This window comes from Pristiophorus japonicus, chromosome 4, assembly GCF_044704955.1.
Source record: "Pristiophorus japonicus isolate sPriJap1 chromosome 4, sPriJap1.hap1, whole genome shotgun sequence".
In the NCBI taxonomy this organism is placed as follows: Eukaryota; Metazoa; Chordata; class Chondrichthyes; family Pristiophoridae; genus Pristiophorus; species Pristiophorus japonicus.
In genome coordinates, this window is record NC_091980.1 from 133,165,692 (window position 1) to 133,237,627 (window position 71,936).

Below are 71,936 nucleotides of genomic sequence, written 5' to 3' on the forward strand. Positions count from 1 at the left end.
ATCAAATTTGACCAAACTAACGCACAGGACATCGCCCAGCGTCATTTTCACTACCTCGCACACATCTTGCCCACAATATTGCTCACCCAAAACACCGCTCTGAAAAAAGTGGAACTGCTCTGACTGAATCACAGCGGTGTGGACGCCATCTTTCATCATGCACGTCGCTCCATTGAAAAGACCGCTGCAACTTTGCTGGGAGTTCGGTTTGGCTCTGAAGTTATTCTCAGGTGAAGTCACCATCTGAATGACATCTTTTCACACACTGCATGATTGGGTCTCACGGTGGATGGCTTTTCGTGCTCAAATTCATTTCTTCTGACCAATCGGCATTGTCGTTTTCTTTCAATGGGGCCAGCCATTTCGCAGCCTGCATCGTTAACTACGCAGATGCTGCAGAGTGCAAATGGCACAACGTCTGATGCACAGAATTATGTTCCAAATGTACGACATGCCAGACTCAAGAGGAGGTCCAGACCATACACACCCCACCCTCACATGGAGAAGTGCTGTTACCTTGACGTTTCTGAGGACACCTGCCTTCGCAGACTGCGCTTCCACAAAGTGGTGATCACAGAAATATGTCAGCTCATCAGGCCACATCTGCAGCTTGCCAGCACCTTCGGGACATCAGTGACCGTCGAGGGCAAGGTCACTGCCGCCCTGTCATTTTACGCATCTGGCTCCTTTCAGGCCTCCGTGGTCGGCATTTCCCCTCTGTCTCACCATGCCACATAATGTTGCTTTAGACAGGTCACGGTGGACCTGTACACGCGTATCAGCTTCCCATTGACCACGGAGAGACTAACAGGGCTGCAGCATTCTACAGCATTGCTAAGTTCCCAAGGGTGTGGGGAGCAATACAGTGCACTCACATTGCCATGTGGGCACCTTCTCAGGTCCCACAGCTTTTCCGCAACAGAAAAGGATTTCACTCCCTGAAGGTCCAACTAGTTGTCGACCACAACCAGATCATAATGGCGGTGCATGCCAAATACCCGGGCAGCTTCGAAGAGGCTCAAATCCTGTGGGACCACTGGGAGGCCTGTGCCAGCAATGTTCCTGGCTATCGCCTCCAGGGCGTCTGCTATCTGACATGTTCATCAGTCAGCCACAAGGACAATTCTGGATGCTTGGTGACAAACATTATGGCCTAGCCACCTGGCTGATGACCCTACTGCGTGACACCCAATCCGAGAAGCGGGACAACAAGAACCACAGAGACACATGCAATGTGGTGCAGAAAACAATTAGTGTGCTTCAGCAGTGGTTTAGATGCACCATTCAGGAGGGGAGCTGCAATACAACCCTGATCAGGCAGCTAAAGTCATGGTCGTCTGCAGCATGCTGTGCAACCTGGCGATCAGGAGGGGGCAGGAATTGCCAGAAGAGACTGATGCTCCACCTCAGGAGAGAGAGGAAGAGGAGGGGCCCAGACACTCAGGCTGCCTATGCAACCATGCCCACTCCCCCCTCTAGACCGCAGGAAAGGGCTCGTGGCCACATAGCTGCAGGACTGTTACATCAGCAGCTCATCAATGAGTGATTTGCCTGAAAGAACGTTGCTGTGATTGACAAAGCTGACAGACTGCTGTATGTGTGCAGCTCAGACATCAATGGTGGTCATCACCTTAGTGCCAGTTAAAGTTTACGTTAATTGGAGTTAAGTTTATTTATACCCTTTAATGTTAAGCAATCACCAGTGTGTAATTGTCCAGCTGTCTGAGACAATGCACAACAAGGTTATGTTCAATAAAAAACATTGTAGAGGAGCATTGTTGTGAAATCATTAGTATCAGGGGAAAAAACAGCCGACCCCAACTGCACTTTTTAAAACATTGACATCAATCAAATGGTTAACATGTCTAGCAACACACAACACAAACACAAAGCAGGAGGGTGGCCCCTCCCCTCATACCTTACAACAAATTGCATGCACCCAAATGGGGATAGAACAGACCCATCACCTGCGGACATGCACCTCACTTTCCTTACCCCCCTCCCCATCTTCTCCCCACCTCTACCCCTTCCCCTCCTCGATCCAAGCCGCCTGACCGAGGAGCTCCTTAGGCGGTGCCTCATTACAGGGGATGAAGGCAGAGCTGGTGGTTGGACAGGTACGGGAGCAGGAGGTACCGAGGTGGGAACATTCTCGAATCCAGAAGCAGGATCTTGCTCCTGGCTCTCATATGTCGTTGAGACTGGGGGTGGTGAACCTAGGGGTGGAATATTGGGCTCCGGGACACTGGGAGGCCTGTGCCAGCAATGTTCCTGGCTATCGCCTCCAGGGCGTCTGCTATCTGTGAGATGGTGCCGGAGATGCTGGTCAGTTGTCGGGATATGGCCCCCCAATGCATTTAGGATCTGGTCACTTATGTCTACAGTCCTCCTGGACAACTGTACCATCTCTCCACTCTCATCTGGCGCTCATGGATGAGACCAGCCGCGTCCACGAAACTTCCGCAGGGTCGCCGCCAACCTGGGGACAAATGGGGTGCCCTGTGGTGAGGTGCTTGGGCCTGGTACCTCCACACTGGAGTTGGGAATGGTCGAAGGAGCACTCGACGGCCTTGGCGACAAATGTCTTCTCGACCGTGGCGATGCAGGCTCCTAGAAGTCCACGCTCTCATCCGTCGAGAAGAGACCCAGTGGATAGACGGCTGAGAATCGGACATCCTCAGCACCAGATATAGGTTCGTCCACCGAGTCAGGGCCTGTGCCAACACCTTCTGGCCTCTGTGCTCTTGCCTTGGGACGCGCTGCTGGCTGAGCTGCAAAATACTAATGAGGTTATTAGAGGTGAAGGGGGTACTAGGGTCACAACCTGAGTCCAGCTTTACATATAGCATAGGCACGGCAAAAGCATCACTGCTATCAAAATCATCACAGACATCACATTTCATACCCATCAACACATTCTGTATTGCAATAATTCTCATAAGGCCTGCGTTATTTATGGGACAATTTTAGAAAGCAGTTATCATATATTATTGTTCGGATATGAGTGGGTGTGGCATCAATTAACTTTAGATCATGCAATAGTGCATACTTTACTCACGTCACATCACTTCAGGGTCTGCAGATGCCTGCGTGGCCGACCGGCTGGTCCTCCCTACGAGTGCGAGCACCCGCTCCTCCATATCAATGATGTCGTTGGTGACTGGTGGCCCCCCACCCGTTCGCTTCTGCTCGCACCTCATCGATGCTAGCTTCTTCTGTAAAAGGTAACAGGACAACATAGCATGAGATCATTGCATGATATCATTGCTAGGTACTATCACAGAGACTGATACAACACATAACCGACAGACGTAATCATGATTATGATGAGAATTATCATTCTTTACCTAAAGGTACACTGTAACCTCAGGCTTTGAGTATAACATTATCAATAAAAGGACAACCTCACATCTGATGATAGTCACTCATGACTCTTACAACTCAAATTCATAAATATATAAGTGAGTGTAAATAAATGTAATAATTACTCTTGCGGATCCCACAATGTCATAATGTCATTCCATCGCTTAATGCATTGGTTGCCCTCACGCTCCTCGTTGGTGACCGACGAGACCACCTCTGCTATCTCGGTCCATATCCTCTGGTAGGCCTTGGGGTGGGCTTCCCGCGCCCTCCCTGGGTCAAATCACCCCAGCGTGACTCGACGTCCTCGCTCGCTTTTGTCCTCCAATGTGCTCTTCTCCTAGCTCACTGCTCTCGCCAGTGTCAATCTCCACAGCATGCTGACTTGCCTCCTCCACTCCCTCCATTATAGTGAAGAAATTTGTGCAAATATCTGGCTGGTAACAGCAAATTCTTTTTCCCAATTTGCTGTAAAGCTCAAAACTCTTTTTCCTTCCTCCCAAAGCAACCACACCACACCCACACATGCCTCCACTCCCTCTCAGCTCCCTCTCTCTCTGTGTCCTCTTCTGCACATGTTATGATGACCCCTGAACTCCTGAATCACAGGAATCGAGCGTTGCCATGCCATTGCTAAGGACGGCAACTTTACGGCAGAAGGTCAGAGAGATTTAACGCTCACGCCTATTTCATATCGCTCGCGGTAATGCCCAATTTAAAAAATGGAGACTAGGGGCTTTGAGAATGGGCGAGAATCCGACGATCTGAAAACATATTTTTAATGCCCACACCAGAAATAATGCCCATTTTAAGGCGATATGCACAAAAGTGTAAAATCTAGCCCATCGACACCCCAAAAGTGCCTTTGAGAGTTGCAAAGACATTAACATGGAATGGCTGAAGATGGCAATTTAATTGCACACAATTCATTTTCTCAGCTAAATTCCTAAAACTAACTTGTAAACACTGAATTATTACAGCTGTAGCATTAACATTTGAATCCATTCATAGGGGTGAAGGAGAGAAATGGAGATATAGCAGGATTTGGACAGATTCATTGCTATTTAGTATTAAATGCAAAATGGTACTAAATATAAATTGATACATTGGATTGATGAATTCAGGGATTGGGCATTGGGGCCCGGGTTTTGGTGAGGGGGGAATGCTTTTCAAGATAAATGTGTTTAACTTCTTGGGCCTTTTGCTTTGGTCATTTAATTAAATACTTTTACTCCTTCCAGAAGGATATGTGTTGGAGTACAGGTGCACAAGTAGTTCTTCAATAGCTTACCCAATTCCTTATTCATATGTGAATCTAAGTTGTGTTAGTAACTTATTCATAGAAACATAGAAACATAGAAAATAGATGCAGGAGCAGGCCATTCAGCCCTTCTAGCTTGCACCACCATTCAATGAGATCATGGCTGATCATTCCCTCAGTACCCCTTTCCTGCTTTCTCTCCATACCCCTTGATCCCTTTGGCTGTAACTCAAATCCTCTAGCTATGAAGGCCAACATGCCATTTGCCTTCTTCACTGCCTGCTGTACCTGCATGCCAAACGTCAATGACTGATGACAATGACCATGACACCTAGGTCTCGTTGCATTTCCCCTTTTCGTAACCGGTCACCATTCAGATAATATTCTGCCTTCCTGTTTTTGCCACCAAAGTGGATAACCTCACATTCTAACTGCCTTTTGAATATATCTAACGAACTGGCCTCAATAACTTTCTGCGGTAAAGAATTCCACAGGTTACCCACTCTCTGAGTGAAGAAGTTTCTCCTCATCTCGGTCTTAAATGGCTTATCTCTTATTCTTAGACTGTGACCCCTGGTTCTGGAACTCCCCAGCAACGGGAACATTCTTCCTGCCTCTAACCTGTCCAATCCCATCTGAACTTTTGATGTTTCTATGAGGTCCCCTCTCATTCCACTAATGAAGTAGTACTTGGTAAAATAATAGGACTAAAGGTGGACAAGAGCCCTGGACACAATGGCTTACATCCTAGGGTCTTAAAAGAACGGTCTGCAGAGATAGTAGATGCATTGGTTATAATCTACCAAAATTCCCTAGATTCTTGGGCAGTACCCTCAGATTGGAAAACCGCAAATGTAACACCCCTATTTAAAAAAGGAGGCAGACTTTTATATATGTAATACCTTGTAACCAGCATTCTACTGCCACCAGCGAGCGCATCAGTTGGAGTCCCAAGGGATCCCAGCATCCCTTGGGAGCACTGCATATAAGCAGGCCTCCCATGCTGTGCCAGCACTCTGGAGTCAGTATACAGAGACTAAGGTCACACTTACTCAAATCTACAGTACTCAGTCACATTGCTTTATTAGAGACATAACAACTGGCGACGAGTAGTAGATAACGAACCATCATGCAAGAATGCAGAAAACTGTTGGCATCCTGGAGAAATTCTCAGAAGGTGACGATTGGAAAGCCTTCGTAGAGCTACTCGACCAATACTTCATGGCCGACGAGCTGGAAGGGAATGAGAACGCTGCCAAACGAAGGGTGAACATCCTCACCGTCTGCGGGACAACAACCTATGGCCTCATGAAAAATCTTCTTGCTCTGGTGAAACCAACACCAAATCGTATGAAGAACTGTGTACGCTGCTCCGGGAGCACCTAAATCCGATGGAGAGCACTCTGATGACAAGGTGTCGATTTTATACATGTCAACGGTCTGAAGGCCAGGAATTGGCAAGCAACGTCGCCGAACTAAAGCGCCTTGCAGGATATTGCGAATTCCGATGGATTCCTGGAGCAAATGCTAAGAGACTTTTTTGTGCTTGGCATTGGCCATGAGGTTAACCTTCGCAAACTATTGACTGTTGAAACAATGAACCTGAGCAAAGCCATAACGATAGCTCAGGCATTTATGTCCACCAGTGATAACACCAAACAAATTTCACAGCATAAAGATGCATCGGCAAATACTGTACACAAAGTCACGTCATTTTCAGGCAGGAATGCATATGGCAGAATATACACGCCTGCAGCTGCATTACCTCAGATGATTGAGAGTCCGCCATCAAGTGTGAATGCGAGGCAATTAACACCTTGTTGGCGCTGCGGAGCTGATCATCGAGCCCATCAATGCTGCTTCAAACACTATGCATGCAAATGCTGTGGAACAATGAGACACCTCCAGTGAATGTGCAGACGAACTGCAAACCCTGCAAACCACCACGTTGCAGAGGAAGACCAATCCATGGCGGATCAAACTGAACTAGAGACTCGAACTAAGGAGGCAGAAGTATATGGGGTACACGCCTTCACCACGAAATGTCCACCGATCATGTTAAGAGTTGAACTGAACGAAATTCCAGTAGCCATGGAATTGGACACGGTTGCGAGTCAGTCTATAATGAGCAAAAAGGCCTTCGTGAGGCTGTTGTGCAACAAGGCACAAAGGCTGAAGCTGAGCCCCATTCATACCAAGCTGAGAACTTACACAAAAGAGCTGATCCCTGTAATTGGCAGTGCAGCAGTAAAAGTCTCCTATGATGGAGCGGTGCACGAACTACCACTATGGATAGTACCAGGAGATGGCCCCACACTGTTCCGCCGAAGCTGGCAGGGAGAAATCTGCTGGAACTGGGACGACATCCGAGCGCTTTCATCCATCAACGACGCCTCATGTGCCCAGGCTTTGTGCAAGCTCCCGTCATTGTGTGAGCTAGGCATTGGAAATTTCTCTGGGGCGAAGGTGCAGATCCACTTGGTTCCCGGTACACGACCCATCCACCACAAGGCACGTGTGATGCCATACATGATGCGAGAGAAAGTGGAGATCGAGCTGGACGGGCTGCAACGAGAGGGCATCATCGCGCCAGTTGAGTTCAACGAGTGGGCCATTCCGATTGTTCCGGTTCTCAAGAGCAATGGCACAGTCAGAATTTGTAGGGACTATAAAGTAACGATTAATCATTTTTCGCTGCAGGACCAGTACCCGCAACCCAAGGCAGACAACCTATTTGCGACCCTGGCTGGAGGGAAGACGTTCACCAAGTTGGACCTGACCTCGGCCTACATGACGCAGGAGCTGGCGGAATCTTCAAAACGACTCACCTGTATCAACATGCACAAAGGTCTGTTCATCTACAATAGATGCCCGTTTGGGATTCGATCGGCCGCGGCTATTTTTCAAAGGAACATGGAAAGTTTGCTAAAGTCGATTCCTAGGACCGTGGTTTTCCAGGACGACATATTGATCACTGATCAGGACATCATCGAACACTTGCAGAATCTGGAAGAGGTTCTAAGTCGGCTAGATCGTGTGGGACTCGGGTTGAAACACTCGAAGTGTGTTTTCCTGGTGCCAGAGGTCGAGTTCTAAGGGAGAAAAATGCGGCAGATGGCATCAGGCCCACCGACGCCAAGACAGAGGCCATCAAGAATGCGTTGAGGCCACAGAATGTGACGGAGCTGTGGTCATTTGTGGGACTCCTCAATTATTTTGGTAATTACCTACCTAGGTTAAGCACCTTGCTAGAACCTCTACTCAAGGGAGATGATTGGGTATGGGAGAAATCAAAAAGGACTGCTTTTGAGAAAGACAGAAATCTGTTATGTTCCAACAAACTGCTTGTTTTGTATGACCCATGTAAACATTTAGTGCTCGCTTGCGATGTGTCTTCGTACGGGGTCGGGTGTGTGTTACAACAAGCAAACGAATCGGGAACATAGCAACCGGTGCTTATGCATCCAGGAGTTTGTCCAAGGCTGACAGGGACTACAGCATGATTGAAAAAGAAGCTCTGGGGGCATGCCACGAGCAACCTGAAGAGAACACCACCAACTTCGACCCTCCGATACACACACAAGTGGCGACCAACATCACGGTTGACCACGAGGCTGAACTCATCATCCCCAGCAGCCCAGCAAGGCCAGCTGCACAACAACCCAGCGAAGGTCCAACTAACTCACCTGCACCTGTGTGAAAACCCCAGATCATCTCACCCTGTAAATAAGTGTACTATTGTCTTTGGCGGGTGCGGGGACAGATGTTTTGAAGGCAACACTGTGTAACCAGAATTCTACCGCCACCAGAGGGCGCATCTATTGGAGTCCCAAGGGATCCCAGCAGCCCTTGGGAGCACTGCATATAAGCAGGCCTCCTACGCTGCGCCAGCACTCGAGAGTCAGAATATAGAGACAAAGGTCACACTTACTCAAGTCGAAAATACTCAATCACATTATTAGAGACATAACATAGACAAAAAGCAGGAACCTATAGACCAGTTAGCTTAATATGTCATTGGGAAAATGCTGGAGTACATTATTAAGGAAGCAGTAGGACATTTAGAAAAGCATAATTCAATTCAAGAGTCAGCATGGTTTTATGACAGGGAAATCAGGTTTGACAAATTTACTGGAGTTCTTTGAGGATGTAACGAGCAGGATGGATAAGGGGTAACCAGTGGATGTAGTGTTTTTGGATTGCCAGTAGGCATTGGGAAAGGTGCTGCATAAGAAAAAGCTCACGGGGTTGGGGGTAATATATTAGCATGGATAGACCAGCTAACTAACAGAACAGTCTCAGGAGAAATGGGTCATTTTCTAGTTGTCAGTGACTAATAGGGTGCCACAGGGATCAGTGCTGGGTCCTCAACTATTCACAATCTATATTAATGACTTGGATGAAAGGACCAAGTGTGATGTAGCCACATTTGCTGATGACAAAGATAGGTGCGAAAGCAAATTGCGACGACACAAAAAATCTGCCAAAGGATATAGACAGGCGAAGTGAGTGGGCAAAAATTTGGCAGATTAAATATATTGTGGGAAAATGTGAGGTTATCCACTCTGGCAGAAATAATAGAAAAGCAAATTATAATTTAAGTGGAGAAAAATTGCAAAGTGCTACAGTACAGAGGAACAGACCTGGGGTCCTCATTCATGAAACAAAACATTGCTGTACCTGCATAGTAAGTAATCAGGAAGGCAAATGGAATGTTGGTATTTATTCCAAGGGGGATACAGTATTAAAGCAGAGATGTCCTGCTACAACTGTACAGAGTATTGGTAAAATGAAGCCACACGTGAAGTATTGAATACAGTTTTGGCCTCCATATTTAAAGGGAAAGATATACTTGCAGTGGAGTCTGTTAACTAGTTTGATTCCAGAGATGAGCATGCCAACTGAAGATAGTTTGGGCCTCTACTCATTAGAGTTCAGAAGCATGAGGTGATATTATTGAAACATACAAGATAATGAAAAGGGTCAAGCAGGTAGATGAGTAAAATATTTCCATTAACCAGGAAACTAAAACTAGGGGACACCTCTTAGAGCTGACATAGGGAGGAATTTCTTGGGATTCTGTGCCCAAGAGAGCTGTGGAGGCTGGGTCATTGAACATATTTAAATCAGAAAGACTGATTTTTGAACAATAATATAGTAAGTTTATGAGGAGCAGGCAGGGAAGTGGAGTTGAGTCCATGATCAGATCAGGAGGCTCAAGGAGCTAAATGACCTATTCCTACTCCAACTTCATATGTTTTTAAAATTTCAGAATCTCAACTATTGCACAGCTCAGTGCAATTCTTGATTGAAACAAACCTAGTTATGTTAATAGAAAATAAGCAACCACTCCAAACTTACAAGGAGACAAAACCCAGTCCAATATTGAACAGTTTATTTACAGTATGTCACATGTCACATCAAGAGCCCAGGTCTCACAGCTCTTTGTACAAAGTCAAAAGGTATTCTCTGCAGCACAAAGGGTCCTAATTATGGAAATACAAGTACTAAACACAATAAGCTTGATCCTATCAGTCAGTTTAGTCACTCTCCCCCAGGGTGTGCTTGTCAAACAGGTACTCTCCCAGGCCATTCTCAGGGGCTCCCAGTCTCTTCAGGTTGGTGATGTGATCTCCAAGCTCCTTGATCATCTTCACTTGTTCATCCAAGTAGTGGGTCTCCAGGAAGTCACACAACTGAAAGAGGGAAACTAGTTATGTCCAGCAGCAGATTTCAAGGAATGTCAGCTTCTGCTTGAGAATTTAGATTTGAATCCTCTTGAACTGGAGGATAGTCAAGTGGTGCAATTGAGATTGATGGAATTACTGCATCATTAGATTAAACTTACTGCACAATAGGTGCTCAGATCCCAGGACACATTTACTAGTCTGTCTACAGTAAGTCAACTTACCCCATCACTTCCCAAAATAAAAACAAAGACACCAATACAAAGCTTTTGGGCATGGAGATCGTTATAATTAGGCTCAGGAAAACAAGGATCCACAATCTCAACCCACATTAAATTCATTAAAAACTCACATGAGGGTCTGTCCTCTCAGTGGAGAGTTTGTGGAGATCCAGCAGACTCTGGTTCACATTCTTCTCCATCTGCAGAGCTCTCTGCATCGCCTCCAGACCATTGCTCCACTCATCCTGCTCTGGTTTCTGGAAAGGAAATTCAAACATTTAGTTTACAATGGATTAAATAAATATTTGAAGGAAATTAGGGGTGCAATCAAAAGTCTACTTTACCATGAACCTATGTGAGAAATTAAAATTGCCATTAAGCTATCGCAACCATGGGGTCATATTGATGAGGAAAATAGCATAGATGTACTCAGCGGGAAGCTAGGCAATTGCATGGGGAGAAAGGAATAGAATGATATGCTGACAGGGTGAGATGAAGCAAGGTGGGAGGAGGCTCGTGTGGAATATGAAAACCGGCAAAGACCATTTTGGCTGAATGACCAGTGTCCTGCAAATTGAAAATAATTGCTTTAGAATGTACTGGGAACATTCAGTCTAAGGGGAGCCAGACAAAAGGCCACTCCTTTATTGAATCCAACCTTGATGTCCGCCAAGATGATCCGTCCTCCACGCCGATTCTGGAATTTCATCAGTTTCTCAGCATGCTCACATTCCTCATGTGACTGCTCCTTGAAGAACTCAGCAAAGTGACGCAAGGCAACATCATCCCGGTCAAAGTAGAAAGACTACAGTGGGATCAGAAGAATAGTTGGTATTGAATGGCAGACACATTCTTGTAAATTACATCAATTCAATCTCAATATTTCACTTTTGTTCAAGGGTTAAGTCTCACTGAACTTATATGTACATGGACATGGAAACAATCTTGATACCCTTACCCAATAAAAAACCTGGGCCCTACATCAATGTGTTTTTGGGGGTCTGTAGGAGGATGGGAAAATAAGTATTTCCAGATTTCCACCACACTTGCAGGATAGACTATTTCCTGACTTTCCATCTAAATGTCCTAGCTCTAATTTTAAGATAATATCCCCTTATTGCAAAGGCATTGTAGGGCAAGTTATTGAAGTGATTTAGAATGAGAATATGAACTCTGAATTCCATGCATTGAGTGCAGAATGTATTCCAAAGAAACTTTAACAAGCTCAAAAGAGCCCAGGAAAGGGAGTCATTTAGATTAAAGATACTCAGAATAGGTGGGCTAGATACAGCACAGAATTCAGTAAATTCACATTACATAGTCTCCACTGTGAAGCAGTCAACTCACCATAGAGAGATAAACATAAGAGGAATAGAGCTCCATGTTAATCTGCTTGTTGACAGCATCCTCACAGTCCTGGTGGTAGTTCTGACACACTTGAGAAGCCATTTTTTTTTTACAAATCTAAACTTTGTTGAAGTAACAAACTGAGATTTTAGTAACCACAAAATCCTGTATTTATACTGAGGGATAATCCAGGGTGCGGCAACCTAGAGGATGAGTGACAGTCTTCAATATCCAATCAGAAGTTGCAGCCTCTCAGAGCACCAATCAAGTAATGGGAGGAGGGTATATGGACTCCCAAAGCCAGTCAGATCTTTGAAGAATGAGCATCATTGGCTGACAACTCAATGAGGATTTCAATTGTCCTAATTTTCCTCCACACAGTTCAAGTATCCAGAATCACAGGTTTAAATGAATCCTCTACTCTTTCGGCTAATCAATTGGGAAAAACTTATAAGTGCCCCTTTATGAGGGGGAATAAATTATAAGTTGTAAATCTGACAAAACTAACATAAAAACTTTTCAAATTATAATTTATTTCCCTGTAACCATGCTGCACTCTAATCCCTCTGGTGCCCACCGGTCACGGAAAGCCTTAACCATACTGGCAGACTCCGCGTGCTCCCTCTCCAGGGACATAACATAACAACATAAAAAATAAGAGCAGGAATAGGCCATTGGCCCCTCAAGCCTGCTCCACCATTGAATAAGATCATGGCTGATCTGATCTTGGGCTCAATTCCACTTCCCTACCCGCTCCCCATTACCCCTAACTCCTTTATCGTTCAAATATCTGTCTCCAACTTAAATATATTCAATGACACATCCTCCACTGCTTTCTGCAGCAGAGAATTCCACAAATTTATGACGCTATGAGAGAAGAAATTCCGCCTCATCTCCATTTTAAATTGGCGACCCTTTTTTGTGAAACTATGCCCCCTAGTTCTAGATTTCCCCACGAGTAGAAACATCCTCTCTGCATCTACCTTGTCAAGCCCCCTCAGTATCTTACATGTTTCAATAAGATCACCTCTCATTCTTCTAAACTCAGTATGGGCCCAACCTGCTCAACCTTTCTTCATAAGTCAACCCCTTCATGCTTGAAACTATCATTAAGGAAGAAATAGCGGGACATCTAGATAGGAATAGTGCAATCAAGCAGATGCAGCATGGATTCATGAAGGGGAAATCATGTTTAACTAATTTACTAGAATTCTTTGAGGATATAACGAGCATGGTAGATAGAGGTGTACCGATGGATGTGGTGTATTTAGATTTCCAAAAGGCATTCGATAAGGTGCCACACAAAAGGTTACTGCAGAAGATAGAGGTACGCGGAGTCAGAGGAAATGTATTAGCATGTTTAGAGAATTGGGTGGCGAACAGAAAGCAGAGAGTCGGGATAAATGGGTCCATTTCGGGTTGGAAATCGGTGGTTAGTGGTGTACCACAGGGATCGGTGCTGGGACCACAACTGTTTACCATATACATAGATGACCTGGAAGAGGGGACAGAGTGTAGTGTAACAAAATTTGCAGATGACACCAAGATTAGTGTGAAAGCGGGTTGTGTAGAGGACACAGAGAGGCTGCAAAGAGATTTGGATAGGTTAAGCGAATGGGCGAAGATTTGGCAGATGGAATACAATGTCGGAAAGTGTGAGGTCGTCCACCTTGGGAAAAAAACAGTAAAAGGGAATATTATTTGAAAGGGGAGAAATTACAACATGCTGAGATGCAGAGGGACCTGGGGGTCCTTGTGCATGAATCCCAAAAAGTTAGTTTGCAGGTGCAGCAGGTAATCAGGAAGGCGAATGGAATGTTGGCCTTCATTGCGAGAGGGATGGAGTACAAAAGCAGGGAGGTCCTGCTGCAACTGTATAGGGTATTGGTAAGGCCGCACCTGGAGTACTGCATGCAGTTTTGGTCACCTTACTTAAGGAAGGATATACTGGCTTTGGAGGGGGTACAGAGACGATTCACTAGGCTGATTCCGGAGATGAGGGGGTTACCTTATGATGATAGATTGAGTAGACTGGGTCTTTACTCGTTGGAGTTCAGAAGGATGAGGGGTGATCTTATAGAAACATTTTAAATAATGAAAGGGATAGACAAGATAGAGGCAGAGAGGTTGTTTCCACTGGTAGGGGAGGCTAGAACTAGAGGGCACAGCCTCAAAATACGGGGGAGCCAATTTAAAACTGAGTTGAGAAGGAATTTCTTCTCCCAGAGGGTTGTGAATCTGTGGAATTCTCTGCCCAAGGAAGCAGTTGAGGCTAGCTCATTAAATGTATTCAAGTCACAGATAGATAGATTTTTAACCAATAAGGGAATTAAGGGTTACGGGGAGAGGGCGGGTAAGTGGAGCTGAGTCCACGGCCAGATCAGCCATGATCTTATTGAATGGCGGAGCAGGCTCGAGGGGCTAGATGGCCTACTCCTGTTCCTAATTCTTATGTTCTTATGTTCTTATGTTCATCTGATCTCTGAGCTCAGAGTGAGGAATGCCTCCGTGTTCATCATGTTAAATTTGTATAGAACCTTGGCTAGACAACACTTGGAGTGCTGTGCACAGTTCTGGTCACCACAGAATCATATAGAATCACAGAATAGTACAGCACACAAGGAGACCATTCGGCCCATCGAGTCTGTGCCGGGTCATTCAAAGAGCAATCCAGTTAGTCCCACTCCGAGTTTCTTTCCCCAAAATCCGTGCAATTTTTTCCTCTTCAACTATTTATCCATTTCCCTTTTGAAGGCTACAATTGAATCTGTTTCCACCACCCTATCAGGCTGTGCATTCCAAATCCTAACCATTCGTTGAGTTTAAAAGTTTTTTGTTATGTCGGCCTCTGGCTTTTTTGCTAAGCACATTAATTCTGTGCCCTCTGGTTCTTGACGCTTCAGCTGGCCAAATCCGGAAGGAATGGGCTGCCAGATTGGGCCTGCGACAGATGGTGAGAGAATCAACAGAAGGGAAAAACCTACATGACCTCGTCCTCACCAATCTACCTGTCACAGACACATCTGTCCATGACAGCATTAGTAGCAGTGACCACCACACAGTCGTTGTGGAGAAGAAGTCCCAACTTCACATTGAAAATGTCCTCCATCATGTTGTGTGGCGCTACTACCGTCCCAAATGGGATAGATTCAGAACAGATTTATCATCTCAAATCTGGGTATCCATGAGGTGCTGTGGGCCATCAGTAGCGGCAGAATTGTATTCCACCACAATCTTTAACCTCATGGCCCGGTATAACCCTCACTCTAGCATTGCCATCAAGCCAAGGGACCAACCCTGGTCAATGAGGAGTGCAGAAGAGCATGCCAGGAACAGCATCAGGCATACCGAAAACTAAGGTGCCAACCTGGGGAAGCACCACAGGACTACATGCATGCTAAACAGCGGAAGCAGCATGATATAGACAGAGCAAAACAATCACACAATCAACGGATCAGATCAAAGGTCTGCAGACTGACCACATCTAGTTGTGAATGGTGGTGGACCATTAAACAAGTAACGGGAGGAAGAGGCTCCATGAACATCCCCATCCTCAATGATGGAGGAGCCCAGCTCGTCAGTGCAAAAGACAAGGCTGAAGCGTTTGCAACTATCTCTAGCCAGAAGTACCTCATGCATGATCCATCTCAGCCCCCTCCTGAGGTCCCCACCATCACAGAAGCCAGTCTTCAGCTAATTCAATTCACTTCACATGATATCAAGAAACAGCTGAGCGCACTGGATACAGCAAAGACTATGGGACCCGTGCACTTCCTGGCTCTCGTGCAAAACATTTGTGCTCCAAAACTGCCCAGGTATATCCTGTCCACAAAAAGCAGGACAAATCCAATCTGGACAATTACCACCCCATCAGTCTACTCCCAATCATCAGCAAAGTGATGGAAGGTGTTGTCGACAGTACTATCAAGTGGCACTTATTTACCAAGAAACTGCTCACCTGCAGACTGTGGACAGTTTGGGTTAGAAACATAGAAACATAGAAAATAGGTGCAGGAGTAGGCCATTCGGCCCTTCTAGCCTGCACCGCCATTCAATGAGTTCATGGCTGAACATTCAACTTCAGTACCCCATTCCTGCTTTCTCGCCATACCCCTTGATCCCCCTAGCAGTAAGGACCTCATCTAACTCCTTTTTGAATATATTTAGTGAATTGGCCTCAACAACTTTCTGTGGTAGAGAATTCCACAGGTTCACCACTCTCTGGGTGAAGAAGTTCCTCCGCATCTCGGTCCTAAATGGCTTACCCCTTATCCTTAGACTGTGACCCCTGGTTCTGGACTTCCCCAACATTGGGAACATTCTTCCTGCATCTAACCTGTCTAACCCCGTCAGAATTTTATATGTTTCTATGAGGTCCCCTCTCAGCCAGGAACACTCGGCTCCAGACCTCCTTACAGCTTGGTCCAAATAGGGACAAAAGAGCTGCATTACAGAGGTAAGGTGAGAGTGACTGTCTTTGACATCAAAACAGCATTTGACCGAGTGTGGCATCAAGGAGCCCTCGTAGAACTGATGTCAAAGGGAATCAGGTGGGAAACTGCCCTCTAGCTGGAGTCATACCTTGCACAGGAAAATGGTTGTGGTTGTTGGAGGTCACTCAGCTCAGCCCAGGAGTTGCTCAGGGCTGTGTCCTAGGCCCAACCATCTTCAGCTGCTTCATCAATGAGCTTTCCTGCATCATAAAGTCAGAAGTGGGGATGTTCTCTGATGATTGCAGTGTTCAGTTCGATTTGCAACTCCTCAGAAAATGAAGCACTCTATGCCCGCATGCAGCAAGACCTGAACAACATTTGCACCACACAAGTTCCAGGCAATGACTATCTCCAACAAGCGAGAGTCGAACCACCTGCCCTTGACATTCAACAGCATTACCATCGCTGATTCCCCCACCATCAACACCTGGGGGTCACCATTGACCAGAACTTTAACTGGTCCAGCTACATAAATGCAGTGGTAACAAAAGTGGGGGAGAGGCTGGGTATTCTGTGGCTTATGTCTCACCTCCTGACTCCCCAAAGCCTTTCCACCATCTACAAAGCACAAGTCAAGACTGTGATGGAATACTCTCCACTTGCCTGGATCAGTGCAGCTCCAACAACCCTCGAGTAGCTTGACACCAGCACAGACAAAGCAGCCCGCTTGATGGGCACCCCATCCACCACCTTCCACATTCACTGCCTCCACCACTGACGCAACATGGCTGCAGTGTGTAACGTCTACAAGATGCATTGCAGCAACTCGTCAAGGTTTTTCAGCAGCACCCTGCCAACCTATGAGCTCTACCAACTAGAAGGACACAGGCAACAGGCACATGGGAACACCACAACCTGCAAGTTCCCCTCCAAGCTACACACCATCCTGACTTGGAAATATATCGCCATCCCTTCATCGTCGCTGTGTCAAAGTCATGCAACTCCCTCCCTAACAGTACTGTGGGAGTACCTTCACCACAAGGACTGCAGCGGTTTGTAATGTCCTTATTCTACAGCATGGAACCACACAAGGCACATTCCAGGGACAAGGCCACTCAATGAACTTAACTCTTTATTCAGCACTCCAGAAGTGATGACCCTGCGTGGGACCTCCCTTTAAATACCTGAGTGATCAGGTAAGGAGTGTCTCCCACAAGTTCACCCCCTGTGGTCAAGGTGTGAATGTATGTTGAGTGTATTCAGTAATACAGTGGTGTTACATTGTAGTTACAAACATGACATCACCTTCACCCCCCCCCATCCCCGAATGTCTTATTGGGATCATAGGTTTAGTCTTTCAGGTGGTCTACGCTCCCTCGTGGAGCGCCGCAGTTGGGGCTCTGGTTGTTGGACACTGACGTAAGTATCTGTCACCTGTGGTGATTCTAACCTGTCCGGGCTGACCGCAGGGACTGTACATTCCTCTGATTGCTTTTGTTACATGTTCACTGGCGGTAGTGTGAGCTCCATCTCATGGTCTTCTTCAGGTTCCTCCGTGTCCATGCTGAACATTTTTTTTACTTGGTCCAGATGCTTTCGGCATATCTGGCCATTGTTGAGTTTTACCACAATGACCCTATTCCCTTCTTTGTCAATTACGGTACCCTTGAGCCATTTGGGCTGCATCGCATGATTGAGGACGAATAGAGGATCATTTATTTCTATACATCTGCCCCTCGATTTACGGTCATGGTACTCGTTTTGTGCCTTACGCTTGTCCTCAACTATGTCGGTCAGAACTGGGTGGATGAGGGACAACCGAGTTTTGAGTGTCCGTTTCATGAGTAGTTCTGTGGGCGGGACCCCCTTGAGCGAGTGCGGACGGGACCTATAGGCCAGCAGGAGGTGCGATAGGTTGGCATTGTAGGGAGGGTCCTTGAATCCTGAGCATCCCTTGCTTAGCGATTTGGACTGCACATTCCGCCTGGCCATTGGAGGCTGACTAGAACGGTGCAGTCTTGACATGGTTGATGCCATTGCCCGAAATAAACTCCCGGAATTCATAGCTCGTGAAACACGGGCCATTATCACTAACCAGGATGTCCGGCAAGCCATGGGTAGCGAAGATCGCACGTAGGTTTTCCACAGTGGTGGATGACGTGCAAGAATTCAGGATGATGCACTCGATGCATTTGAGTACGCATCTACAATGATAAGGAACATCTTCCCCATGAACGGGCCCGCGTAGTCAACGTGAATGCGTGACCCTGGCTTGGTGGGCCAGGGGCTGAGCGGGGTCTCCCTGGGGGCATTACTCAGCTGGGTACATGTCGTGCACCTGCGAACACAGTATTCCAGTTCTGAGTCAATTCCGGGCCACCAAGCGTGTGACCAGGCAATGGCCTTCATCATCACAATGCCTGGGTGCTTGCTGTGGAGTTCCCTGTTGAACGCCTCCCTGCCCTTCTTGGGTATGACTACCCGGCTGCCCCATAGTAGGCAGTCAGCTTGGATGAAGAGCTCATCTATCCATCTGTGGAATGGTCTGACCACCTCAGGGCATGCTTTGTGTGCGGGCGCCCAATCCCCAGTCAGGACATATTTCTTAATCATGGATAGGAGGAGATCCCTGTTTGTCCAGATTTTGATCTGATGGGCTGTGATAGGGGAGCCTGCACTGTCGAAGGCATCGACAGCCATGACCATCTCAGCGCTTTGTGCAGCTGCCCCCTCAGTGGTGGCCAGTGGGAGCCTGCTAATCGCGTCAGCGCAATTTTCAGTGCCGGGCTGGTGCCGGATGGAGTAGTCATAGGCCGCTAGCGTGAGAGCCCATCGCTGTATGCGAGCTGATGCGTTGGCATTGACAGCCTTGCTGTCTGACAACAGGGATGTGAGCGGCTTATTGTCCGTCTCTAATTCAAACTTCCTTCCAAAGAGGTACTGATGCATTTTCTTTACACCATAGACACATGCAAGCGCTTCCTTCTCAACCATCCCATAGCCCCGTTCTGCTTGAGAGAGCAACCTGGAGGCATAATCCACAGATTGTAGCTGACCATCAGCATTACCCTGCTGCAACACGCACCCAACCCCATAGGACGATGCATCACATGTCAGAACGAAACTTTTGCAAGGGTCGTACAGGGTCAACAGTTTGTTTGAACACAGTAGTTTTCGCGCCCGATCAAAAGCCCGTTCCTGACAGTCCCCCCAAAACCAATCACAACCCTTACGCAGGAGCATGTGTAGCGGCTCCAATAACGTGCTCAAGTTCAGCAGAAAATTCCCGAAATAGTTCAACAGTCCCAGGAATGAACGCAGCTCCGATGTGTTGCAGGGCCTGGGTGCTCATCGAATCGCCTCTGTTTTGGATTCGGTGGGCCAAATCCCATCTGCAGCAACCCTCCTGCCCAGAAACTCAACCTCGGGAGCTAAGAACATGCATTTAGGCATATTGAGTCGCAGGCCTACCTGATCCAGTCGGCGTAGCACCTCCTCCAAGTTGTGGAGGTGTTCCTCGGTGTCTCGACCCATGATGAGGATGTCGTCCTGGAATACGATCGTTCCAGGAATGGATTTAAGCAGGCTTTCCAAGTTGCGTTGAAAAATCGCGGCCGCTGATCGAATGCCAAACGGGCACCTATCATACGCAAACAGTCCCTTGTACGTGGTGATGGTGGTCAGTAGTTTAGATTCGTCGGCCAGTTCCTGGGTCATATAGGCCGAAGTGTGGTCCAACTTGGTGAACAGCTTGTCGCCTGCCAACGTGGCGAAGAGGTCCTCCGCTCTTGGGAGAGGGTATTGGTCTTGTAAGGACACCCGATTGATGGTGGCCTTGTAGTTGCCACAGATCCTGGCAGAGCCATCCGCTTTAAGAACGGGGACGATGGGGCTTGCCCAGTCACTGAATTCAACAGGCGAGACGATGCCCTCTCGCAATAGCCGGTCCAATTCGCTCTCGATTTTCTCTTGCATCTCGTACGGCACCGCTCTGGCTTTGTGGTGCACTGGCCTGGCATCCGGGGTGATGTGTATTTCTACTTTAGTGCCTTTGAACGTCCCGACGCCCGGTTGGAAAAGTGACTCAAATTGTTGTCGAACTTGCGAGGATGAACTTCGCCCCACCAAGGACATTGCGTGAACATCCCCCCATTTCCAGTTCATCTCGGCTAGCCAGCTCCTCCCCAACAGTGCAGGACCATTGCCCGGGACAATCCAGAGCAGCAGCCGGTTCACTAAGCCATCGTGCGTGACAGCCAACATTGCACTGCCTAGCACCAGAATGATTTCTTTGGTGTAAGTCCTTAGTTGTGTCTCAATACATGCTAATTTGCGTCTACTAGCTTTGTGTGGCCATAGCTTCTCGAATTGTTGAACGCCCATGAGTGACTGGCTAGCCCCCGTGTCCAGCTTCATTCGTACTGGGATACCGTTCAATAAAACCCTCAGCATCATTGGTGACGTTTTGGTGTATGCACTGTGAATATTCGCCACATGGACCCGCTGAACCTCGGCATCCATCGATTTGCCTCAAAAGTCATCCTGCCTCACAGAATCCTCTTCTCGTCCACCTGCCTCATATATCTGTTTGGTTGCAGGCTTTCTGCACATATGAGCTAAATGGCCACTGAGGTTGCAGTTTCTGCAGACAAACTGTTGGAATCTGCAAGATCTGGCTGAGTGTTTCTCCCCACACTTCCAGCACAAGTTAAAGTTTCCATTGTTGGGGACAAAAGGGCTGTGGCCAGGAATTCTGCGCTGACTGTCCCTCTGACTGCTCTTAAGTACCCTATTAGTAATGTTAATGGCCCCATCATAGGCCGCATTGTCCACTGTGATGGCGTGAACATATGTTCAGCCTGCCATTGTCTCTGCTGAGGTCCTACTCTGGGGTCTTTCACTGCCTGATGAATGTCGGTCTGCTCCTGCCTGCCCGCAGGGCTCTGAGTAGCATTGAGGATGTTGACTCCCTGATCCATTACCGCATTGGAGGCAGAATTGCGCGCGTAAATCATTTTCGTCTCTCCCTCCACCCCCCGCCATGAAAGTCTGAGCCACCAACGCCGCCGTTTCCAAGGTCAAGTCCTTGATCTCAATTAACTTGCGAAAAATCCCCACATGACCGATACCATCGATAAAGAAGTCCCTTAGCATCTCCCCCCTGCAGGCGTCTGTGAATTTACAGAGGCAGGCCAAGCGCCTGAGGTCCGCTACAAAGTCTGATATGCTCTGCCCTTCACGACGTCGGTGGGTGTAGCATCTGTATCGAGCCATGTGTATGCTGCTCGCTGGCTTAAGGTGCTCCCCAATCAACTTGCTAAGCTCTTAAAACGTATTGTCCAACGGCTTTTCGGGTGCCAGTAAGTCCTTCATGAGCGCATAAGTCTTTGGTCCGCAGCTGGTCAAAAGATGAGCCCGACGCTTATTGGCCGCTGCATCCGTGACAAAGCTCTGCTGAAGCCTCTGAACAAAATCGTCCCAGTCTTCCCCAACACAGTACCATTCATCTGTGCTACCGGTGGCCATTCTCGTGGGTCGTGAATTCCCGTTTCTCGTCGCCAATGTAATGTCCTTACTCTACAGCATGAAAGCACATGAGGCACATTCTAGGACCAAGGCCACTCAGTCACCTTAACTCTTTATTCAGCACTCCAGAAGTGATGACCCTATGTGGGACCTCCCTTTAAATACCTGAGTGATCAGGTAAGGAGTGTCTCCCAAAAGTTCACCCCCTGTGGTCAGGGTGTGCATCTGTGTTGAGTGTATACAGTAATACAGTGGTGTTATATTCTAGTTACAAACATGACACAGTTCCAGAAAGCGGCTCACCACCACCTTCTCAAGGGCAATTAGTGATGGGCAATAAATGCTGGCCTTGCCAGTGGTGCCCACATTCCGCAACAAATAAAAACGACATTAACATGGAAAGACTAAAGGAAACAATTTAATTGCACCCAGTGCAGTTCTCAGCAAAGTCCTTAATTAACTTGTAAACACTGGATCATTGCAGCTCCAGCATCAATGGACAAGAAGTGGACAAATGGAGATCCAGTAGGATTTGGAAATGATGATTGCTATTTGTATGAAATGCACAACGGAACAAAATACAAATGGATATATTTATGAAGGAGCTGCTGTTATTAGGTGATAAATTGGTGGAAAAGGCATGGAGAGTGTACATGGGGAGGGGAAGAGTTTCAGGAGAAGTATCTATTTAACTAGGGAGTTTTCATTTATGCATTTAATGAAATACATTTTCTCATTCCAGGAGGATTATACTTTGTTGGAGTACAGTCCCACATGTATTCTTTGCCCAATTCCTTATTCATGTGGGAGTCGAGTCAGTGAGTGTTGGCAAGTTGGTCCCAGAACCAAACCCAATCGTGTATCCTATGTGTGGTACAATAGAATACTGGTTATGTTACTGGAAAATCCAGAGGCCTGGACTAATGATCCAGAGGCAAAATCCCAGCACAGCAGCTGGGGAATTTAAATTCAGTTAATCAATTAAATACATCTGGAATAAAAAGCTCGTCCTGGTGATCATGAAACTACTGGATTGTCATAAAAGCCCATCTGGTTCACTAATCTCCTTTAGGGAAGGAAATAAGAACATTAAGAACATAAGAAATAGGAGCAGGAGTAGGCCATATGGCCCCTCGAGCCTGCTCTGCCATTTAATACAATCATGGCTAATCCGATCATGGACTCAGGTCCACTTCCCTGCCCACTCCCCATAACCCGTTATTCCCTTATCAGTTAAGAAACTGTCTGTTTCTGTCTTAAATTTATTCAATGACTCAGCTTCCACAGCTCTTTGAGGCAGCAAATTCTACAGATTTATAACCCTCTGAGAGAAGAAATTCCTCCTCATCTCAGTTTTAAATGGGCAGCCCATTATTTTAAGATTTGCCCCCTTACCCAGGTGTAATCTGCCGTCCTTACCCGGTCTGGCCTATATTTGTCTCCAGGCCCACAGCAATGTGGTTCACTCTTAACTGGCCTCTGAAATGGCCCACTGAAATGGCCCAGCAAGGCACTCAGTGCTACAAGGCTTTTCACCTTCAAGGGCAATTAAAGATGGGCAATAAATGCTGGCTGTTATGTATTGATATGTGTATCGTCCTGGTATCTTAAATGTATTGTAAGCACAATGGTACTCCACAGAGGGCGCTGTGGTGGGAGACCTGAAAGTACCTGCAAGAGGCAGTATAAAAGGCTGACCACCACTCCTGAGAGTCACTCTGGAGCTGTTCAATAAAGGACGAAGGTCACAGCAGTTAGATTAACACCAGACCATGTGGAGTCAGTGATTTGTGTGCTACATACACCACACTGTCCTTGAGCTCAGACATTACTGGTCTGTATGGCAGTTACTTGCTTCTTTGCCCACACAGCTCAACCGGAAGTCTATAGCAGCAGTGGTTTACTGAGCTATCCGCAGTAATAACTGAATGCAAAAAGCACAGATGCATTTAAGGGGAAGCTAGATAAACACAAGGGAGAATGGTACAGAAGGATATGCTGATAGGTCTAGATGAAGAAGGGAGTGAGGAGACTCACATGGAGCATAAACCACAGCATGGCTCAGTTGGACCGAAAGGTCTTTTTCTGTGCTGTAAATTTGATATAATTCTTAAAACATGGGCACTTGTGAAGTTCTTCACATTGAGGGAGCTGAAGACATTGTCAGAAACATAAAGCTATCAAACCCATCAACACGCAAACCCAGGCCGACTCGTGGAATTGTGGCTCATCAATGTATGAAATTTTGTGACATCGACACTCCAAAAGTGCCCTTGAGAGTTGCAAAGACATTAACATGGAATGGCTGAAGATGGCAATTTAATTGCATCCAATTTATTTTCTCAACTAAATTCCTAACACTAACTTGTAAACGCTGGATTATTACAGCTGTAGCTGAATAGGGGTGAAGGCGAGAAATGGAGATCCAGCAGGATTTGGACAGATTAATTGCTATTTGATATGAAATACAAAATGAGACTAAATATAAATTGATACATTGGGTTGATGAATTGAGGGATTAGGCATTGGGGCCCGGGTTTTGGGGAGGGGGGAGTGCTTTTCAAGATAAATGTGTTTAACTTCTTGGGCATTTTGTTTTGGTCATTTAATGAAATACATTTACTCCTTTAATACCTTACCCAATTCCTTATTCATGTGTGAACCTAATTTGTGTTGGTAAGTTATTCAACCATGAGGGCAGCGGGCGGAAGGGAATCTATCCCAGAACCACCACAGTCGAGTATCCACACTAACCAATGAAGCTGTGACAGTAAGCTGATGCCACCTGTTGCTTTCCCTTCTCACCCAATTGTAGTCCCCGGGGTTTCAATGCATTCAGACATTACTGGTCATACAGCATTTGCTGCTCTGCCTACAAAGCTTAACAGAAACTCTACAGCAGCAGTGGTGAGTTCAGTTTCTGAACAACCTGCAAAAATAACTGAACAGGATCTGCAGCAGCTGCTGAATACAAACTGCTAATTCCAGGGCCGATACACTTATTAAATAGGATGCTAATCAAGGCCTGAAATGGTGTAACTGTAAATCATTCCCCGTGTTTATCTCATGTTACGGCAACTTGTATTTTGTCGTGTGGAGTTTTCATTTATGTAAGAGCAGAGAGAATGTTCACTAGTGGGAACAGGTATTTTTATTCAGCTGTCTAGAGCAAGCTCTGGAGTTCCCTTCCTAAACCTCACGACCTCCTTTAAGACACTTCTTAAAACCTACCTCTGACCATGCTTTGTCCCTCGTCAATACCGCATGTGGTGGTCAATTGTCTGAACATTATAGATCTTACAGCATGTGTCCGAATATCCAACATTACATCAGAGGCAACACAAAATTCTGAGGGGAGAGGATCAACAGCTACTGGTCGTGGTCCATATCGGGGCCAATGACATACGTAGAAAGAGGGATGAGGTCCTGCAGGCAGCGTTTAGGGAGCTAGGAGAGAGATTAAAAAGCAGGACCTCAAAGGTAGTAATCTCTGGATTACTCATGGTTCCACGAGTTAGTGAGTACAGAAATAGGAGTATAGAGCAGATGAATGCGTGGCTGGAGAGATGGTGCAGGAGGGAGGGCTTTGTATTCCTGAGACACTGGGACCGCTTCTGCGGAAGCTGAGACCTGTACAAGCCAGACCGGTTGCACCTCAACAGCACCGGGACCAAAATCCTTGTGGGGAGAGTGGCGGTGGGGGTGCTGGTGGTTGCTAGTGCTGTTGGAGAAGGTTTAAACTAGCTTGGCAAGGGGATGGGAACCTGAGAATAGAGTCAGTAGGGAGGGGAGTAAAGCTGGAATTGTAAAGCAAAAATGTAGAAAGTGAAGGGATAACCATCCGTGGCTAACTAAAAAAATAAGGGATGGTATCAAATTGAAAATAAGGGCATATAATGTGACCAAAACTAGTGGGAGGCCACACTATATTGTCCTTTATTAGAGTGATTGTAAGTTTGACCTTGTATTTTCTTACAAGAGTAATAAGCTTGTATTTCCCTGACTGTAATAAAAACAAAGTTCTTTGCATCAAATCAGTGTCCTTTGCACTTTGTCACGCCCCCCAAATAAATCCAGAGTACAGAACTGAAGGGAGTGGGTGCGATTCAAGTCGCTCAAGTTGGTCAGAAGGGAACCTGACCCCATCATAGAGACCACCCCCTTACAGGAATTAATAATGAGAACAGGGAAATGGCAGAGATGTTGAACAAATATTTTGTATTGGTCTTCACGGTCGAAGACACTAAAAACATCCCAATAATGGATAATCAAGGGACCAATCACTATCACTAATGAAGTAGTACTCGGTAAAATAATGGAACTAAAGGTGGATAAGACTCCTGGACACAACGGCTTATATCCGAGGGTCTTAAAATAAGTGTCTGCAGAGAAAGTAGATGCATTGGTTGTAATCCAACAAAATTCCCTGGATTCTGAGGCAGTACAATCAAATTGGAAACCTACAAATGTAGCACCCCTATTTAAAAAAGGAGGCAGACTGTTATGTATGTAACACCTTGTAACCAGCATTCTACCGCCACCAGAGGGTACATCTGTTGGAGTCCCAAGGGATCCCAGCATCCCTTGGGAGCACTGCATATAAGCAGGCCTCCCATGCTGTGCCAGCACTCTGGAGTCAGAATAAATAGACTAAGGTCACACTGACTCAAGTCTGCAGTACTCAGTCACATAACAACTGGCGACGAGTAATAGATAAAGAACCATCACGAGAGAATGCAGAGAACTGTTGGTATCCTGGAGAAAATCTCAGAAGGTGACGATTGGGAAGACTTCATGGAGCGACTTGACCAATACTTCGTGGCCAATGAGCTTGAAGGAAATAAGAACGCTGCCAAATGATGGGCGATCCTGCTCACCGTTTGCGGGCCAACAACCTATGGCCTCAAGAAGAATCTTGTTGCTCCGGTGAAAACAACAACCAAATCGTATGAAGAATTGTGTACGCTGGTCCAGGAGCACCTAAATCCGAAGTAGAGCGTTCTGATGGCAAGGTATCGATTTTATGTAAGCCAACGATCTGAAGGCCAGGAAGTGGCGAGCTACGTCGCCGAACTAAGGCGCCTTGCAGGACATTGCGAATTCGGTGGATTCCTCGGGCAAATGCCAAGAGACCTTTTTGTGCTTGGCATTGGCCATGAGGTTATCCTTCGCAAACTATTGACTGTTGAAACACCGAACCTGAGCAAAGCCATAACGATAGCCCAGGCATTTACGTTCACCAGCGATAACACCAAACAAATTTCGCAGCATAAAGATGCATCGGCAAGTACTGTACACAAAATAACGTCGTATTCAGACAGGAATGCATATGGCAGAACGTACATGCCTGCAGCTGCATTACCTCAGATGACTCAGAGTCCGCCATCAAGTGTGAATGTGAGGCAATTAACACCTTATTGGCGCTGCGGAGCTGATCATCGAGCCCACCAATGCTGCTTCAAACACTATGCGTGCAAAGACTGTGGAACAATGGGACACCTCCAGCAAATGTGCAGACGAGCTGCAAATCCTGCAAACCACCACATTGCAGAGGAAGACCGATCCATGGCGGATCAAACTGAACTCGAAATTCGAACCGAGAAGGCAGACGTGTACGGGGTACACACCTTCACCACGAAATGTCCACCGATCATGTTAACATTTGAACTGAACGGAATTCCAGCATCCATAGAATTGGACACAGGTGCGAGTCAGTCCATCATGAGCAAAAAGGGCTTCAAGAGGCTGTGGTGCAAAAAGGCACAAAGGCCTAAGCTGAGCCCTATTCATACCAAGTTGAGAACTTACACTAGAGAGCTGATCTCTGTAATTGGCAGTGCAGCAGTAAAAGTCTCCTATGATGGAGTGGCACACAAACTACCACTGTAGATTGTACCAGGAGATGGCCCCACACTGTTCGATAGAAGCTGGCTGTGAAAAATCCATTGGACGACATCCGAGCGCTCTCGTCCGTCGACGACGCCTCATGTGCCCAGGTTTTGAGCAAGTTCCCGTCGTTGTTTGAGCCAGGCATTGGAAATTTCTCCAGGGCGAAGGTGCAGATCCACTTGATTCCCAGTACATGACTCATCAACCACAAGGCACGTGTGGTGCCATACATGATGCCAGAGAAAGTGGAGATCGAGTGGACAGGCTGCAACGAGAGGGCATCATCGCACCGGTTGAGTTCAACGAGTGGGCCAGTCCAATTGTTCCGGTTGAGCGATGGCATGGTCAGAATTTGTGGGGACTATAAATAATGATTAATCATATTTCGCTGCAGGACCAGTATCCACTACCCAAGGCAGATGACCTATTAGCGACGCTGGCAGGAGGGAAGACATTCACCAAGTTGGACCTGACGTCGGCCTACATGACGTAGGAGCTGGCGGAATCTTCGAAAGGACTCACCTGTATCAACACACACAAGGGTCTGTTCATCTACAAAAGATGCCCGTTTGGGATTCGATCGGCCGCGGCTATTTTTCAAAGGAACATGGAAAGTCTTCCAAATTCGACTTGTAGGACCGTGGTTTTCCTTTGAACAATTGCAGAACCTGGAAGAGGTTCTAAGTCAGCTAGATTGTGTGGGACTCAGGTTGCAACACTTGAAGTGTGTTTTCCTGGCGCTAGAGGTCAAGTTCTTAGGGAAAAGAATCGCTGCAGACGGCATCAGACCCACCGACGCCAAGACGGAGGCCATCAAGAACGCGCTGAGACCACAGAACATGACGGAGCTGCGGTCGTTCCTGCAATTCCTCAAATATTTTGGTAATTACCTACCCGGGTTAAGCACATTGCTAGAATCTCTACATTTGTTGCTATGCAAGGGAGATGACTGGGTATGGGGGAAATCACAAAAGACTGCCTTTGAGAAAGCCAGAAATCTGTTATATTCCAACAAACTGCTTGTTCTGTATGACCCACGTAAACGTTTAGTGCTAGCTTGCGATGTGTCTTCGTATGGGGTCAGGTGTGTGTTACAACAAGCAAACAAATCGGGAACATAGCAACCGGTGCTTATGCGTCCAGGAGTTTGTCCAAGGAGGAAGGGCCGATAGCATGATTGAAAAGAAGCTCTGGCATGCCACGAGCAACCTGAAGAGGATACCACCAACTTTGACCATCCGATACTCACAAAAGTGGCAACCGACATCACAGTTGACCACGAAGCGGAACTCATCATCACCAGCAGCCCAGCAAGGCCAGCTGTGCAACAGCCCAGCGAAGGCCCAACTAACTCACCTGCACCTGTGTTTGTACCGAGACGATCGACTAGGGAGCGGAAAGCCCCAGATCGTCTCACCCTGTAAATAAGTTTACTATTGTCTTTGGGGGGGGGAGGCGGGGGACTGATGTTTTGTATGCAACACCGTGTAACCAGAATTCTACCGACACCAGAGGGCGCATCTGTTGGAGTCCCAAGGGGTCTCAGCATCCCTTGGGAGCACTGCATAAAAGCAGGCCTTCTATGCTGTGCCAGCACACTGGAGTCAGAATAAAGAGACTAAGGTCACACTTACTCAAGTCTACAGTACTCAATCACATTGCTTTATTAGAGACATAACACAGACAAAAAGCAGGAAACTATAGACCAGTTAGCTTAACACCCGTCATTGGGAAAATGCTGGAGTACATTATTAAGCAGTAGCAGAACATTTGGAAAAGCATAATTCAATCAAGCAGAGTCAGCATGGTTTTATGACACGGAAATCACGTTTGACAAATTTGCTGGCGTTCTTTGAGGTGTAACGAGCAGGATGGATAAGGGGTAACCAGTGGATGTAGTGTATTGGGATTTCCAGAAGGCATTGGGAAAGGTGCCACATAAGATGTTACTGCACAAGATAAAAGCTCACGGGGTTGGGGGGTAATATATTAGCATGGATAGAAGATCGGCTAACAGAAAAGAGAGCCAGGAGAAATGAGTCATTTTCCAGTTGCCAAACAGTGACTAGTAGGGTGCCACAGGGATCTGTGCTAGGTCCTCAACTGTTCAAAATCTATATTAATGACTTGGATGAAGGGACCAAATGTAATGTAGCCACATTTGCTGATATAAAGATGGGTGGGAAAGCAAATTGTGAGGACACAAAAAATCTGCCAAGGGATATAGACAGGCTAAGTGAGTGTACAAAAATTTGGCAGATGCAATATAGAGAGAAAATATGAGGTTATCCACTCTGGCAGAAATAATAGAAAAGCAAATTATAATTTAAGTGGAGAAAAATTGCAAAGTGCTGCAGTGCAGAGGAACAGGCCTGGGGACCTCATGCATGAAACACAAAAAGTTAGTATGCAGGTACAGCAAGTAACCAGGAAGGCAAATGGAATGTTGGCATTTACTCCAAGGGGGCTACAGTATTAAAGCAGATAGCCTGCTGCAACTGTACATAGTATTGGTGAAATGAGGCCACACTTGAGTACTGCACACAGTTTTTGTCTTGATATTTAAAGAAAATATATACTTGCATTGGAGTGTTTACTAGGTTGATTCTAGAGATGAGCATGTTGGCTTAAGATAGGTTGGGCCTATACTCATTAGAGTGCAGATGAATGAGAGGTGATCTTACTGAACATACAAGATAAGATCAATGAGGAGGCTCAACCAGTTAGATGTAGAGAAAATATTTCCACTCAGCAGGAAACTAAAACTAGGGGACACCTCTTTAGAACTAAGAGGAATCACTTCTCAGAGGGTAGCAAACCTATGGATTCTCTGCCCCAGAGAGCTGTGGAGGCTGGGTCATTGAACATATTTAAGGCAGAAATGGACAGATTTTTGAAGTAAGTAAGGGTTATGAGGAGCAAACAGGGAAGTAGAGTTGTGTCAATGATCAGATCAGCAAGCTCAAGGGGCCAAATGGCCTAAGCCTGCTCCAATTTCTTATGTTCTCTAAAGTTCAGAATACCAGAACTGTTGCACAGCTCAGTGCAATTCCTGATTTAACACAACTAAGTTTGCATCATAGAAAATAAACAACTTACAAGGAGTCAAAACCCAGTCCAATATTGAATATTACAGTTATGTTACAGGTCACATCAAGCACCCAGATCTCACAGCTCTTTGTACAAAGTCACCAGCAATCATTATCTACAGGACAGGGGTCCTGATTATGTAAATACAAGTCCTAAACACAATAAGCTTGATCCCATCAGTCAGTCTAGTTACATTCTCCAACGATGTGCTTGTCAAACAGGTACCCCAGGCCATTTTCAGGGGCTCCCAGTCTTTTCAGGTTGGTGATGTGATCCGAAGCTTCTTGATCATCTTCACTTGTTCATCCAAGTAGTGGGTCTCCAGGAAGTCACAACTGAAAGAGGGAAACTAGTTATGTCAAGCAGCAGTTATCAAGGAATGTTAGCTTCCATTTGAGAATTTGGATTGTAATCCTCTTGAACTGGAGGATAGTCAAGTGGTCCAATTGAGATTGATGGAATTACTGCATCATTAGATTAAACTTACTGCACAATAGCTGCTCAGAACCTGGGACACATTTACTAGTCACTGTCCACAATATGCCAACTTCCCCCATCCCTTCCCACTGCTCCCCAAATAAAAAACATTGACACACCAACACAAAGCTATTGGGTGTGGAGATCTTTTAATTAGGCTCAAGGACAAGGTTCCACAATCTCAGCCCACATTAAGAACTTACACGAGGGTCTGTCCTCACTGGAGAGTTTGTGCAGATCCAGCAGACTCTGGTTCACATTCTTCTCCATCTGCAGAGCTCTCTGCATCGCCTCCAGACCATTGCTCCACTCATCCTGCTCTGGTTTCTGGAAAGGAAATTCTAACAGTTCACTTACAATGGATTAAATAAACATTTGAAGGAAATTAGGTGAGCAATCAAAAGTCTACTTTATCAACAACCCATGTGTTAGCTTAATGGCAATTTTATATTCTATCACAACCACTAGAGTCATATTGATGATGCAAAAATAAGATGTATTTAAGGGGAAGCTTGGCAAGTGCATGGGGAGAAAGGAATAGAATAGGCGAGCTAAAGCAAGATGGGAGGAGCCCCACGTAGAATATAAAAACCAGTATGGCCGAATGGCTTGTGTGCTGTAAATTGGAACCAATTGCTTTGGAATGTATTGGGAGCAATCAGTCTAAGGGGAGCCAGAATGAAGGCCACCTCTTTATTGAATCCAACCTTCACATCTCCCAAGATGATCCATCCTCCTCGCCGATTCTGGAATTCCATCAGTTTCTCAGCATGCTCACGTTCCTCATGTGACTGCTCCTTGAAGAACTCAGCAAAGTGACGCAGGACAACATCCTCGGTCAAAGAAGGACTATGGAGAGATCAGAAGAGTAGTTGGGTATTGCATGGCAGACCCATCATGTGTACAGGATATGAAAGGATGCAAAAAATGTTGTTGATTTTAATGGTTCAAAGTATCACTAAGCTTGTATGTAAATTGTCATGGAAACAATCTTTTGATACACTGGTCCAAGGTTTTTCATAGGCATTGATGTTTGCCAATTTATTTGGGGGGGGGGGGGGGGGGAAGAGAAAGTGGGGGGGCAGTTGCCTGTAGGAGGATGGGAAAGTAAGTTTACCAGATTTCCACCACACTTGCAGGAAAGAATACTTCCTGACTTCCCTCCTAAATGTCCTAACTCTAATTTTATGATTAGATCCCCTCATTGCAAGGTAGCGAAAGACCATGGAGAGATTTAGAATGAGTATACAAATTCTGAATTCCATGCATTGAGTGCAGAATGTATTCCAAATAAGCTTCAACAACAACAACCTCAAAAGAGCCCAGGAAAGGGGAGTATAGATTCAAGATACTCAGAATAGGTGGGCTGGATACAGCACAGAATTTAGTAAATTCACATTACATAGTCTCCATTGTGAAGTGGTCAAAAATACAAAACTCACGATAGATAGATAAACATAGGAGGAATAGAGCTCCATGTTGAGCTGCTTGTTGGCCTGCTTGTTGGCAGCATCCTCACAGTTCTGGTGGTAGTTCTGACACACTTGAGAAAACATCTTTATTCTTTTTTTCCAAATCTAAACTTTGCTGCAGGAACAAACTGAGATTTCAGCAACCTCAAAATCCTGTATTTATACTGAGGGAAATCCAGGGCGTGGCAGCCTAGAGGATGAGTGACAGTCCACAATACCCAGTCAGAAGTTGCAGACTCTCAGAGCACCAATCAAGTAAAGGGAGGAGGGGAGATGGACTCCCAGAGCCAGTCAGATCTTTGAAGGATGAGCATCATTGGCTGACAACTCAATGAGGATCTCAATGGTCCTAACTTTCCTCAAAAACAGTTGAAATATCCAGAATCCCAGGTTTAAATGAATCTCTACTCTTTAGGCTAATCAATTGGGAAAAACATCAGTGCCCCTTTATGAGGGGGAATAAACAATACGTTCCAAATCTCACAAAACTAATAAAAAAACTTTTCAAATTATAATTTAGATCCCTGTGTCCACGCTGCACTCCAGTCCCTCTGGTGCCCACCGGTCACGGAAAGCCTCAATCACACCGGCAGACACCGTGTGCTCCTTCTCCAAGGACATAACAGAAGAACATCAGAAATAAGAACAGGAGTAGGCCATTAGGCCCTCGAGCCTGTTCCACCATTTAATAAGATCATGGCTGATCTGATCTTGGGCTCAGTTCCACTTCCCTGCCCGCTCCCCTTTACCCTTGACTCCCTTATCGTTCAAATATCTGTCTCCAACTCAAATATATTCAATGACCCAGTATCGCTGCTCTCTGGGGCAGAGAATTCCATAGATTTATGACCCTCAGAGAAGAAATTCCTCCTCATCTCCATTTTAAATTGGCGACCACTTTTTCTGAAACTATGCCCCCTAGTTCGAGATTCCCCCACGAGTAGAAACATGCTCTCTGCATCTACCTTGTAAAGCCCCCTCAGTATCTTATATATTTCAATAAGATCACCTCTCATTCTTCTAAACTCCAATGAGAATAGGCCCAACCTGCACAACCTTTCATCATAAGTCAACCCCTTCATCTGATCTCTGAGCTCAGAGTGAGGAATGCCTCCAGCTGAATCACATCCGTGTTCAGCATGTTAAATTTGTATAGAACCTTGGCTAGACAACACCTGGAGTGCTGTGCACAGTTCTGGTCTCCACAGAATCATATAGAATCATAGAACAGTACAGCACACAAGGAGACCATTCGGCCCATCAAGTCTGTGCCGGGTCATTCGAAGAGCAATCCAGTTAGTCCCACTCCGAGGTTCTTTCCCCAAAATCCCTGCAATTTTTCCCCTTCAACTAGTTATCCATTTCCCTTTTGAAGGCTACTATTGAATCTGTTTCCACCACCCTATCAGGCCCTAACGTTGAGTTTTAAAGTTTTTCATTAGCAAAAGAACCAGAGGCGACATAATCACATTAATTCTGTGCCCTCTGGTTCTTGACGCTTCAGCTTTTGGAAACAGTTTCTCTTGATTTAACCTTCATGGTTTTAAACACCTCCACCAAATTGATCAAATCTCATCTTAGCCTTCTCTGCTCTAAGCAGAATATTATAAATAGGATGTAGAGTATTGACGAAGCTGCAAAAATGATTCACAAGGATGATACCAGAACTGAGAGGTTATACCCATCAGGTGTGATTGGACAGGATGGAACTTCTTTCTTTAGAAAAGGGAAGGCGTAAGGGTGACCTGATAGAGATCTTTAAAATTATATAAAAGCTGTTTTGATAACATAGGCATAGATAAAATGTTTCCACTTGTGGGCGAGTCCAAAACTAAGGCCCATCAATATAAGATAGTCACAAATAAATCTAAGAGGGACTTCAAAAGAAACTTCTTCAGAGGTTAGAATGTGGAACATGGTTTCTAAAGGAATATTTGAGGCATAGAACATAGATGCATTTAAGGGGAAGCTGGATAAACACATGAAGGAGTAAGGATTGGAAGGATATGCTGATCGGGTTAGAAGATGATGGGTGGGAGGCGGCTCATGTGGAATATAAACTCCGGCATGGGCTGAATGGCCTTTTTCTGTGCTGTAAATTCAATGTATTTCTTAAAAAACGGCCACCTGTAAAGTTTTTCACATCAAGTGAGTTGAAGAATTTGTTTTGTCTGAAACTGAAGCCGTCAAACCCATCAGCACGCAAACCCAACCTGACTTGTAGAAGTGTGACTCATCAACGTTTGAAATGTGGTGACATCGATAGTCAAAAACTGCCATTGACAGACACCAGGAGTACGGTAAGGCTGGCCAGACCCACCAGGGGTGACAGCACAGTGGTATACAATCGGGAGGGAGTGGCCCTGGGAGTCAACATTGACTCCAGACCCCATTAAGTCTCATGGCTTCAAGTCAAGCATGGGCAAGGAAACCTCCTGCTGATTACCACCTATTTCCCTCCCTCAGCTGATGAATCACTACTGCTCCATGGTGAACATCACTTGGAGGAAGCACTGATAGTAGCAAGGGCACAGAATGTACTCTGGTTGGGGGACTTCAATGTCCATCACCAAGAGAGGCTCAGAAGCACCAATACTGACCGAGCTGGCCGAGTCCTGAAGGAACGGGCTGCCACATTGGGCCTGCGACAAATGGTGAGAAAACCAACAGAAGGGGAAAAACCTACATGACCTCGTCCTCACCAATCTACCTATCACAGACACATCTGTCCATGACAGCATTAGTAGCAGTGACCACTACACAATCGTTGTGGAGAAGAAGTCCCAACTTCACATTGAGAACACCCTCCATCGTGTTGTGAGGCACTACTACCATGCTAAATGGGATAGATTCAGAACAGATTTATCATCTCAAATCTGGGTATCCATGAGGTGCTGTGGGCCATCAGTAGCGGCAGAATTGTATTCTGTAGTGTCTCTGCACCTTGTTACAAACTCACACGAGGCATGTATATATCAGACATGGTCACTCTGTGACCTTCACTTTATTCCCAGTACCAAAGAGTGCTGACCCTGGGTGGGACCTCCCCTTTTATACTTGGAAACCCAGGTGAGGAGTGTCTTCCGCAAGCTCACCCCCTGTGGTCAGGGTGTGCATTTCAAGAGTACAGGTACAGTGTGCATCAGTTACAGTTCCTTAACTATTGTCATTGCAAGATGGTGAAATACATGACATCACCTCCCCCCTTAAGTCTTTTAGTTTCAGAGATTAAGTCTATCGGGTGGTCGACGCTCTCTCATGGAGTGCCGCAGTTGTGGCTCTGGTGGCTGAGCCTCAGCACGCATCTCTGTCACTTGAGGTGATTCCGGCCTGTCTGGGCTGGCCGCCGGGACTGTGCATGCTGAGGGCTGTCTTTGTTGCTCATACGCTGATAGTGGAATGGGTGCCATCTCATCATGTTCTTCTTCCAGTTCCTCCGTGTCTATGCTGAACCTTGTCTTTACTTGGTCCAAGTGTTTGCGGCATATCTGCCCATTGTTTAGTCTGACCACCATGACCCTGTTTCCTTCTTTGCCAATTACGGTGCCCTCAAGCCACTTGGGTCCCAAAGCATGGTTAAGAACAAATACCGGGTCATCTATTTCTATACACCTCCCCTTTGAGCCTCGATCATGGAGCTCGGTTTGGGACTGGCGCTTGCCCTCAACAATGTCTGCCAGGTCTGGGTGAATGAGGCTCAGTCGTATCTTGAGCCTGCGTTTCATGAGGAGTTCCCTGGCGGGACTCCCGTGAGCGAGTGCGGCTGGGACCTGTAGGCCAGCAGGAGACGCGTTAGGCTGTACTGAAGGGAGGGTCCTTGGATGCGTAGCATGCCCTGCTTTATGACTTGGCCCGCCCGTTCCGCCTGGCCATTGGAAGCCGGCTTGAATGGCGCTGTCCGGACGTGCTTGATCCCATTGCCCGACATAAACTCCTGGAATTCATGGCTGGTAAAATACGGGCCAGTCACTGACCAGGAAGTCCGGCAAGCCATGGGTCGCGAAAACCGTACGCAGACTCTCCACTGTGATTGAACTCGTGCACGACATCCATATGATGCACTCGATCCACTTTGACTATGCGTCGACAATGATCAAGAACATTTTCCCCATGAACGGGCCCGTAGCCATGGCCTGGTGGGCCAGGGCCAAGGGCTGAGTGGCGCCTCCCTGGGGGCATTGCCCAGCTGGGCACACGTCGTGCACTTGCGAACCCAGTGTTCCAGTTCTGAGTCAATCCCCGGCTACCATACATATGACCGGGCAATGGCCTTCATTAACACGATGCCAGGGTGCTCACTGTGGAGTTCCCTGATGAAGGCTTCCCTTCCTTTCTGGGGCATGACTGCCCGGCTGCCCCAGAACAGACAGTCGGCTTGGATGAAGAGTTCGTACATCCGTCTCTGAAATGGCCTGACTTCCTCGGGGCACGCCCTGTGTGTGGGCACGCAATTCCCAGTCAGGACACATTTCTTTATCATGGATAGGAGGGGGTCCCTGTTGGTCCAGAGTTTGATCTGTCGGGCTGTGATGGGGGTGCCGGCAGTGTCAAAAGCCTCAACGTCCATGACCATCTCGGCGTTCTGCTCTGACGTCCCCTCGGTGGTGGCCAGTGGGAGCCTGCTGAGTACGTCAGCGCAATTTTCGGTGACTGGCCAGTGCAGAATGGTGTAGTCATACGCAGCCAGCGTGAGGGCCCATTGCTGTATGCGAGCTGACGCGTTAGCGTTGACAGCCTTGGTGTTGGACAACAGGGATGTTAATGGCTTATGGTCCGTCTCTAGCTCGAACGGTCTTCCGAAAAGGTACTGGTGCATCTTTTTCACACCGTACACACACGCGAGTGCCTCGTTCTCGACCATGCCATATCCACGCTCTGCCTGGGAGAGCGACCTGGAGGTGTAAGCCACCAGTTGGAGTCGGCTATCATCGGCACCCTGCTGCAATATACACCCAACCCCGTAGGATGACACATCGCATGTTAAAACCAGTTTGTTTTTTTTAAAACAGGGGTCATACAAAGTCAACAGTTTGTTGGAACACAGCAGGTTCCTCGCCTTATTGAAAGCCCGTTCTTGATAATCCCCCCAAAACCATTCACACCCTTTACGGAGGAGCATGTGTAATGGATCCAACAATGTGTTGAAGTTCGGCAGAAAGTTCCCAAAATAGTTCAAAAGTCCCAGGAATGATCGCAACTCCGACGTGTTGCCGGGCCTGGGCGCCCGGCAAATCGCCTCAGTTTTTGATTCAGTGGGCCAGATCCCGTCTGCGACAACCCTGCTGCCCAGGAACTCGACCTCTGAGGCCAAAAACATGCACTTTGCCCTTTTCAGCCGCAAGCCTACCCGATCCAATTGGCATAGCACCTCCTCCAGGTTGCGGAGGTGTTCCTCGGTGTCTCGACCCGTTATAAGGATGTCGTCTTGGAATACGACCATTCCAAGGATGGACTTGAGCAAGCTTTCCATGTTTCGCTGAAAGATAGCCGCTGACGAACGAATGCCAAACGGACACCTGTTGTAGACAAATAGTCCTTTGTGCGTCGTGATGGTGGTCAGAAGCTTGGAATCTTCCGCCAGTTCCCGAGTCATGTAGGCCGAAGTGAGGTCCAGCTTCGTGAACAGCTTTCCACCTGCCAACGTGGCAAAGAGGTCCTCCGCTCTCGGAAGCGGGTATTGGTCTTGCAGAGACACTCGGTTGATGGTGGCTTTGTAGTCGCCACAAATTCTAACCGAGCCATCTTCTTTGAGGTCGGGAATGATGGGACTTGCCCAGTCGCTGAATTCAACGGCCGAAATTATGCCCTCTCTGAGCAGCCTGTCCAGTTCACTTTCAATTTTCTGGCTTTGGCTTTGTGGTGCACTGGTCTGGCGTCCGGAGTGATGTGTATCACTACTTTAGTGCCTTTGAATGTTCCGACACCGGGTTGAAAGAGTGACTCGAATTTTTGCAATACCTGCGAGCATGACCTTTGCTCCACGGATGAAATGGCGTGCACGATCCCCCATTTCCAATTCATCTCAGCTAGCCAACTCCTCCCCAAAAGCGCGGGGCCATTTCCTGGAACAATCCAGAGTGGCAGCCGGTTCTGTAATCAATTATGCGTTACAACCAAATTTGCACTGCCCAGCACTGGGATGATCTCTTTGGTGTACGTACGTAGCTGCGTCTCAATGCGTTCCAGTTTGGGCCTGCCAGCTCTGTGTGGCCATAGTCTCTCAAATTGTTGGGCGCTCATGAGTGACTGGTTAGCTCCCGTATCCAGCTCCATGTGCACCGGGATGCCATTCAGTAAGACTTACATCATCATGGGTGGCGTTTTAGTGTATGAGCTGTGGATGTCAGCCACATGAACTCTCTGAACTTCAGCATCCATAGTTGTTCCCCAGGCCTCATCCTGCATTGCAGACCCCTCGTCTGGTTCCTCTGTCTCACAGACTAGCCTCGCTACTGCCTTTTTGCATATCCTGGTCAAGTGTCCACAGACATTACAAATCCTACAGGCATAAAGCTGGAACCTGCAGCTTTTGGCAGTGTGTCTACCCCCACATCTCCAGCATGAGCTGAGATTGCTGCTAACAAAAGGACTATTCCCAGTCATGCCTCTCTGATGGCCCGTTTGGCTGTTTCTAAGCACTCTGAATGGTCCCATCATGGGATGCATTGTTCCTCGTGATGGCGTGAATTGCCAATCCCCTTTCCATTGTCCCTGTTGCGGGCCCACCCTGGAGCTTGTTGCTGCCTGGGCGGTGTCGAATTGCCCTTGGCTGCCAGCCTGGGCGGTGTCGAATTTCCCTTGCCTGCCTGGGGGTTCTGTATCATTTTTACAACAGTAACTGCCTGGTTCATCGCAACGTTAAAACCAGGGCTATGTGCGTAAAGTAGCTTGGTCTCCTCTTCTCCTGCCATAAAGGTCTCAGCTATCAACGCCGCTCCTTCTAAGGTCAGGTCCATGGTCTTTATAAGCTTCCTGAAAATCCCGGCATGATTAATGCCCTCGATGAAAAAGTCCCTTAATATCTCCTCCCTGCAGGCATCGGAGAACTTAGCGACTGGCCAAATGCCACAGTTCCGCCACGAAGTCCGAGACGTTCTGACCCTCCCGACGCTGGAGAGAGTAGAACCGGTGCCAGGCCATGTGTACGCTACTGGAGATGCTCACTGATCAGCTGGCTGAGCTCTTCGAAGGCCTTGTCCGCTGGCTTTTGGGGTACGAGCAGGTCTTTCATCAGCGCATACGTCTGTGGACCACAGCTGGTCAGTAGATGCGCCCTCCGCTTGTCAGCCGCTGTCTCTTCGAGCCAGCCCTTTGTGACAAAGCTCTGCTGGAGTCTTTACACAAAGTCGGCCCAGTCCTCACCCACACAGTAGCGTTCCTTTGTGCCACCGGTGGCCATCCTCATGGTTCAGTGATTCCCATATCTCGTCGCCAGATGTAGTGTCTTTGCACCTTGTTACAAACTCACATGAGGCATGTATATATCACTCTGTGATCTTCACTTTATTCCCAGGACCAAAGACTGCTGACCCTGGGTGGGACCTCCCCTTTTATAACTGGAAACCCAGGTGAGGAGTATCTCCCGCAAGCTCACCCCCTGTGGTCAGGGTGTGCATTTCAAGGGTACAGGTACAGTGAGCATGAGTTACAGTTACATAACTATTGTCATTGCAAGATGTCGAAATACATGACATATTCCACCACAATCTGTAACTGCATGGCCCAGTATATCCCTCACTCTAGCATTACCATCAAGCCAAGGGGAGCAACCCTGGTCAATGAGGAGTGCAGAAGAGCATGCCAGGAATAGCACAGGCATACCTAAAAATGAGGTGCCAAACTGGGGAAGTTGCAACACAGGACTACATGCATGCTAAATAGCGGAAGCAGCATGCTATAGAAAGAGCAAAACAATCCCACAATCAACGGATCAGATCAAAGGTCTGCAGACTACCACATCTAGTTGTGAATGGTGGTGGACCATTAAACAAGTAACGGGAGGGAGAGGCTCCATGAACATCCCCATCCTCAATGATGGAGCAGCCCAGCTCGTCAGTACAAAAGACAAGGCTGAAGCGTTTGCAAACAGCTCTAGCCAGAAGTGCCTCATGATCCATCACGGCCCCCTCCTAGGGTCCCCACCATCACAGAAGCCAGTCTTCAGCCAATTCAATTCACTTCACATGATATCAAGAAACAGCTGAGCGCACTGGATACAGCAAAGACTATGGGACCCGTTCACTTCCCGGCTCTTGTGCAGAACACTTGTGCTCCACAAAAAGCAGGACAAATCCAATCTGGACAATTACCGCCCCATCAGTCTACTCGCAATCATCAGCAAAGTGATGGAAGGTGTTGTCGACAGGACTATCAAGTAGCACTTATTCACCAAGAAACTGCTCACCTGCAGACTGTGGACAGTCGGGTTCAGCCAGGACCACTTGGCTCCAGACCTCCTTACAGCTTGGTCCAAATAGGGACATAAAAGCTGAATTATAGAGGTAAGGCGAGAGTGGCGGACCTTGACATCAAAGCAACATTTGACCGAGTGTGGCATCAAGGAGCACGAGTACAATTGAAGTCAATGGGAATCAGGGGTGAAACTGCCCACTAGCTGGAGTCATACCGAGCACAGGAAGATAGTTGTGGTTGTTGGGGATCAATCATCTCCGCCCCAGGAGTTCCTCAGGGCAGTGTCCTCGGCCCAACCATCTTCAGCTGCTTCATCAATGAGCTTCCTTGCATCATAAGGTCAGAAAGGGGGATGTTCGCTGATGATTGCAGTGTTCAGTTCGATTTGCAACTCCTCAGAAAGTGAAGCAGTCTATGCCCACATGCAGTAAACCCTGGACGACATTTGCGCCACACAAGTGCCAGGCAATGACTACCTCCAACAAGCGAGTTTCTAACCACCTGCCCTTGACATTCAACAGCATTACCATCGCTGAGTTCCCCCACCATCAATACCTGGGTGTCACCATTGACCAGAACCTGAACTGGACCAGCTGCATAAATACAGTGGGAGCAAAAGTGGGTGAGAGGCTGGGTATTCTGCGGCGAGTGTCTCACCTCCTGACTCCCCCCAGCCTTTCCACCGTCTACAAAGCACAAGTCAGGAGTGTGATGGAATACTCTCCACTTGCCTGGATCAGTGCAGCTCCAACTTGAGAAAATTGGATGGGCACCCCATCCACCACTTTCAACATTCACTGCCTCCACTACCGGCATACCATGGCTGCAGTGTGTAACATCTCGAAGATGCACTGCAGCAACTCTTCAAGGTTCTTCAGCAACACCTACCAACCCGCAAGCTCTACCAACCAGAAGGACACGGGCAGCATGCGCATGGGAACACCATAACCTGCAAGTTCCGCTCCAAGTTACACACCATCCTGACTTGGAAATATATAACCATTCCTTCGTCATCGCTGGGACAAAACCATGGAACTCCCTCCCTAACAGCACTGTGGGAGTAGCTGCACCACAAGGACTGCAACAGTTCAAGAAGGCATCTCACCACAACCTTCTCAAGGGCAATTAGTGATGGGCAATAAATACTGGCCTTGCCTGTGGTGCCCACATTCCACAACAAATAAAAAAGTCATTAACATGGAAAGACTGAATGAGACAATTTAAATTACTTAATTAACTTGTAAACACTGGATTTTTGCAGCTCCAGTATCAATAACATTTGAATCCATTCATGGACAAGAAGTGGACAAATGGAGATCCAGTAGGATTTGGAAAGGATGATTGCTATTTGTATGAAATGCACAACGGAACAAAATACAAATGGATATATTTATGAAGGAGCTGCTGGTATTGGGTTATAAATTGATGGAAAAGGCATGCAAGGTGTAGTTGGGGAGGGGAAGAGTTTCAGGAGAAGTATCTATATAACTTGGGAGTTTTCCTTTATGCATTTAATGAAATACATTTTCTCATTCCAGGAGGATTATACTTTGTTGGAGTACAGTCCCACATGTATTCTTTGCCCAATTCCTTATTCATGTGGGAGCCTAGTCAGTGAGTGTTGGCAAGTTAGTCAACCATGAGATGGGGTGGGAGGGGTCCCAGAAACAAGCCCAATAGGGTATTCTATGTGGGGTACGATAGAATAGTGGTTATGTTACTGGATAAACCAGAGGCCTGGGCTAATGATCCAGAGACAAAATCCCAGCACAGCAGCTGGGGAATTTAAATTCAGTTAATCAATTAAATACATCTGGAATAAAAAGCTAGTCCTGGTGATCATCTGATTCACTAATCTCCTTTAGGGAAGGAAATAAGAACATAAGAAATAGGAGCAGGAGTAGGCCATAAGGCTTCTCGAGCCTGCTCCGCCATTTAATATGATTATGGCTGATCCGATCATGGAGTCGTCCACTTCCCTGCCCGTTCCCTATAACCCCTTATTCCCTTATCGGTTAAGAAACTGTCTATCTCTGTCTTAAATTTATTCAATGACCCAGCTTCCACAGCTCTTTGAGGCTGTGAAATCCACAGATTTACAACCCTCTGCGAGAAGAAATTCCTCCTCCGTTTTAAATGGGCGGCCCATTATTTTAAGATTATGCCCCCTTACCCGGGGATAATCTACCGTCCTTACCCGGTCTGGCCTATATTTGACTCAAGGCCCACAGCAATGTGGTTCACACTTAACTGCCCTCTGAAATGGCCCAGCACGGCACTCAGTCCTACAAGGCTGTTCACCTTCAAGGTGAATTAGATATGAGTAATAAATGCTGGCCTGAACTCAGACATTACTGGTCTGTATGGCAGTTACTTGCTCTTTGCCTACGCAGCTTAACAGGAAGTCTATAGCAGCAGTGGTTTACTGAGCTACCCGCAGTAATAACTCTGAATGCAAAGAACACAGATGCATTTAAGGGAATGCTAGATAAACACGAGGGAGAAAGGTACAGAAGGATATGCTGATAGGTCAAGATGAAGTGGGAGTGAGGAGACTCACATGGAGCATAAACCACAGCATGGCCCAGTTGGACTGAATGGTCTTTTTCTATGCTGTAAATTCGATGTAATTCTTAAAACACGGGCACTTGTGAAGTGCTTCACATTGAGTGAGCTGAAGACTTTGTCAGAAACATGAAACCCATCAACACGCAAACCCAGGCTGGAATTGTGGCTCATCAATGTATGAAATTTTGTGACATCAACACCCCAAAAGTGCCCTTGACAGTTGCAAAGACATTAACATGGAATGGCTGAAGATGGCAATTTAATTGCACCCAATTCATTTTCTCAACTAAATTCCTAAAATTAACTTGTAAACACTGGATTATTACAGCTGTAGCTGAATAGGGGTGAAGGAGAAAGGGAGATCCAGGAGGATTTGGACAGATTAATTGCTATTTGGTATGAAATACAAAATGGGACGAAATATAAATTGATACATTGGGTTGATAAATTGAGGGATTAGGCATTGGGCTTGGGTTTTGGGAAGGGGGAATGCTTTTCAAGATAAATGTGTTTAACTTTTGGGCCTTTTGCTTTGGTTATTTAATGAAATACATTTACTTCCAGAAGGATAACATGTGTTGGAGTACAGTTGCACAAGTATTCCTTCAATACCTTACCCAATTCCTTATTCATGTGTGAATCTAACTAGGTTAGTAAGATATTCAACCATGAGGGGAGCGGGCGGAAGAGAATCTGTCGCAGAATCACCAGACTCGGGTATCCACACTAACCAATGAAGGTGTGACAGCAAGCTGATGTCACCTGTTGCTTTCCCTCTTCACCCAGTTGTAGTCCCCAGGGTTCAATGCACTCGAATATTGCTGGTCTGTACAGCAGTTGGAGCTCTGCCTACAAAGCTTAACAGAAAGTCTACAGCAGCAGTGGTGAGTTCAGTTTCTGAACAACCTGCAATAATAACTGAACAGGATCTGCAGCAGCTACTGAATTCCAGGGCCGATACCTTAATTAAATAGGATGCTAATCCAGGCCTAAAATGGTGTAACTGTAAATCATTCCCTGTGTTTAACACGTGTTATGGCAACCTGTATTTTGTCGTCGGGATTTTGCATTTATGTAAGAGCAGAGAGAATGTTCACTCGTGGGAACAGGTATTTTTATTCAGCTGTCGAGAGCAAGCTCTGTGGTTCCCTTCCTAAACCTCAGTATCTCCTTTAATACACTTCTTAAAACTTACCTCTGACCAAGCTTTGTCCCTCGTCAATACCGCATGTGGCGGTCAATTGTCTGAACATTATAGATCTTATAACATGTGTCCAAATATCCAACATTACTCCAGAGGAAACACAAAATTCTGAGGGGAGAGGATCAACAGCCAGTGGTCGTGGTCCATATCGGGACCAATGACATCGGTAAAAAGAGAGATGAGGTCCTGCAGGCAGAGTTTAGGGAGCTAGGAGAGAGATTAAAAAGCAGGACCTCAAAGGTAGTAATCTCCAGATTACTCGCGGTGCCACGAGCCAGTGAGTACAGAAATAGGGGGATAGAACAGATGAATACGTGGCTTGAGAGATGGTGCAGGAGGCAGGGCTTTGGATTCCTGAAACAGTAGGACCACTTCTGGGGGAGGTGGGATCTGTACAAGCCGGACCGGTTGCACCTCAACAGCACCGGGACCAATATCTTCGCGGTGTGGGGCGGGGCGGGGTAGTTGCTTGTGCTGTTGGGGAGGGTTTAAACTAGCTTGGCAGGGGGATGGGAACCTGAGAAGAGAGTCAGTAGGGAGGAGAGTAAAGCTGGAATTGGAAAGCAAAAATGTAGGAGAGTTAATTTCAAGGATAGAGGAAACAAGCAGGAAAAAATGGTAAAAAAAATTATAAGCTCTTGGTCTAAATGCACGTAGCATTCATAACAAAATAGATGAGTTGACAGCACAATTAGATACAAATGGGTATGATCTGACAGCCATTACAGAGACGTGGTTGCAAGGTGACCAGGACTGGGAAGTAAATATTCAGGGGTATTTAACAATTTGGAAGGACAGACAGAAAAGAAAATGAGGTGGGGTTGCACTGTTAATAAAGGATGGGATCAGTGCGTTAGTGAGAAACGACATTGGCTCAGAGGATCGCGATGTTGAATCAGTTTGGGTGGAGATAAGGAATAATAAAGGGGAAAAGTCACTGGTGGACGCAGTATATAGGCCCCTAACAGCAGTTATATTGTTGGATGGAGTATAAATCAAGAAATGATGGAGGCTTGTAATAAAGGAACAGCAATAACCATGGGCAATTTTAACCTTCTTATTGATTGGTCAAAGCAAATTGGCCAGGATAGCCTTGAGGAAGAATACATCACGTGTATCCTGGATTCTTTCCTCCAACAGTATTTTGCAGAACCAATCAGGGAGCATGCTATCTTAGATCTCGTACGTGTAATGAGACAGGATTAATAAATGATCTCATAATGAAGGATCCTCTCGGAATGCGTGAGCATAACATGGTTGAATTTCAAATTCAGTTGGAGGTTGAGAAAGTTGGAGGTTCTCAAACCAGGGTCCTAAGCTTAAATAAAGGAGACTGCAAAAGTATGAGGGCATAGTTGGCTAAAGTGGATTGGAAAATAGACTAAAGTATGGGATGGTTGATGAGCAGTGGCAGACATTTAAGGAGATATTTCATAACTCACAACAAAAATATATCACAATGAGAAGTGTAAGGGTCGAAAATCCAGTGCTACACTATATAAAAAAAAAAGGCACCCGGTAACAAGGAAAGAGCATGGGATCATCCTCTGATCGAACTTTGGCCAAGGCAAGCCACAGGAAGAAAGGCAGGCTGGGAAGAATGTCTGTGGCCGGACACTGATTTCGAGGGGCACAGGCTGGCTGAGAAGCCAGCCAATCCCGGGAAAGTGCATCCTGGGCTGACCAGTGAATCGTGCCGGGCCAGAAGCAGGGAAATCATCGACCAATGGGAAATACCAGGCCCATTTTGTAAAGAACAGCTTACCTGGATCTAATCAAGGAGATAGGCCTATTACCAGCCCATTACCCATGTACATAAAGACAATTGGAAAGCCTCACACCTCAGTACATCCCAACCCTGACAATAGCCAGCCAGACAATTAGGCACCGAGGTGCACAAGAAACAATGCTTTACATTTAACACCTCATCCCCACCTCGACTCAAACAATGAAACATTGATTCAGTTTGGGCGCAAAAAGGGCCGGAACTGAACCGAATATAAAGGCAAGAGCAAGAAGGACGCACAGGCGGAGAAGGAGACGCACACAAGAAGGACACACGCTCAGAAGGAGACATACTCAGACAGAGACAGAGACAGACAACACCTCGAAGGAAGAGAGAGGGACTCAGCCTCGCAGCAAATAAAACCTCCAAGGACGACTGGAGAAGCCCGATTTAAGGTAGGACCCACTATACCTGTCAAAAGGGAAACTGAGTATCACCCTGGTGTCTTTTCTCAACTGTCAGCTTAGGCTAGTTAGGTGTAAAGGAGGGGGTAGGTGATAGAGTGGGTGTAAGGATTTTAAACTTGTGTAAAACTTCCGATGTGTTCGTTCCTCCCATAGACCTTTTCTTAGTTCAAGGTGGTTCAACAAGCCAGTGCGTCGACCTTGTATTTCACTTGGTCCACACTTTGGGAGCTCGTACCAAATATACATGTGTGTATTAGCCTATGTGTTGTTTTAGCAGTGTAACCTTGTTTAAACGCGCACCTGGGTTTTAATAAAGTAGGACTTACCTGAATTTTCCAGGAACATTTCTTGTCTTTTGCATCTGAGTGTTTTATTGTGGGAAGCTCACTATCCACCTAAATTCTGAGGTCAGAACCAGATAGGGGTACAGGACGCCTCAAATACGTCAAGGTTGTGATTGGATATAAGCGGCCGCAGACATATTGGTGGTATCAAACATATCACTAAGCTGTAATTGGATATAAGCAGCCTTAGGCATATTGGTGGTATCAAACATATCACTAAGCTGTAATTGGGTATAAGCAGGAAGAAAAAGATCCACTGGTGATAGCAACTCAAATCACCATAGTCTGAACGCTGCGCCCAGTCACCAGCAACCGCAGAAGGAAAAACCCCTGCAACTAATGGCGACCCAGATGGGACATCAGTGGGAAAATGAGCTGACCACCTCAGAGAAGGTGATCCTGGAACATTCCAAATTTGGAGACAGAATTAAAGATTCTGTGTTTTCTAAAGTTAATTTTTCTAAGGCTTGGGTTCAGAGCCTGACAAGAGCGCCGCATCCAGCAGACGCGGCGGCCCAGTGGACTGCGGGCCCAAGCTATAGAAAGAATATAGAGAAGGCGATCTGGCTAATCTGCTTGACAAGTCAGGTTAGAGAGCTAGACCTCCAGGAAGGGAGGTTACAGGATGAATTCAAAGAAGCAGTGATAACCTCAGCAGTCAGCAGTGCAGCGGGTACTAAGGTCACAGAAGAGTTAATAGAGGAAAGGAATAGAAGGGCACAGTTAGAGGAAATGTTCCGCAATCATCAGGAGTACCTGCAGAGTCAGGTTACAATGTCTCGGGCTGTGAAGCAGAAACATAGGGACGAAGTATAACCTATGCAAAGCAAGTATTGGAATTGCAGGGCCAGCTAGAGGATTTGCGTGTTGCCTATAAAGTCAATACGGAAATCAGCCGTGAGAAGGCAGATCATGCGCCCTGCCAGAAACGGATCCAATCCCTCCTCCAGGCTTGGTCCCAGATAAAGGGTGTGTGTCTGCTGGGGCCCAGGGGGGCTACCAATAAATGGGGAGTGGAGGAGGATCCGACGGCAGAAGCCAGTCGACTGCCTCCCAAGGCGCCGGTGGTGTGTCCGGCAAGCTTCAGGGAGGAACAGAGAGTGCAGTCCAAGAAGCCCACAGGGCATGGGACCGGCCAGGGAGAGTCAGTCCAGCCAAAAGGGCATGGGGCCGGCCAGATGGAGCCGACCCAGCCAAAGGTGTATGGGACACCCGTAGAAAGGGTCGAGTCTGTCAGTTTGATCACGGCTGAAGAGCAAGGGGAGCCAGTAGTAACATCAGCAGCGGGACCGATGTGCCTGGCTGTGCAGAGAAAGTACGGCTCCCCACAGGGTGCGCAACTCCAGGGACCGCTCGACAGCGAGTTTATTATCCCGCATAGGGTGCAAGCCCTAAAGGCTATGGTATCGCACATCCCCAAGCTGACTAGGCAAAGAGACCCGTATGCCCATTTCCTGGAAGTAGCGCAGGCAGTAGACCTCAATGCCTGCGATAATGCAGAAGCGGTTAAAGTGCTCCTATTCTCAATAGATGGAAGAATCTATCAGGCTCTTCCCCCTGTTTGTCGAGGGGGACACTGTACCTTGGAGGCTCTGAAAAGGGCCATCCTGGAAGCTGTGGGGTGGAACGAGGGAAGCCCTTTCGAAAGCATAGCAAAGACCCGTCAGCTAACCAGAGAGGCCCCACAGATCTATGTGGACAGGCTGTGGCTGGCGTATAGCGCAGCCTGCTGGGGCCTGCTCGACAGGGCTAATCTCACGGTAGAGCAGAGGGAGGCCTGGTTTCACACCATAATCGCAAACAGCCTGCCCAGTGTAAAGGAAAGGGCAGACCTCTGGTTTATCCCCGCAGACTCCAACCTCGCAGAGGACATGATAGGCAGACTGACCGCCACACGGCAGATGGAGGAGGAGGAGAAGCCTGAAAAACCCATAAAGGGTCGGGTGCACACGATGCAACCCAACCAAACCCCCAAGAAAGAGTGGCATCAGGAAGGGGGATATCCTTCCGATAAGAGGGAGGTTTGTTACGGGTGCGGCAAGCCGGGCCATTTCCGCAACAACTGCCGGACCAACCCGTACCGCACCAAGGAAGTAAAAACACTGCCGGAGGGGAACCCAGGCGGTGAGAAACCCAGGGCCACTGCAGCATTCGAGACTGTGGTGGAAACCCTCAGGCAGCTGCTGGCAGGTTCCAGCCAGGTGAACGTAGCTGTAGGCAGGGAGATCCCAACAGCTCCCCTACAGCAGAAGTTGTGACTAGGCCCCACCAAGTCCGCCTACCTGTGTCCGCTGGACTACGACTCGTTGGGAAGACCGTGGGTAAAAATGGAGGTGGAGGGGAGCCAGGGTGATTATTTGTTGGACACGGGGGCTTCAAGCACCCTTGTCCACACAGAGGACCCGGCCTCCTCATCCCTGTCTAACGGTGTACCCTACGAGCTGGTCAGCTTCACAGGAGACGAGAGGGCTGGGTACTTCTCAATCCCATTGACCCTCAAGTTGGGAGCACTTACAACCAAATGGAAGTGCGTCCTAATGCGATGGGAGCAGGCTAACAAGGGGATACTAGGGGCAGATTTCGTAAAAGCCCACTAGATTCTGGTGGATTTACGAAATCACTGTTTATGGGGAACAGTAGATCCAGGAGAGAATAACGAAGTCATGATTATTGAGAAAGTGCAGGACAAAGGGACCCTATGTACTGTGAAGCTGAAAGGGGGTTACAATTTGGAGCTTCTGGTCAGGAACACCCCGGCCGAGTACAGGGCCTATGTGCGAGCCAGTCTCGCAGCATTTGCCACCCACAAACACGATTGTGGGAGAGTCACCGGTGTCGAAGTCCGGGTAGATGGGGATCCCATGTCCCATCCTCGGAGGCAGTATAACTTCGAGAGAGGCAGAAGCCGACTTGGAGGTAGCACTGAGCTCGCTGGTGGAGCAGGGTGTGTTGAGACCCATAGCCACACACGTGAACTCTCCCCTGTGGCCGGTCAGAAAACCGGACAACTCAGAGAGCCACTGTGGACTATCGGGTGCTCAATAAAAGCATCCCGGCTTATGCTCCCACAGTAGCCGCAGTGGCGGACCTGATCAGGGAAATCCCTGTGACTGCCACTACCTTTTCAGTGCTGGATATCTCCAACAGCTTCTGGTCCATCAGGCGGGTAGAGGGACCATGGCAGTCGATCCAAATCGACTATATAGGGCCCCTACCAACTGCCCAGGGAGGTTATAAATATTGCCTCGTCCTGGTGGATGTGTTTTCCAAGTCTTCCCTTAACGAACAGCTACTGCATGGGGGACGGCTAAGATCCTGGTCCGGGACGTGTTCTCAAGATGGGGTCTGCCACAGTTTGTGGAGTCTGACTGGAGAAGTCACTTCACCGGCCGGGTGATGTAGGCTACCTTAAAGGTACTGGGGATTAAAGCACGGTGGCATGTGGCTTACAAACCTCAGTCCTCAGGCCCTGTAGAACGCCTCAACCGCACTATAAAAGAAAGGCTCCGCAAGGAGACAGGGAATTTCCACAATCGATGGGTAGAGGTCCTGCCCCTAGTCCTCATGGTATCCGGGCCGGTCAGTCCAAAAGCACAGTATTCGTCCCACGAAATAATGACCGGGCGGCCCATGAGAACCCCAGTACACCTACTGGTGCCGAGCCTCACAGAAGGGCAACTTCGGGAAGCTAACCGGGACCATTTTGCTAGGAATCTGCTGGAACAGCTGCAGCAGATTCACTGGCAGGCAGCCACCAACATGGGAAGACAGCACATTAGCAACAAGCTGCTGCTGGAGCCCCGCAGCCACCACAATTGGGAAGTAGGCGACCAGGTTATGGTCCGCAACTTTGCCAGGGTGGGGGTGTTTGAGCCACTGTACATGGGGCCCTACAGTATAGTGGACAAGGCAAACCCTATGGTTTATGCAGTCCAATTACCCCGCCAGGCAAAGTGGTTCCACATAAACTAATGCAAGCGGTTCAACCCTACTAGGGCAGGAAAAGGGAAGGCTTCCACAGGTAAAGAAACCCCACGGGAGACAGAGGACATTTCAGTGGATGTGGAAGCTGTAACAGAGGTCAACCTCGGCCCCGAAGCCCCACAACCCGGAATAGACCACTGCCACAGTAAGACCATCACACAGCAGAGTGAAGTGGCACAGCCTGATAGGCAGGAAAGGGACTTAGCACAGGAGAAGGGAGTCCTGTGCAGTATAACAGAGAAAGGGATAGACCAGTGTGAGGACCAAGGGGTGCAGCCCGTAACATGGGACTCCGCGCCCCTGGTTAGGCATAGTTCCAGAGTGAGACAGCCTAGGATGCCTTGCTCCCCAGAATACCTTCCCACCCGTCCCAGAGTCAGACGAGAAAAGAAGCACAAGAGTGGCAGACTCTGTGGTAAAAGGGACACCACCAAAAGGCCCGGAAAGATCCCAGACACCGAAGGGCCCACAGAAATTGAAGCAGGACACTTAAAAGAAGTCCTCCTGCAAGCTCTACAAAAGGGGGCAGTCCGGCTCCTGGGGCAAGGTCAGCAAGATGGCCAACCAAGCCAAGTCAGTATCAGAGACTGACAAGGCCACCCGGAGACGGGTGGCATTGTATATAGCCCGGTGTTCTGAATATAGTTTAGGGAGATTTTAAAGTGAGGTGATGGTGGTTTTTATTTTGTGATGTTACTCCGGTCTAGCCTGAAGAAGCCTCAGGCAAGACAGTGTTCAATCTGGTGTTCCAGAAGATGCTCCAGACCACCGCGATGTTATTTTCCTACCTGGGGACCTGCACCGGACAGAAACTCGACATCGAGATGGCTTTGTCATATGGGTGATCCAGGGACAGGGCGCCAATCGTGACCACGGGAGAAGGGATCATGGAGGCAGAAGGCCAGGCCACCTACTTCCACAAGGGGAGATGACCTGGGTGGTTGGGTTCGAATTCCACCCGGTATTCGAGCCACGAGAGCTTTACCTATGGGGCCTCCATCCCTTGACCCGAAAATCGAGATGGCCACCTCCCGGGTTAGGATGACAGAGGGAAGGAGAGTGTGTTTAACGTGTGTTGGGGACATACCTTTGGGACACTGTCCGCGCTCAGTTTCCTGAGCCACTACCATCGAGGACAGCAGCTCAGACTGGGAACGTTTGAGCAATGACACCTACCGGACGATCACGGGGTCACCATGTGTTGGGAGAAATGGTGGGCCTATGATCAGGGGATCTATTCCTGCTTATGGGGCTCAGCCCGAATATGCCCAGCTGGGCTGTCCATTGCTTTTGCCCGATGGTGGAAGGACTCGTGGAAGGGGATGGAATGGGATCGCAGCAGGGAAGATTGTGTGCTTACTCGCTTCCGGGTATCGGTCAACGCCACCGAGCTGCTGGCTCAGGTGAAGAAACCCCTGCCCACGCCCAAGCCTATTGACAGTTATGGATGTCTGTCCACCACTCAGGGACCTGGGAATGGGTTAGTGTTAGTACCGACAGATAAGTTAGTATACCAGGGAGTACATTATACTGTTGCTTCAGTAATTCTAAACCTGACAGAAGTTCACCTACCTGCCTTCTGCCCCAGAGACACCGAGTTGTTGTATCAAGCTCTACTGAAGGAAATGTTCTGGAACTTTTGCGAGTTGGACTTTGGGGACATCAATGTAGCAGACTTGTATAGGCAGGAAGACACAACCGAACGAGGCAGGCAACGCAGGGGTGTCATGAACGACGTTTTTACGGGGATCAACACTGGGGCCTCTGTCATGAACAGCCTGGACGAGGTGCAGCTGGCCCTACAGATTAACAGGTTAAAATCACAGCTGCGCAGCATCCTTGGCAAGGAGAACCACGTATTGGGTTCCTCACTGCATGAGGGGGTAGCTATGACGGTACACCTTAAAGAAATCATTACTCAGACAGAGAAACATGCCCGAACCATAAATGTCCTGATCAGGGAGGACCGGCTGGCCTCCGATCAAGCTGCGCAGAATGAGGTGTGTGTAATCTACGGGGCCTGGTTGCTGGGAGGGGGACGGAGTAACTTGGGGGACCTTAGGCAAGGTCGGGTCCCCTTGTGGATCAGTAACAGGCACCTGGAGGAACTACACCCCTATAACAGCACCCTCAGCTCCTGTCAACTCCGGGTAGCGTCCGAGGCCTACCCTGTCCCAGTTGACTGCGGGAAATCTAACCACACCATCATGGGCATAGTCGTACGGATGCCAGTCATGGGGCCATCCACCAAACCAGCACCCCTGTACCATGTCGAAAACATAGGAGTCATTCGAGAGGGGGTGCACGTCCGTTTCGCAATGGTCCCATCCTATGTCATTATGTGGGGAACGCGCCATGACAGGGACAGACTTAGCTGGTTGCCGTAGCCGGAGCACAGGAAGCCACAGTGCGGGTTTAGCACTGCTGGGGCAGAACCTATAAATTGCACGATGGAGGTGATGGCACCTGGCCATGTACCTCCACAGATAGCATATGTAGGTGGTGGGACGTATTGTGTCACCACAACTGCCCACCGGTATAGACACGGCCCGAGTGAGTGGTGTGATATTCCGGACAGCAGTTTTTGCTTTAAATGCAGGGCGGAAGTTCAAGTGGCCCAGGAAAGGATCATTCCAATCCCAGAACCCTCCACAGTTCACCTCACGGTACAATACAACGCAAGTGACCTGCAGAAGCAGAAGTACGCTGTCTGTTTTGGTTATCCTATACCATTACTCCCTGAAAAGCTCACTGCCTTGTTGAAGGCAGTGGAACTCAGCCAAAAGCATTATTACACCCTGGAACAAAGGACAAAGATTATAGCCCTCGAGATTGTAAACATACAGGTACCAGCATGGTGGGACTGGGGTACCAGAGTAGACAGCCCTGTTTAGCTCCGTATGGCCTCCCACGCACTGGTTATTGCACAGTTAATTATTGTCCTGTACCTTCTAGCAGTGCTTGTAAATCTAGGCAGGCTCAAAGGGCCGTAATGTTCCAGAGACAGAAGCAAGACAGCCTTGTCTGATCATTAAGAACGCTCTTTGTGTCCAGGTGTTCTTCCCTTTTTCAGAAACAAAGAAGGACACTCTGGCTGCCGTAACATCCCGAAAAAAAAAAAATTGCACGCGGAGACGGACCAACCCTGTCACGAGGCACATCATGGACTCGTATACCATAGATATTCTCTGTGTAGTAACTGTGTGTTGGTGTGTTTTGAAACATGGCGCAAGAACCACGTGAGTGTAATTTTGGGTTTGAAAGCTCTATGTAACTGAGACAAAGAGGTATGTGTTTTGTAATTTACCTGCAAGAAAGTGGGGTTAATGTACATAGTAAGAATGTTGTTGGTGCACCTGGGAGTAAACGGGCCTATAGGTCGACAATAATTATTGGGGAAGGCTGACACTTGGATTTTCACAGTCCTTTTATGTCTGGATGTGTCAAGATGGGGGAGTGTAAGGGTCGAAAATCCAGTGCAACACTATTTTAAAAAAAAGGCACCCAGTAACAAGGAAACAGAGCATGGGATCATCCTCTAATCGGACTTTGGCCAAGACAAGCCACAGGAAGGCAGGCAGGCTGGGAAGGAAGGATGTCTGTGGCCAGACACTGTGAATTCGAGGGTCACAGGCAGGCTGAGAAGCCAGCCAATCCCGGGAAAGTTCACTGATTGCATTCTGGGCTGGCCATCGAGCCAGGCCAGAAGCAGGGAAATCGTCAACCAATGGGGAATACCAGGACCATTTTGTAAAGAACAGCTTACCTGGATCTAATCAAGGAGATAGGCCTATTACCAGCCCATTACCCATGTACATAAAGACACTGGAAAGCCTCACACCTCAGTACATCCCAACCCTGACAATAGCCAGCCAAACAATTAGGCACCTAGATGCACAAGAAACAATGCTTTACTTTTAACACCTCATCCCCACCTCGACACAATGAGACATTGATTCAGTTTGGGCGCAAAAGGGGCTGGAACCGAACCGAATATAAAGGCAAGAGCAAGGACACACAGGCGGAGAAGAAGACGCACACAAGAAGGACACACACTCAGAAGGAGACATACTCAAGACAGAGACAAACAGAACCTCAAAGGAAGAGGGGGACTCAGCCTCGCAGCAGATAAAACCTCTGAGGACGACTGGAGAAGCCCGATTTAAGGTGGGACCCACTATACCTGTCAAAAAGGGAACAGAGTATCACCCTGGTGTCTTTTCCCAACTGTCAGCTTAGGCTAGTTAGGTGTAAAGGAGGGGGTAGGTGATAGAGTGGGTGTAAGGATTTTAAACTGGTGTAAAACTTCCACTGTGTCCATTCCTCCCATAGACCTTTTCTTAGTTCAAGGTGGTTCAACAAGCCAGTGCGTTGACCTTGTATTTCACTTGGTCCACACTTTGGGGGCTCGTACCAAATATACATGTGTGTATTAGCCTGTGTTGTTTTAGCAATGTAACCTTGTTTAAATGCCAAAAAAAGGACTGACCTGAATTTTCTAGGAACATGTCTTGTCTTTTGCATCCGAGTGTTTTATTGTGGGAAGCTCACTATCCACCTAAATTCTGAGGTCAGAACCAGATAGGGGTACAGGATGCCTCAAAAACATCAAGGTTGCGATTGGATATAAGCGGCTGCAGACAGATTGGTGGTATCAAACATATCACAAAGCTGTAATTGGGTATAAGCAGGAAGAAAAAGGTCCACTGGTGATAGCAACTCAAATCACCATAGTCTGAAGGTTGCACCCGGTCACCAGCAACCGCAGAAAGAAAGACAAAGAAGGGATAACCATCCATGGTTAACTGAAGGAAATAAGGGATAACAAATTGAAAACCAGGGCATACAATGTGGCCAAAACTAGTGAGAGGCCAGAGGATTGGGAAATTTTTAAACGCCAGCAAACAAAATTAAAAAAATTTAAAAAAAGAGAGAGAAGATAGATGAAAGTAAACTAGCATAAAAATTAGTAAGAGTTTCTACAGGTACATCAAAAAGGAAAAGTGAGATGAAAGTAAATGTTGGTACACTGGAGGATGAGACTGGGGAGTGAATAATGGAGAACAGGGAAATGGCAGAGATGTTGAACAAATATTTTGTATCAGTCTTCACAGTAGAAGACATTAAAAACATCCCAATAGTGGATAATCAAGGGGCTGTAGGGAGGGAGCAATTTATTACAATCACTAATGAAGTAGTACTCAGTAAAACAATGGGACTAAAGGTGGTCAAGTCCCCTGGGCCAGATAACTTACATCCTAGGATCTTAAAGCAGTGGCTGCAGAGAAAGTAGATGCATTGGTTATAATCTACAAAAATTCCCTGGATTGTGGGACGGGACCAGGGGATTTGGAAAACTGCAAATATAACACCCCTATTTTAAAAAAGGAGGCAGATAAAAAGCAGGAAACTATAGACCAGTTAGCCAAACATTTGTTGGGAAAATGCAGGAGTCCATTATTAAGGAAGCAGTAGCAGGACATTTGGAAAAGCATATCAATCAAGCAGAGTCAGCATAGTTTTATGAAAGGCAAATCACATTTGACAAATTTGCTGGAGTTCTTTGAGGATGTAACGAGGTGGATGGATAAGGGTGAACCAATGGATCTAGTGTATTTTGATTTCCAGAAGGCATTTGAAAAGGTGCCACATAAGATGTTACTGCACAAGATAAAAGCTCGGGGTTGGGGGCAATATATTAGCATGGATAGAAGATTGGCTAACTAACAGAAAACAGAGTCAGGAAAAATGGGTCATTTTCCAGTTGCCAAACAGTGACTAGTGGGGTGCCACAGGGATCAGTGCTGGGTCCTTAACTATTTACAATCTATATTAATCATTTGGATGAAGGGACGGAGTGTAATGTAGCCACATTTGCTGATTTAAGATGGGTGGGAAAGCAAATTGTGAGGGGGACACAAAAAAATCTGCCAAGGTCTATAGACAGGCTAAGTGAGTGGGCAAAAATTTGGAATATAATGTGGGAAAATGTAAGGTTATCTACTTTGGCAGAAATAGAAAAGCAAATTATAATTTAAATGGAGAAAAATTATAAAAAGTGTTGCAGTACAGAGGACAGGATCTGGGGGTCCTAGTGCATGAAACACACAAGGTTATTATGCAGGTACAGCACGTAATCAGGAAGGCAAATGGAATGTTGGCCTTTATTGAAAGGGGGAAGAGAGTATAAAAGCAAAGAAGTCCTGCTACAATTGTACAGGGTGTTGGTGAGGGGAGGTCACACGTGGTGTACTGTGTGCAGTTGTGGTCTCTATTTAAAAAAATAAGATACTTATTTTGGAGGCTGAAGAGAAGGTTCACTAGGTTGATTCTGGAGATGCCCAACCTATCTTCATTGGAGTTCAGAAGAATGAGAGATGATCTTATTGAAACATAAGATAATGAGGGGCCTTGACAAGGTAGATGCAGAGAGAATATTGCCACTCAGGGGGAACTAAAACTCGGACAGTGTTAGATTTACAACCGAGTCGAAATTCCTCCTCATCTCAGTTCTAAATAGGTGGCGCCTTATTCTCTGCCCAAGAGCTGTGGAGGCTGGGTCATTAAATATATTTAAGGCAGAAATACAGATTTTTGAATAATGAGTGTAAAGGAGTATGAGGAGTGGGCAGGGAAGTGGAGTTGAGTCCATAATCAGATCAGCAGACTCAAGGAGCCAAATGGCCTACTCCTGCTCCAATTTCTTATATACTGATGTTCTTAAATTTCAGTATCCCACAACTGTTGCACAGCTCAGTGCAATTCTCGATCAATGTAAATCAAGTTATGTTAATAGAAAATAAGCAACCACTCCAAACTCACAAGGAGACAAATCCCAGTCCAATATTGAACAGTTTATTTACAGTTATATTACATGTCACATCAAGAGCCTGGGTCTCAGCTCTTTCTACAAAGTCACAAGCCATCATTGCCTGCAGGACAGGGATCCTAATTATATAAATACAAGTACTAAACACAAGAAGCTTGATCCCATCAGTCAGTTTAGTCTCTCTCCCCCAGGGTGTGCTTGTCAAACAGGTACTCTCCCAGGCCATTCTCAGGGGCTCCCAGTCTCTTCAGGTTGGTGATGTGATCTCCAAGCTTCTTGATCATCTTCACTTGTTCATCCAAGTAGTGGGTCTCCAGGAAGTCACACAACTGAAAGAGGGAAACTAGTTATGTCCAGCAGCAGATTTCAAGGAATGTCAACTTATCCTTCAGAGTTTGGATTTTAATCTTCTTGAACTGGAGGATAATCAAGTGGTGCAATTGAGATTGATGGAATTACTGCATCATTAGATTAAACTTACTGCACAACAGGTGCTCAAGTCCTGGGAATCAGACGCATGTACTCATCACTGTCCACAGTAGGCCAACTTCCCCCATCCCTTCCCACTGCTCCCCAAAATAAAAACAGAGAAAGACAAACAAAGCTATTGGGCATGTAGATCATTATAATTAGGCTCAAGGACAAGAAGGTTCCACAATCTTACATGAGGGTCTGCCCTCTCAGTGGAGAGTTTGTGCAGATCCAGCAGACTCTGGTTCACATTCTTCTCCATCTGCAGAGCTCTCTGCATCGCCTCCAGATCATTGCTCCAGTCATCCTGCTCTGGTTTCTGGAAAAGAAATTCTAAGTTCATTTACAATGGATTAACTAAATATTTGAAGCAAATTATGGGTGCAATCAAAAGTCTACTTTACATGAACCTATGTTAATGGCAATTTTATGTTTATCGCAACCATTGCGGTCATATTGATGAAGCACAAAGCAGAGATATAGTTAAGGGGAGGCTAGGCAAGTGCATGGGGAGAAAGGAATAGAACGATATGTTGAGGGTGAGGTGAAGCAAGGTGGGGAGGAGGCTCGTGTGGAGTATAAACACCAGTTTGTTGAATGGTTTGTCATGTAAATTGGAAATAATTGCTTTAGCACATATGGGAACAATCAATCTAAGGGGACCGAGACAGAAGGCCACTCCTTTATTGAATCCAACCTTTATGTCCGCCAAGATGATCCGCCCTCCACGGAGATTCTGGAATTTCATCAGTCTCGCAGCATGCTCACGTTCCTCATGTGACTGCTCCTTAAAGAAGGCTGCAAAGTGACGCAGGGAAACATCATCCCGGTCAAAGTAGAAGGACTATGGAGAGATCAGAAGAGTATTTGGGTATTATATCACAGCCCCATCATAATGTGTAAAGTACATAAATTCAACATCAAAATTTCACTTTCGTTCAAGGGTTCAAAGTCTCACCTGAAATGGTATGTACATCATGGAAACTGTTATATATGTGGACTTGTATTTATTCTGTACAGCCACCAGAGGGCTCATCCCCTGGAGTCCCAAGGGATCCCATAATCCCTTGGAGCAGAGCTATTTAAGGAGGCTTCACAGGTTGGAGGCACTCGAGACCTACAATAAAAGACCAAGGTCACACTTTACTTTGAGCTCAATGTTCAGTCTGACTCGTTCTCCATAAACAGCTGGAGACAAGATACAGATAGCAAACCCAAAGATGGAGAAGTGGGCATCATGGAGAAATTTTCTGGGAGAGATGGGAAACTTTTGTGGAACAACTCAACCAATACTTCGTGGCCAATGAGCTAGATGGGGAGGGAAAAAAAAAAGAAAAGAGAAAAAAAAAAAAAGCTGCCAAACACAGGGCGAGCCTCCTCACCATCTGTGGGGCACCAACGTATGGCCTCAAGAATCTGCTCACTCCAGCAAAACCCACGGAGAAATCATAAAACAATTTGTGCACATTGATCAGAGAGCATTTGAGCCCAAAGGAAAGCATTCTGATGGCAAGGTACCAGTTCTATATCTACAAATGGTCTGAAGGCCAGGAAGTGGGGAGTTATGTCACCGAGCTAAGATGCCTTGCAGGACATTTGGAGCACATGCTCAGACATTTGTACTTGGCATTGGCCACGAAACCACACTTTGCACATTTTGACTGGAGACCCCAATCTTGAGTAAGGCTATAGCAATAGCCCAGTCGTTCATTGCCACCAATGACAATATGAAGCAAATCTCAGTACACGAGTGCTGCTACAAGTACTGTGAACAAAGTGATGTTTTTGAATCACAACGTACAGGGCAGGTCACACATACCTGCAGCTGCACATCCACAGATGTCAGAGTCCACCATCAAGAGTGATGAATGCAAGGCCATTAACACTTTGTTGGCATGATCATTTCCATTCATGCTGATTCAAAGAGTACTTTTGCAAGGGGGAAAACAGTGGGACACCAACGTGTGCAGGAGTTGCAAAACCTATTAAACCTGCAAACCACCATGTTGCAGAGGAGGACAGATCCACAGAAGATCACAACAAACCAGAGCCTCAGATAGGAGGCAGAGGTACATGGCGTGCACACATTCACCACGAATTGTCCCCAGATATTGCTGAATGTTGAACTAAAGGGACTCCCGGTGTCAATGCAGCTGGATACAGGCACAAGCCAGTCCATCATGGGCAAAAAGACTTCAAAGGTTGTGGTGCAACAAGGCCTCAAGGCCAATCTTAACTCCAGTTCGCACGAGACTAAGAACTTACACGAAATAACTGATTCCAGTAACCGGCGGTGCTACAGTAAAGGTCTCCAACAATGGAACAGTGCACAAGCTATCACTCTGGGTGGTACCAGGCAATGGTCCCATGCTGCTTGGCAGGAGCTGTCTGGGAAAGATATGCTGGAACTGGGATGACATCTGAGCCCGCTGACAACACTGTGTGCCCAAGTCTTAAACAAGCTCCTTTCGCTGTTCGAACCAGGCATCATGAAATTCCAAGGAGCAAAAGTGCAGATCCACCTAGTTCCAGGGGTGCGACCCATCCATTACAAGGCGAGAGCAGTAGTGTACATGAGAGAAAGGGTAGAGATCGAGCGAGACCAGCTGCAAAGCAAGGGCATCATTTCACTGATCGAGTTCAGCGAGTGGGCCAGTCCTGTTGTCCCAGTCCTCAAGGGAGACAGCACCGTCAGAATCTGTGGCAATTACAAAGTAACTATCAATCATTTCTCCCTGCAGGACCAATACTCACTACCAATGGCAGAGAACCTCTTTGCAACGCTGACAGGAGGAAAGACGTTCACAAAGCTGGATCTGACTTCAGCCTACATGACACAGGAACCGGAGGAATCATCAAAGGCCCTTACCTGCATCAACACGCACAAAGGTCTTTTTGTTTATTACAGATGCCCATTTGGAATCCGATCAGCAGCAGTGATATTCCAGAGAAACATTGAAAGTTTACTGAAGTCGGTCCCGCCCAGCGTGGTCTTCCAGGATGACATCTTGGTCACAGGTCAGAACACAGTTGAGCACCTGCAGAACCTGGAGGAGGTTCTTAGTCGACTCAAGCGCATGGGGCTCAGGTTAAAATGCATGAAGTGGAGTTCTTGGGAAGGAGGATTGTGGCAGATGACATCAGGTCCACCAACGCGAAGACTGAGGCAATCAAGAATGCACCAAGACCACAGAACTACTTTGGTAACTTCTTCCCGGGTCTCAGCACCCTGCTAGAACCACGACATATCTTACTACAAAAAGGGGGAGAATGGTTTGGGGCAAAAGCCAAGAAAATGCATTTGTAAAAGCGAGAAAATTGTTCTGCTCAAACAAACTGCTTGTGTTGTATGATCCATGTAAGCATTTGGTACTAGCATGTGATGCATCGTCATATGGAGTCAGGTGTGCATTGCAACACGCTAATGATTACAGGAAATGGCAACTGGTTGCTTGTGCATCCAGGAGTCTGTCTAAGGCGGAGAGAGCCTACAGCATGACTGAAAGAGAAGCATTAGCATGTCTAAAGTGGTGAAGAAAATGCATCAATACTTGTTTAGGCTAAATTCGAATTGGAAACTGACCATAAGCCACATATATCCCTGTTTACCAAGTGTAAAGGGATAAATGCCAATGCATCGGCCCGGATCCAGAGATGGGCGCTCATGTTGTCCACATACAATTACACCATCCGCCCCAGAAAACTGCGACATGTTCAGTCGGCTGCCATTGCCCACCACTGGGGTGGAAATGGCACAGCCTGCAGATCTAGGCATGGTTATGGAAACATTTGAGTGAGCAGTCACCCATCACTGCCCGGCAGATCAAAACCTGGACAAGACAGGACCTCATTATCTCTAGTCAAAAGCTGTGTGCTTCATGGGAGCTGGTCCAGTGACCGAGTAAAAATGCAGGGAGATAAAGCCGTTCCAGTGACACAAATATGAAAGCTCGATACAGGCAGACTGCCTCTGTGGGGCAATGGAGTAGTGGTCCCCAAGGGCAGAGACACCTTCAATGACCTCCATAGTACCCACCCAGGCATCGTAATGATGAAAGAGATAGCCAGATCCCACATGTGGTGGCCCGGTATTGATGCAGACTTAGAGTCCTGCGTCACAGATGTAATACATGCTCGCACTTAAGCAATGTACCCAGGGAGGCGCCACTAAGTTTATGGTCTTGGCCCTCCAAACCGTGGTCTAGGGTACACGTCGACTATGCAGGACCGTTCTTTGTTAACATGTTCCTTATGGTTGTAGACGCGTACTCCAAGTGGATTGAATGAGATGTCGGCTAGCACGTCCGCTGCCACTACTGAAAGCCTGTGGGCCATGTTTGCCACACACAGCTTACCTGATGTCCTGGTGAGCGACAACAGGCCATGTTTTACTAGTGCAGAGTTCAAATAATTCATCAACCGTAACAGGATCAAACATGTCACATCTGCCCCGTTTAAGCCAGCATCCAATGGTCAGGCAGAGAGAGAGCAGTACAAACCATCAAGGTGGCTTGAAGAGGGTAACTGAAGGCTCACTGCAGACTCACCTATCCCAACTCCTGCTTAGCTACTGCATGAGACCACTCACTGGGATCCTGCTGAACTGCTTATGAAAAGAGCATTTAAGACAAGGCTCTCATTCATGCAGATCAGGGTGCACGAACAGGTAGAGAGCAGGCCGCTTCAACAAAGTGCATACCATGATAGCGCAAATGTGTCACACGAGATTGAAGTTAATGATCTTGTATTTGTATTAAATTATGGACAAGGTCCCAAGTGGCTTCCCGGCACTGTCGTGGCCAAAGAGGGGAGCAGAGTGTTTCGGGTCAAACTTTTAAATGCACTCATTCGCCAGAAACACTTGGACCAAATCAAACTCAGATTCACAGACTATCCTGAGCAACCCACCTTGGACCCTACCTTTTTGGATCCCCCAACATGCACAACAGTGGCAACTGGCACCACAGTTGACCACAAAGCAGAACCCATCATCCACAGCAGCAGTGCAGGGCCCAACACGCCAAGCAGCCTAGCAAGACCAGCTGCAGAGTGGCCCAGCAAAGGCCCAAATAATTCACCACCACCAGCTTTCACACCGAGACAATCAACCAGGGCAAGGGCCCCAGATCGACTCACATTGTAAATAGTTACACTGTTGACTTTGGGGTTGGGGGGGGGGGGGGGGGGCAGTGCAGCGGAGGGGGGGTGGCAGGGAGTGTTTTATGTATGTGGACTTGTATTTACTCTGTACAGCCACCAAAGGGCTCATTCCCTGCAGACCCAAGGGATCCCATAATCCCTTGGGAGTGCAGGTATTTAAGGAAGCTTCACAGGTTGGAGAGGCACTCTGGAGACCTGCAATAAAAGACAAAGGTCACACTTTAATTTGAAGTAGGTGTTCAGTCTGACTCTCTCCATATACACAACAGAAACAATCTTTTGATACCCTTACTGAATGAAAAACCTTGGCCCAATATCAATGCATATTTTCTTTTGGGGGGGGGGGGGGGGGGGGGAGAGCTGTAAGAGGATGGGAAAGTAAGTATTTCCAGACTTCCAACACTTGCAGGAAAAAATATTTGTCTTCCCTCCTGAAATGTCCTAGCTCTAATTTTATTACATCCCCTCATTGCAAAGGAAAAATAGGGAAAGTCCATAGAGTGATTTAGAATGAATATGAATTCTGAATTGATGCATTGAGTGCAGAATGTATTCCAAATAAATTACAACAACAATCTCGAGAGCCCAGGAAAGTGAGTCATTTCGATTCAAGATACTCAAAATAGGTGGACTGTGTACAGCAAAGAATTTAGTAAATTCACATTACATAGTCTCTATTGTGAAGTGGTCAACAATACAAAACTCACCATAGAGAGATAAACATAGGAGGAATAGAGCTCCATGTTGATCTGCTTGTTGACAGCATCCTCACAGTCCTGGTGGTAGTTCTGACACACTTGCAAAGCCATCCTTATTCCTTATTTTTTGCAAATCTAAACTTTGCTGAAGCAACAAACTAAAATATAACTAATTGCAAACTCCTGTATTTATACTGAGGGATAATCCAGGGCGTGGCAATCTAGATAATGAGTGACAGTCCTCATTATCCAATCAGAAGTTGCAGCCTCTCAGAGTACCAATCAAGTAAAGGGAGGAGGGGAGATGGATTCCCAGAGTCAGTCAGATCTTTGAAGAATGAGCATCATTGGCTGACAACTCAATGAGGATCTCAATTGCCCTAACTTTCTTCAAACACAGTTTAAATATCCAGAATCACAGATTTAAATGAATCCTCTACTCTTTAGGCTAATCAATTGGGAAAAACTTATAAGTGCCCCTTTATGAGGGGGAATAAACTATGTTCCAAATCTGACACAATTAACATAAAAACGTTTCAAATTATAATTTAGTTCCCTGTATCCACACTGCACTCCAGTTCCTCTGATGCCCGCTGGTCATAAGCCTCAAGCAGACACCACATGCTCCCTCTCCAAGGACATAACACAAGAACATAAGAAATAAGAGCAGGAGTAGGCCATTGGCCCCTCGGGCCTGCTCTGCCATTTAATAAGATCATAGCTGATCTGATCTCGTGCTCAGTTCCACTTCCACTTCTGTGTTCAGCATGTTAAATTTGTATAGAACCTTGGCTAGACAACCCCTCGGAGTGCTGTGCACAGTTCTGGTCTCCTCAGATTTATATAGAATCACAGAATAGTACAGCATACAAGGAGAACATTCGGCCCATCGAGTCTGTGCCGGCTCATTCGAAGAGCAATCCAATAAGACCTACTCCCCGGTTCTTTCCCCATAATCCCTGCAATTCTTTCCCCTTCAAATATTTATTCATTTCCCTTTTGAAGGCATCTATTGAATCTATTTCCACCACCCTATCAGGCCGTGATTCCAAATCCTAATCACTCGTTGAGTTAAAAAGTTTTTTGTCATGTCGCCTCTGGTTCTTTTGCTAATCACATTAATTCTGTACCTTCTGGTGTGGCGTCAAGGAGCCCGAGTAAAATTGAAGTCAATGGGAATCAAGGGTGAAACTGTCCACTAGCTCAGGAAGATAGTTGGGATTGTTGGAGGTCAATCTTCTCAGCCCCAGGAGTTCCTCAGGGCAGTGGCCCAGGCCCAACCATCTTCAGCTGCTTCATCAATGACCTTCCCTGCATCATAAGGTCAGAAGTGAGGATGTTCGCTGATGATTGCACAGTGTTCAGTTCCATTTGCAACTCCTCAGAAAATGAAGCAGTCCACACCCGCATGCAGCAAAACCTGGACGACATTCAGGGTTGGGCTAATAAGTGGCAAGTAACATTTGCGCCACACAAGTACTAGGAAATGACTATCTCCAACAAATCTAACCACCTGCCCCTGGACAGTCAACAGCATTACCATCACGGAATCCCCCACCATCAACACCTGGAGGTCACCATTGACCAGAAACTTAACTGGACCAGCCACATATATACTGCGGTAACAAGAGCGGGTCAGAGGCTGGGTATTCTGTGCCGAATGTCTCAGCTCCTGACTCCCCAAAGCCTTTCCACCATCTACAAGGCACAAGTCAGGAGTGTGATGGAGTACTCTCCACTTGCCTGGATCAGTGCAGCTCCAACAATTCTCAAGAAGCTCGACACCATCCACAACAAAGTAGCCCGCTTGATTGGCACCCCATCCACCACCTTCAACGTTCACTGCCTCCACCACCAGCCAACATGGCTGCAGTTTGTACCATCTACAAGATGCACTGCAGCAACTCACCAAGGTTACTTCAGCAGCAACTGCCAACCCATGAGCTCTACCAACTAGAACAGCACGGGCAGCACACTTATGGGAACACCATCACCTGCATGTTCCCCTCCAAGTTACACACCATCCTGACTGGGAAATATATCACTGTTCCTTCAACGTTGCTGGGTCAAAATCATGTAACTCCCTCCCTAACAGTACTGTAGGAGTACCTTCACCACAAGGACTATAATAGTTACAGAAGACGGCTCACCACAACCTTCTCAAGGGCAATTAGTGATGGCAACAAATGCTGGCCTTGCCAGTGGCACCCACATCCCAGAACAATAAAAAAGACATTAACATGGAAGGACTAAAGGAGACAATTTAATTGCACCCAGTGCAGTTCTCAGCAAATTCCTCAATTAAATTGTAAACACTGGATTATTGCAGCTCCAGCATCAACAACATTTGAATCCATTCATGGACGAGAAGGGGACAAATGAGATACAGTAGGATTTGGAAAACATAGAAACATAAAAACATAGAAAATAGGTGCAGGAGCAGGCCATTCAGCCCTTCGAGCCTGCACCGCCATTCAATATGATAATGGCTGATCATGCAACTTCAGTACCCCACTCCCGCCTTCTCTCCATACCTCCTGATACCCTTAGCCGGAAGGGCCACATCTAACTCCCTGCTGAATATATCCAACAAACTTGACTCATCAATTTTCTGTGATAGAGAATTCCACAGGTTCACCACTCCCTGGGTGAAAAAGTTTCTCCTCATCTCAGTTCTATATGGCTTACCCCTTATCCTTAGACTGTGACCCCTGGTTCTGGACTTCCTCAACATCGGGAATATTTTTGCTGCATCTAACCTGTCCAATCCCATCATAATTTTATATGTTTCTATGAGATCCACTCTCATTCTTCTAAATTCCAGTGAGTATAAGCTTAGCCGATTCAGTCTTTCTTCATATGTCAGTCCTGCCATCCCAGGAATTAGTCTGATGAACCTTCACTTCACTCCCTCAATAGCAAGCACGTCCTTCCTCAGATTAGGAGACCAAAACTGCACACAGTACTCAAGGTGTGGTCTCACCAAGGCCCTGTACAATTGCAGTAAGACCTCCCTGCACCGATACTCAAATCCTCTCATTATGAAGGCCAGCATGCCATTTGCTTTCTTTACTGCCTGCTGTACCTGCATGCCGACCTTCAGTGACTGATGTAACAAGACACCCAGATCTCGTTGCACCTCCCCTTTTACTAATCTATCACCATTCAGATAATAATCTGCCTTCCTGTCTTTGCCACCAAAGTGGATAATCTCACATTTATCCACATTATACTGCATTTGCCATGCATTTGCCCATTCACCTAACCTGTCCAAATCACCCTGCAGCCTCTTAGCATCCTCCTCACAGCTCACACTGCCACCCAGCTTAGTGTCATCTGCAAACGTGGAGATATTACATTCAATTCCTTCGTCTAAATCATTAATGTATATTGTAAATAGCTGGGGTCCCAGAACTGAAACTTGCGGCACCCCACTAGTCACTGCCTGCCATTCTGAAAAGGACCCGCTTATTCCCACTCTTTGCTTCCTCTCTGCCAATCTGTTCTCTATCAACTTCAATACATTACCCCCAATACCATGTGCCTCAATTTTGTACACTAATCTCTTGTGTGGAACCTTGTCAAAAACCTTTTGAAAATCTAAATACACTACATCCACTGGTTCTCCCTTATCCACTACTAGTTACATCCTCAAAAAACTCTAGAAGATTTGTCAAGCATGATTTCCCTTTCATAAATCCATGCTGACTTGGACCAATCCTGTCACTGCTTTCCAAATGCACTGCTATTACATCTTTAATAATTGATTCCAGCATTTTCCCCACCACCGATGTCAGGCTAAGCAGTCTATAATTCCCTGCTTTCTCTCTACATCCTTTTTTTAAAAGTGGGGTTACATTAGCTACCCTCCAATCCATAGGTACTGATCCAGAGTGCTTGGAATTTTGGAAAATGACCACCAATGCATCTACTGTTTCTAGGGCCACTTCCGTAAATACTCTGGGATGCAGACTATCAGGCTCTGGGGATTTATCGGCCTTCAGTCCCATCAGTTTCCCTGACACCATTTCCTGACTAATAAGGATTTCCCTCAGTTCCTCCTTCCCACGAGACCCTCGATGCCCTAGTATTTTTGGGAGGTTATTCGTGTCTTCCTTAGTGAAGACAGAACCAAAGTATTTGTTCAATTGGTTTGCCATTTCCTTGTTCCCCATTATGAATTCACCTGATTCTGAATGCAAGGGGCCTACATTAGTATTCACTAATTTTTTACTCTTCACATATCTATAGAAGCTTTTGCAGTCAGCTTTTATGTTCCCTGCAAGTTTACTCTCATACTCTATTTTCCCCCCGCTAATTAAACCCTTAGTAGTCCTCCTCTGCTGAATTCTAGGTTTCTCCCAGTCCTCAGGTTTGCTGCTTTTTCTGGCCAATGTATATGCCTCTTCCTTGGATTTAACACTATCCCTAATTTCCCTTGATAGCCACGGTTGAACCACCTTTCCTGTTTTATTTTTACGCCAGACAGGGATGTACAATAGTTGTAATTCATCCATGTGATCTTTAAATGTCTGCCATTGCCTATCCACTGTCAACCTTTTAAGTATCATTCACCAGTCTATCCTAGCCAAATCAGGTCTCATACCATCGAAGTTTCCTTTCTTTAAGTTCAGGACCCTAGTCTCTGAATTAACTGTGTCACTCTCCACCTTAATGTAAAAATTCTACCATATTATGGTCACTCTTCCCCAAGGGGCCACGTACGACCAGATTGCTAATTAATACTCTCTCGTTACACAAGACCCAGTCTAGGATAGCCTGCTCTCTAGTTGGTTCCTCAACATATTGGTCTAGAAAACCATCCCTTATACATTGCAGGAAATCCTCCTCTACAGTATTGCTACCAGTTTGGTTAGCCCAATCAATATGTAGGTTAAAGTCACCCATCCCTAATTTCCTGTTTGATGCCATCCCCAACTACGCTACTACCGTTTGGTGGTCTGTAGACAACTCCCACAAACATTTTCTGCCCTTTAGTGTTTCGCAGCTCTACTCATATAGATTCCACATCATCCAAGCTAATGTCCTTCCTTACTATTGCGTTAACCTCCTCTTTAATCATTAACGCTACCCCACCTCATTTTCCTTCTTGTCTATCCTTCCTGAATATTGAATACCCCTGGATGTTGAGTTCCCAGCTTTGGTTACCCTGGAGCCATGTCTCCGTAATCCCAAAGACGTCATATCCGTTAACAGCTATCTGCACAGTTAATTCGTCCAACTTATTACAAATGCTCCTCGCATTGAGACTCAGAGCCTTCAGGCTTGTTTTTTTAACACTCTTTGTCCTTTTAGAATTATGTTGTATCGTGGCCCATTTTGATTTTTGCCCTTAGTTTCTCTGCCCTCCACTCTTGCTTTTCTCCTTCCTACCTATAGCTTCTGCCCCCTTTTTACTTCCCTCTGCCTCCCTGCATAGGTTCCCATCCTCCTGCCATATTATTTTAATCCCTCCCCAACAGCACTAGCAAACACTCCACCTAGGACATAGGTTCCGGTCCTGCCCAGGTGCAGACTGTCCGATTTGTATGGTCCCACCTCCCCCAGAAGCGGTTCCAATGCCCCAGGAATTTGAAGCCCTCCTCCTTGCACCATTCCTCAAGCCACGTATTCATCTGAACTATCCTGCAATTCTTACTCTGGCTAGCACGTGGCACTGGTAGCAATCCTGAGATTACTACCTTTGAGGTCCTACTTTTTAATTTAACTCCTAGCTCGATAAATTCAGCTTGTAGGACCTCATCCTGATTTTTACCTATATCGTTGGTACCTATATGCACCACGACAGCTGGCTGTTCCCCCTCCCCCTCCAGAATGTGCTGCAGCTGCTCCGAGACATCCTTGATCCTTGCACCTGGGACATAACTTACCATCCTGGAGTCTTGTTTGCGGCCGCAGAATCGCCTATCTCTTCCCCCTACAATGGAATCCCCTATCGCTATAGCTCTTCCACTATTTTTCCTGCCCTCCTGTGCAGCAGAGCTACCTATGGTGCCATGAACTTGGCTTCTGCTGGCTTTCCCTGATGAGTCCTCTCCCCCAACAGTACCCAAAACGATGTATCTGTTTTGGAGGGAGATGACCGCAGGAGACCCCTGCACTACCTTCCTTCCACTGCTCTGCCTGATGGTCACCCATTCCCTATCTGGCTATGTAACCTTTACCTGCGGTGTAACCAACTCACTAAATGTGCTATTCACAACATCCTCAACATCGCGGATGTTCCAGAGTGAGTCCATGCGCAGATCCAGTGCCACAATGCAGTCTGTCAGGAGCTGCAGCTGGACACACTTCCTGCACACATAGAAGCGTCCCTGATTTCCCACATAGCACAGGGGGAGCATGACATGAGTCTGGGCTCTCCTGCCATGACATAACCCTTAAATTACTTAATTTGGCAACAATGCCAAAGGTCACCTACTGATAAGAAAAGAAAAAGAAAAAGTTTTCACGTATTCAAAGTTTAGATTTTTAGTCCCAGCTCTTAATTTAAACCAATGCCCAAGAAAAAGAGAGAAATACTGACCAACCAATCACTTCCCTGCTTCCCTGTGTCACAATTTGAATCTTTTTACTTCTTATTCTCCCAGGTCAGTTGGTGCTGGTTGCGCTGGCTCCCTTTGTCTCCCACTCCGATTGGCTGCTGCTCTCGGGTGTTTGATAAAGAATGATTGCTATTTGGTATGAAATGCACAACGGGACTGAATACAAATAGCTATGTTTATGAAGGAGCTGCTGGTATTGGGTTTATAATTTGATGGAAAAGGCATGCAGGCGGCTGGGGGGAGTTTCAGGAGAAGTATCTATTTAAGTATTCCTTTATGCATTTAATGAAATACATTTGCTCCTTCCAGGAGGATTATACTTTGTTGGAGTACAGTCCCACATGCATTCCTTGCCCAATTTGTTATTCATGTGGGAGCTTATGTGTGGTAAAATAGAATAGTGGTTATGTTACTGGATAATCCAGAGGCCTGGACTAATGATCCAGAGACAAAATCCCAGCACAGCAGCTGGGGAATTTAAATTCAGTTAATCAATTAAATACATCTGGAATAAAAAGCTAGTCCTGGTGATCATGAAACTACCGGATTGTCATAAAAACCCATCTGGTTCATTAATCCCCTTTAGGAAAGGAAATAAAAACATAAGAAATAAGAGCAGGAGTAGACCATACGGCCCCTCGAGCCTTCTCTGCCATTTAATATGATGGTGGCGATCCGATCATGGACTCAGGTCCACTTCCCTGCCCGCTCCCCATTAACCCTTATTCCCTTATCGGTTAA

The 71,936-nt window shown here is 46.8% G+C and overlaps 3 protein-coding genes across 3 annotated transcripts; all 3 read right to left on the minus strand.

The window, feature by feature from the left end:
- Nucleotides 1-10,164: 10,164 nt before the first annotated feature.
- LOC139262679 (ferritin heavy chain, oocyte isoform-like) lies at nt 10,165-11,981 on the minus strand. Its single transcript, XM_070877830.1, has 4 exons — nt 11,880-11,981; nt 11,191-11,337; nt 10,664-10,789; nt 10,165-10,320 (listed from the first exon to the last, which is right to left on the minus strand). Exons 1-4 carry the CDS (start codon nt 11,979-11,981, stop codon nt 10,165-10,167), a joined length of 531 nt encoding a protein of 176 aa, XP_070733931.1.
- Nucleotides 11,982-31,073: 19,092 nt separating this feature from the next.
- LOC139262680 (ferritin, heavy subunit-like) lies at nt 31,074-32,850 on the minus strand. The gene is made up of 4 exons (XM_070877831.1): nt 32,737-32,850; nt 32,002-32,127; nt 31,494-31,621; nt 31,074-31,152 (listed from the first exon to the last, which is right to left on the minus strand). The coding sequence occupies exons 1-4, from the start codon at nt 32,848-32,850 to the stop codon at nt 31,074-31,076; spliced, it is 447 nt and encodes a 148-aa protein (XP_070733932.1).
- A 25,623-nt stretch (nt 32,851-58,473) lies between these two features.
- On the minus strand, nt 58,474-64,740 carry LOC139262681 (ferritin heavy chain-like). Its single transcript, XM_070877832.1, has 4 exons — nt 64,639-64,740; nt 59,469-59,615; nt 58,965-59,090; nt 58,474-58,629 (listed from the first exon to the last, which is right to left on the minus strand). The coding sequence occupies exons 1-4, from the start codon at nt 64,738-64,740 to the stop codon at nt 58,474-58,476; spliced, it is 531 nt and encodes a 176-aa protein (XP_070733933.1).
- Between the last annotated feature and the right edge of the window lie 7,196 nt (nt 64,741-71,936).

What these genes read in the sequence shown, in the direction of transcription:
- LOC139262679 (XM_070877830.1), bottom strand. Translation starts at nt 11,981, where the DNA reads ATGGCTTCTCAAGTGTGTCAGAACTACCACCAGGACTGTGAGGATGCT. An exon ending in CTTATGTTTATCTCTCTATG is followed by an intron (nt 11,338 to 11,879) that starts GTGAGTTGACTG and finishes ATCCCACTGTAG; the next exon opens with TCTTTCTACTTTGACCGGGA. An exon ending in CTGAGAGGACAGACCCTCAT is followed by an intron (nt 10,321 to 10,663) that starts GTGAGTTTTTAA and finishes TCCCTCTTTCAG; the next exon opens with TTGTGTGACTTCCTGGAGAC.
- LOC139262680 (XM_070877831.1), bottom strand. Translation starts at nt 32,850, where the DNA reads ATGTTTTCTCAAGTGTGTCAGAACTACCACCAGAACTGTGAGGATGCT. An exon ending in CCTATGTTTATCTATCTATC is followed by an intron (nt 32,128 to 32,736) that starts GTGAGTTTTGTA and finishes TCTTTGACCGAG; the next exon opens with GATGTTGTCCTGCGTCACTT. An exon ending in TCATCTTGGGAGATGTGAAG is followed by an intron (nt 31,622 to 32,001) that starts GTTGGATTCAAT and finishes TTTCCTTTCCAG; the next exon opens with AAACCAGAGCAGGATGAGTG.
- LOC139262681 (XM_070877832.1), bottom strand. Translation starts at nt 64,740, where the DNA reads ATGGCTTTGCAAGTGTGTCAGAACTACCACCAGGACTGTGAGGATGCT. An exon ending in TCATCTTGGCGGACATAAAG is followed by an intron (nt 59,091 to 59,468) that starts GTTGGATTCAAT and finishes TTTCTTTTCCAG; the next exon opens with AAACCAGAGCAGGATGACTG. An exon ending in CTGAGAGGGCAGACCCTCAT is followed by an intron (nt 58,630 to 58,964) that starts GTAAGATTGTGG and finishes TCCCTCTTTCAG; the next exon opens with TTGTGTGACTTCCTGGAGAC.